Consider the following 72089-nt stretch of genomic DNA (forward strand, 5'->3'; position numbering starts at 1 on the left):
GAGTTGGCGTAGCCGGCCTTGCAACACAGCTCAAGGACATGGCCTCCCAAGCAGATTATCCTCGCCGGCGCACATGGTTCGAAACTATCAGCATATGAACAGCGCCACCCGGACTCGTACCAAGACAAGTTCAAGCGTGCGTAGTCATGGTCGATACGAGAGGAAGATGAAGTGCTCGCGGGAGACCAAGAAATAGCAGTGGCTGAGTGGACTCGGGGAGGAACCCCCGTGTCCTGCAAGTGGGTAAAGCCACCAGGGCCGCCCAGGGGATTTGATTTCGACGTGACCAAGACTGAGCAAATCTTCGACCTCCTGCTCCAGGAGAAACAGTTGACGATTCCTGAAGGTCTCAAGTTCCCCACGGCGAAGGAGCTAAACGGAAAGCCGTACTGCAAATTCCACAACTCGCTTTCCCATGCCACCAACGACTGCCGGGTGTGGCGTCAGCACATCCAAGCGGCGATAGAGAAGGGGCGGCTAATTTTCAACCGAGTACGCCATGAAGGTCGACACCCAACCCTTCCCCGCCGTTAACATGGTGGAAGTCACCTACCCCGAGGGTTGCCGGCCAGGTCCCTCGTTCAGCATCAACATGGTAGGACCCGGGAACCACTCGGCAAAGATGGAGATGAGGGCAGCTGCTCTCATAGCAAGGATACCAGAGGAGGCCGCTCCACGCGATCGGCTCCGTCATGATGGCAAGCGCTATGTCACAGAGGGAGAGGTGAAGAATATAAGATATCAGCGACCCCTCTCTGATCACCTCCTCAACAAATATGTGAGTCAGTATGACCAACGCCGACGGTCCAATTATGATGATAGAGGAGATCGTCTGGCTAGAGAAGCCAGAAGATATCGTCGGCAGGATCGCGATGAGGAGGAGCACGAGCGCTGTGCCACGGAAACATCAAGGGAGCAAGATGACAACGCCGGTACATCGGGACTGCCCCTTCTTCGGACACCGCTGGGATTCAGGAATGAGCCGATTGCCCACAATCGACAATTGCCCGTAATGCAACAAGAAGAAGAAGGAGGCAGCCAACGTGTCCGTGTTCGAGCGCCTAGGGCCTCTCCCGCCACAAAGCAAACGCGGCTGAGTCACCTCGTTGGGCAGATCTTGAGGATTCGGAAGACGAGGGAGAAGTAGAAGAAGACAGGTACCACCGGCCAAGGTGGTGCCCTGACGGACTCAGCCGTTCCCGAAAGCGCAGGGTTCAGCGATTGCGCGGCCTGGAGGAAGCCGAAAGGTTATACCTGCATACGCTAAGGAAGGCACGACCTGATCTGGCTGCAAAGGTTCAGCGAACCCTGGATGAAGAGGGTCGTCCACGGAAAATGGAGTGGCGCCCCAAACAGAGGAAAGCCGATGATGAGACATCGGCTGGTACAAACATGGTACTCGTCTTGCCGACAGAGCTTAGTGCTCCACGACTCTACGGTGCACTCAAGGTGGACGACAGCAAGCGCATCAAGTCAGAGGTTGGGTTGGTGTTATCCAGCCTGACCGAGTAGCAAGATCAAACCAATGAGCAAATCGGGCAAGGCTGATCCTTGTGATCGGCCCCAAAAAATTATGAAGGGAACTTACAAAACCTTCACCGAGCAAGCGAACATGGAGGCCGATTCCAGCAATCGGCCAAAACTAACCTCACCCACCATTCTCGCCTCGGGTTCAACATGATTATCCAACGCAGCCGATACCATCAATTCTCTTGACGAGACCGGCTCAGGGGGCACCCGGTGTAGATAAAATACGAGGATATGCAACGGAAGCATCTCATCTTCTGGTGATGGGTATTGGAATATGGGGGCCGAATGACAACAAGCAGATTTACGGCCGATGCGAGAACATCGACTTTAGAATTGAGAGCACCGATGCGCAGCCGATGCGCAGCCATCGACTTTAGTGGAATTATGCAATGTTTATCGAGTCTCCACCAAATTCAGACCAATGGTGGTGCCTTCTGTTGCCTCGAGGGAGTAAAACAATGGAAACTTCTCCAGCTGCTTCGAGCCGATCCGGGTTCCTGAACCTTTTTGTCAAGGATTTCCAATCTTTGGGGCTAGTTCAGCTGAAACGGAAGAGGATCGGCTGTGGCGCATTCTCTCTGACATTCTCGCCTCGAGTGAGGCTCGGGGGCAGCAGGCTCGAGTGAGGCTCGGGGGCAGCAGGCCTAGTGGATACTGTTTAAAGAACCGATGGGGATACCATCGGCTGATCCTTCATTGCAACCTTCTTCACAATGATGGGTACTGAAAGGATTATTGGGTTTGGTGGAAAGTTCAAGGTTTTCCGAAGATCCGCATTTTCCACCGATTTAGAAAATCATCACCGAAGAAGAGAAGGGTGAATTTCAAAGGACCGATGCGGTGCGATCGGCTCATTACGCATTGGCAAAGGGGACGAATCGGCAAGGTCGAGTAGAAGAGAGAATCGGCTCAATTAAACTCAGAAGGGATCGGCAAAATCAAAATTGGGGAAAAGTTCTTCATTGATTAAGATGAGATTTCTTACATAAAGAGCTAATTGCTCTCAAAAGGGAAATACTAGGGGATCCATTGCCCCATCTGCTACTACTGGCCCTATTCTAGAGGTCCTATCTATGGGCCATCACCGCCTCGTCGTCGCCGTCGTCGCCGCTATCGGCGCTCGCTCCCGGCGGGCTCGTCGTCGCTCCAATGGCCGCCGACCGGGCCCTCGTTGTCTTCATCTTCTTCGTCGGCGTCGTCCTCGTCGCCGTCGAAGTCGCTAAGATTGCCCGGCCAAGGGCAGAACCGCTTGGCCGGCGGCTCGTCGGAGGAGCTCTCGTCGTCGTCCTCCTCCTCCTCTTCCTCGCTCCTCCTCCTCCCCGGAAGAGGTGAAGTCGCAGGAGAAGCCGTCGTCGTCACTCTCCTCCTCCGTTTCCCCAACGGCGAGGAAGCGGAGGTCGCTCTCCCCGTCCGTCGAGGACTGGTCGTCCTCGGACCGGATGGAGAAGTCGTGGTCCGACTCCTCCCCGGCCGCAATGGCGCGGCGGGTGTTGGCCGCGTGGACCGCCGCCGCGTTGTACTCCGGCGTCGGCTCACGGGACGTGGAGGATTGGCTGGCAAGATCCGATGGGGCAGAGGAGGAAGAAGACATGGTGGCTGGGAGGGCTTTTGGAGTGCTAATGCGAAGGAGATACGGAGGAGAACTGTTCAGAGCGGTTAAATCGAAGGAGGATATAGTGGAAATTCAATGCCACGGCAGCTTCCGAGGAAGTGGTGCCTAAAAAAGAAAAAAAATGCCGAGTCACGCGGAGAAGTTGAGAAGGCAAGGCATCATCATGAGGGATATTGCGACGGTTCTGCCACGACATGACCCGACGAAGGAAAGCAGAGTGATTTTGGAATTACCAATTCCAAAACCAGGGGGGCATGTGTTATCACCAGAATTTAACCGAGTCAGAGGTGGGCCGCGATCAGGATGGGCTTAAAGGAAGTATACATGGAGGATTACGTGAATCGGCCTGTTATACCAAGTTGGGTTTAATTGCCCGTGTATCTGTAAAATATTAGATCGTATCTTAGTTTAGAAAGTAGAATCTTACTCGTGCACGGTTTGGTGCACGCCCACATTAGAAAGTCCGCTGGACTATAAATATGTACCTAGGGTTTATGGAATAAACAACAACTCACGTTCAACCCCAAACAAACCAATCTCGGCGCATCGCCAACTCCTTCGTCTCGAGGGTTTCTATCGGGTAGCGACATGCTGCCTAGATCGCATCTTGCGATCTAGGCAGCACAAGCCCCACGTTGTTCATGCGTTGCTCGTACCGAAGCGCTTTTGATGGCGAGCAACGTAGTTATCATTAGATGTGTTAGGGTTAGCATTGTTCTTCGTTTAAGCATGCTTACGTAGTGCAACCCTTGCATATCTAGCCGCCCTCACGCCTATCTCAGGTGTGGGGGCGGCACCCCGCTTGATCATTATTTAGTAGATCTGATCCGTTACGATTGCTCCTTGTTCTACAAGGATTAGTTTAATATCCGCAATAGTTAGGCCTTACAAAGGGGGAGGATCCGAGTGGCACGTAGGGTGGCGTTCGCAAGTCCTAAACAGGATGTTCCGAGGATCAACTTCATGTTGGTTTTTAGGCCTTGTTTAGGATCGGCTTACGAGCACCGTGCGTGGCCGCGAGGCCCAACCTGGAGTAGGATGATCCGATTATGCGGTGAAAACCCTAAATCGTCGTAGATCTAATTAGCTCTATCTTGATCAAGCAGGACCACCAAGTATTCGTGCACCCCGTACGAATCATGGGTGGATCGGCTCTTTGAGCCGATTCACGAGATAACCTCGAGAGCCGATCGAGGCTCGTATTTAACGTTTACATGTATGCCCCGCAGAAACTAAGCGAGGCATCCCCATCACCTTCCCGGCCAGGTATAGGTCAGGTGGCACGCCCTTGCACTTCGCATCGCCGCGTGTGACAGAAGAGCATTGCGGGCCGTCGCTCGGAGGGGTCTCAGCCAGCCGCAGCTCTAGGCTCTTCCCGGCTCTACGGTGTTGACAAGGCCGCTGCCCGCCGGTGGGTTTTGGCAGTCAACACTTTCTCATTGTTACGATAGCTTGTATTTTATCGGGATTTGCTTCAATCCCTCTTGCTGAGACTAGAAACCCCAAGAGTTCTCCTGCTGGGACACCAAAGGAACACTTCGTTGGGTTCAACTTCAGGCAGAATTTGTTGAGGTTGTCGAAAGTTTCCTTGAGATCCTCGATCAGTGTTGTCCCCTTTTTTGATGTTATGACGACATCGTCGATATATACTTGCACGTTCTTTCCAATCTGTGTTGCCAAACACTTCTGCATCATCCTCTGGTATGTTGCTCCCGCATTTTTTAGACCAAAGGGCATTGTTTTGTAGCAAAACACGCCGTACAGTGTAATGAACGCGGTCTTTACTTCATCTTCTTCTTTCAATCTGATCTGGTTATAACCATAATACGCGTCCAGGAAGGAAAGACGTTCGCATCCAGCCGTGGAGTCGATAATTTGATCGATCCTTGGGAGGGGAAAGTGATCCTTTGGACAATGTTTATTGAGACACGTAAAGTCGACGCACATGCGAAGGACTTTAGTGTTTTTCTTCGGCACCATCACAGGATTTGCTACCCATGTGGCTTCTGTGAATATCTCTTTGATAAAACCAGCTTCTTGTAGTCGATTGATTTCGACGACGATAGCTTTGCGGTTTGGTTCCGAAAAACGCCGCAAAGGTTGTTTGATTGGTCTCGCTAATGGATCCAGATTTAGGTGGTGCTCGGCAAGTTCCCTGGGTACTCCTGGCATGTCAGCTGGACACCATGCGAAGATTTTCCAGTTCTCACGGAGGAACTCGACGAGCGCGCTTTCCTATGCGATATCCATGTTGTTTGCGATAGATGTCGTCTTTTTCGGGTCTGTCGGGTGAATCTGCACCTCCTTAGAATTTTTCTCTGTATTGAAAGTTGACTCTTTATTTGGTCTTCCAACGTCTGGCAGTACGTCGTAATCAGTCATACTTTTGGACGCCAAATACTCAGCTTGCATCCCGAAAGTTTCTGATAACCGATGAAAATCCTTGTCGCACTTGTCGGCTAAGGCGAAGCTTCCTTTAACTGTGATTGGTCCCTTTGGTCCAGGCAATCTCCACAACGAGATATGTATAGTGTGGTACTGCCATAAACCTAGCGTATGCTGGTCGTCCCAACAAAGCGTGGTATTGCGACGGAAAATCCACGACTTCAAATTCCAGTTTCTCGATTCTATAATTCTCTCGAGTTCCAAACTGAACGTCGAGATTTATCTTCCCCAATGGATAACTTGGTTTCTCCGGTGTGATGCCGTGGAACCTTGTGTCCGTTGGCTTCAGGTTTTCTAAGGATATGTTCATCTTCCTCAATGTATCTGCGCACATAAGGTTTAAGCTGCTGCCACCATCTATGAATACTCGAGAAACGTCAAATCCCGCAATAACTGCTGGCAGAATAAGTGCTGACTGCCCTGGTCGAGGAACTTGCTGCGGATGATCCGCTATGGTGAAGCCGATGTCTTGCCCTGACCAATTGAGGTACTCAACTGTTGGTGGAGGCATTTTCTCTGCCATGAACACCTGTCTCGAGATCACTTTTTGGGTTCTGTTGGACGGCCTTCCCTTTTGAATCATCGACACCGCTCCGTTTGAGTTAGGATCAACATAAGGTGGTGGTGGAGGTGCTGCCGCTATTCTGAGCTGGTGCCGGTTGTCGTCCGTAATCGCGGGAGGTGGTGGTAGGTGAATCTCGCTTCTGGGCTCCCGAGGATTTCTCTGTGCTGCTCGAGCATGAGCGTTCTCTGCATATCTGAACATTGCTTGAAAATTTCGACAGTCTTTCTGCAGGTGCCCTGACTGTCTTTTTCTGTTGCTGTCGATGAAAAAATGCATCTGGCACGGTCCGTTCATCATTTCTTCGGGTGACACGAAAGGCCTTGGGAACCTAGGCCCGCTATTTTGCTTGTTGCGAGAGTCGTCCCTGTTTTCGCCTCGCTGCTCGCTGCTTCTCTGATAATCATCTCTACTGTTTCCCCCTGTGTTTGCTCGAAAGCCTGCTGAAATCTGCCCTGGGGCGTCATAATTCGGGTACTGCCGGGGAAATCATCGCCTCGATTGGTAATTTCGACCACGGTCCTCCTCTGGTGATCTGTGCCGTTTGTTGTGGACAGCGTCCTCTCCATCTGCCCATCTATTTGCTATCTCCATTAACGCGGATATTGTCTTTGGATTGGTCCTTCCCAAGTCCTCGACAAAATCTCCACGCCTAATTCCTGCGACAAACGCATCTATTGCTCTCTCGTCAGATATATTTTCTGCCGAGTTTTTTATGATGTTCCACCTTTGGATGTATTTTCTCATTGACTCATCTAGCTTTTGTCGACATGCTCTCAGCTCTTCTAACGATGCAGGTTTTTTGCACGTGGACCTGAAGTTCTTGACGAATACATCCTCGAAACTTTCCCAGCTGTCGATAGATCCTGGCGGAAGCTTTTTGATCCAAGATCGTGCGGCTCCACTTAAGTGCACCTGAATACTTTGCATGGCTGTTGCCCTAGTTCCTCCGAGTTAACTTCACCGTCTCGAGGTAATCAACTAGCCAATCCTCTGGATCTTGCAAGCCGTCGAATTTTTTGAAGTGATCAGGCAACTTAAATCCCGAAGGGACTCGAGTTTTTCGTACTCTCCTTGTGAAGCACGGCAGGCCGCACATATCCTCGTCGTTAAGCTCCGGGGATTGCCGATGATCCCTTCTGCTTTGCCTTGCTCTATCGACCCTTGCTTGTGCTCCTGTGTCTCTTGCTCCACTTGGTCCTTCAGGGACTGCCGCCGTTGCTGCTGCGGTCGTGGACTATTTTGCCTTGCCGTTCCTTCGGGAGGCGTTGATACAAATGCTGTCCCCATAGCTCCAACCCCTGCTAACGCCATATTGTATAATGTTTCTCTTGGATCACCCGGGGGTGGCCTAGATGCGAGGATATAAGCTTGTGTCGCCATATACCCAGCTTACGGTGTTTTAGGGATAATGTTTCCTCTTGTATCTATCGACATAAAGGACATGTCGAGGTTTTGAACTAAGTGCTCTCTTTCGCTTCGGGTATGTGTTGTAACCTTGATCTTCCTCCGTTCCGAGCCTCCCTATGGCTATCACCCGAAACCCTAGATTGTCGACTTAAATCTGCCCTTCTCATGCTGGATGCAGAAGCTGCCTCCTTTCTCTCGTTCAACTCAGCTGTCTGTTTTTCTATTTCTCTGGCAGCTCGTGCGAGCCTATATTGATAAGCTTGCAGTTCTTGAGCCGTAGCCGTTGTCGTCATTGGCTCCGAACCATCTAAAGCTTTTGCAGCTCTATCCCGGGCTGCTTGTGGAAGTTGAACTCTGACACGTGGTGTGGGCCCGACATATTTAGTGCCCATACCTCTCCTTAGATCTGAGGGATCGACATAAGGATTACCCAAATCGTCGAAAGCCTCTGATGTTTCCTCTTGATTTTCGATAGCATAAATCTGATGATATTTTGTACTCAGATCTATGTTGGGTTTGGTGACATCATTGTTGAGATTGATGAAGACCTTGCCCACTGTGATAGATTTGTCGATAAAGTCGTAACTGTCGACATTGCTTGAGTCATCGCTTATATATGAGTCCGCAGATGACTCGAACGATATGTCGCCGAAGATCTTGGCGAGTTTCTCTCTTGCTCTGGTGCTGACGTAACGTGTTTCCGAGGTTTCTTCTTCTCCTGACTCGGTTGACGATGTATAGCTTGAAAAATCGGAATCGACCGCCGACGATCCCGACGAAATCGGAATTTCGACACGATACGATCCTTCCTTCTCGACGCGAAAGTGAAACCTTCCGAACGTCATCTCCATGGGCTCCGCCAGATACGCATATGCATCCAAACGGGAGGGTGGGTGAGGAACAAAATCGACAAGACCAGCAGCGATCTGTTTACCTCGATCCATTGTGTTGCTTCCGGTTGACGATGTCGAAGATCTTGAACGTGCCATCGAGATCAGATCCTTACGCCTCTAATCCCCACAGACGGCGCCAATTGACACGGGATTAACTTGTCAATGCCTACGGGTTATAGGCTAGGGTTTAGTTAGAAGTAGAGGGCAAGTAGATCTCGAAGGTTTCAGCCGAAAAGTACTCGACGATTATGAAAACTAGGGTTTGTGAACAATGATTCGATGATCTCCTCGTCCCTCGACTCCCCCTTTATATAGGAGGCGGAGCCGAGGGTTTCGTTTTGAACAAATTACAGAGTCCGGGACGGTTTCTAACTCATCCCGCCAGATTACAAACAACACTTCCTATTACAACTCTACTTTCCTTAATATATCTTGGGCTCCCGAATCTTCTTATTCTTCGGGTAGTGGGCCTTCATTAAACCCCGGGTACTATTTCCGGCAAGCCCATTTGGGATGCCTATGTCACTCGCCGCGCCTTCACGGCGAGCCACCGCAGCAGAGCAGGAACAGAGCAGGAGAGGCAGGGGCAGGCCTCCTGATGACGCGTAAAGCACACGCCCGTTGGGAACCCCAAGTGGAAGGTGTGATGCGTACAGCAGCAAGTTTCCCTCAGTAAGAAACCAAGGTTTATCGAACCAGTAGGAGTCAAGAAGCACGTTGAAGGTTGTTGGTGACGGAGTGTAGTGCGGCGCAACACCAGGGATTCCGGCGCCAACGTGGAACCCGCACAACACAATCAAAGTACTTTGCCCCAACGCAACGCTGAGGTTGTCAATCTCACCGGCTTGCTGTAAACAAAGGATTAAACGTATTGTGTGGAAGATGATGATTGTTTGCGAAGAACAAGTAAAGAACAATTGCAGTAGATTGTATTTCGGATGTAAAGAATAGGACCGGGGTCCACAGTTCACTAGTGGTGTCTCTCCCATAAGATAAACAGATGTTGGGTGAACAAATTACAGCTTGGGCAATTGACAAATAAAGAAGGCATAACAATGCACATACATATATCATGATGAGTACTATGAGATTTAATCGGGGCATTACGACAAAGTACATAGACCGCTATCCAAGCATGCATCTATGCCTAAAAAGTCCACTTTCAGAGTTATCATCCGAACCCCTTCCAGTATTAAGTTGTAAACAACGGACAATTGCATTAAGTATGGTGCGTAATGTAATCAACACAAATATCCTTAGACAAAGCATCGATGTTTTATCCCTAGTAGCAACAGCACATCCACAACCTTAGAACTTTCCGTCACTTGTCCCGCATTTAATGGAGGCATGAACCCACTATCGAGCATAAATACCCCCTCTTGGAGTCACAAGTATCAACTTGGCCGAGCCTCTACTAGCAACGGAGAGCATGCAAGAACATAAATAACATATATGATAGATTGATAATCAACTTGACATAGTATTCAATATTCATCGGATCCCAACAAACACAACATGAAGGATTACAAATAGATGATCTTGATCATGATAGGCAGCTCACAAGATCTAACATGATAGCACAACGAGGAGAAGACAACAATCTAGCTACTCGCTATGGACCCATAGTTCAGGGGTGGACTACTCACACATCGATCCGGAGGCGATCATGGCGATGAAGAGACCTCCGGGAGATGATTCCCCTCTCCGGCAGGTGCCGGAGGCGATCTCCTGAATCCCCCGAGATGGGATTGGCGGCGGCGGCGTCTCTGTAAGGTTTTCCGTATCGTGGCTCTCGGTACTGGGGGTTTCGCGACGAAGACTTTAAGTAGGCGGAAGGGCAGGTCAAGGAGCGTCACGAGGGGCCCACACAACAGGCCGGCGCGGCCAGGGCTTGGGCCGCGCCGCCCTAGTGTGTCGCCACCTCGTGGCCCCACTTCGTTTCCTCTTCGGACTTCTGGAAGCTTCGTGGAAAAATAGGATCCTGGGCGTTGATTTCGTCCAATTCTGAGAATATTTCCTTACTAGGATTTCTGAAACCAAAAACAGCAGAAAACAACAACGGGCTCTTCGGCATCTCGTCAATAGGTTAGTGCCGTAAAATGCATAATAATGACATATAATGTGTATAAAACATGTGAGTATCATCATAAAAGTAGCATGGAACATAAGAAATTATAGATACGTTTGGGACGTATCAAGCATCCCTAAGCTTAGTTCCTACTCGCCCTCGAGTAGGTAAACGATAACAAAGATAATTTCTGAAGTGACATGCTATCATAATCTTGATCATACTATTGTAAAGCATATGAGATGAATGCAGCGATTCGAAGCAATGATGAAGATAATGAGTAAACAAATGAATCATATAACAAAGACTTTTCATGAATAGTACTTTCAAGACAAGCATCAATAAGACTTGCATAAGAGTTACTCATAAAGCAATAAATTCAAAGTAAAAGCATTGAAGCAACACAAAGGAAGATATAAGTTTCAGCAGTTGCTTTCATCTTCAACATATTTATCTCACGGATAATTGTCAACACAAAGTAATATAACAAGTGCAATAAGTAAACATGTAAGAATCAATGCACACAGTTGGTACAAGTATTTGCTTCTGGGATAGAAATAATAGGCAAACTGACTCAACAATAAAGTAGAAGATAGGCCCTTCGCAGAGGGAAGCATTGATTACTATATTTGTGCTAGAGCTTTTCATTTTGAAAATAAGAAACAATTTTGTCAACGGTAGTAATAAAGCATATGTGTTATGTATAAGACATCTTATAAGTTGCAAGCCTCATGCATAGTATACCAATAGTGCTCGCACCTTGTCCTAATTAGCTTGGATTAACACGGATTATCATTGCATAGCATATGTTTTAACCAAGTGTCACAAAGGGGTACCTCTATGCCGCCTGTACAAAGGTCTAAGGAGAAATCTCGCATTGGATTTCTCGCTTTTGATTATTCTCAACTTAGACATCCATACCGGGACAACATAGATAACAGATAATGGGCTCCTCTTTAATGCATAAGCATTCAACAACAATTAATATTCTCATAAGAGATTGAGGATTAGTTGTCCACACTGAAACTTCCACCATGGATCATGGCTTTAGTTAGCGGCCCAATGTTCTTCTCTAACAATATGCATACTCAAACCATTTGATCATGAAAATCGCCCTTACTTCAGACAAGACGAACATGCATAGCAACTCACATGATATTCAACAAAGGTAAAAGTTGATGGCGTCCCCGGAAACATGGTTACCGCTCAACAAGCAACTTATTAAGAAATAAGACACATAAGTACATATTCTTCACCACAATAGTTTTTAAGGCTATTTTCCCATGAGCTATATATTGCAAAGGCAAAGAATAGAAATTTTGAAGGTAGCACTCAAGTAATTTACTTTGGAATGGCGGAGAAATACCATGTGGTAGGTAGGTATGGTGGACACAAATGGCATAGTTTTTGGCTCAAGGATTTGGATGCACGAGAAGAATTCCTCTCAATACAAGGCTAGGCTAGCAAGGTTGTTTGAAGCAAACTCAAGTATAAAAGGTGCAGCAAAGCTCACATATGAACATATTGTAACTATTATAAGACTTTATATTGTCTCCTTGTTGTTCAAACACCTCAACCTAGAAAATATCTAGACTCTAGAGATCAATCATGCAAACCAAATTTTAACAAGCTCTATGTAGTTCTTCATTAATGAGTACAAGGTACATGATGAAAGAGCTTAAACATGATCTATATGAGCACAACAATTGCCAAGTATCACATTATTCAAGATATTATACCAATTACCACATGCGGAATTTTCCGTTTCCAACCATATAACAATGAATGAAATACTCCAACTTTCGCAATGAACATTAAAGATAAAGCTAAGAACATATTTGTTCATACGAAACAGCGGAGCGTGTCTCTCTCCCAAACAAAGAATGCTAGGATCCGATTTATTCAAACAAAAAAAAAACAGACGCTCCAAGTAAAGCACATAAGATGTGACGGAATAAAAATATAGTTTCACTAGAGGTGACCTGATAAGTTGTCGATGAAGAAGGGATGCCTTGGGCATCCCCACGCTTAGACGCTTGGGTCTTCTTAAAATATGCAGGGATGAACCACGGGGCATCCCCAAGCTTTGACTTTTCACTCTTCTTGATCATATTGTATCATCCTCCTCTCTTGACCCTTGAAAACTTCCTCCACACCAAACTCAAAACAAACTCATTAGAGGGTCAGTGCATAATTCATATATTCAGAGGTGACATAATCATTCTTAACACTTCTGGACATTGCACAAAGCTATAGAAAGTTAATGGAACAAAGAAATCCATCAAACATAGCAAAACAGGCAATGCGAAATAAAAGGCAGAATCTGTCAAAACAGAATAGTCCGTAAAGACGAATTTTTAAGAGGCACCAGACTTGCTCAGATGAAAATGCCCAAATTTAATGAAAGTTGCGTACATATCTGAGGATCACGCACGTAAATTGGCAGATTTTTTAAATTTTCTACAGAGACTACTGCTCAAATTCGTGACAGCAAGAAATCTGTTCCTGCGCAAGTAATCCAAATCTAGTATTGGCTTTACTATCAAAGACTTTACTTGGCACAACAATGCAATAAAATAAAGATAAGGAGAGGTTGCTACAGTAGTAACAACTTCCAAGACTCAAATATAAAATAAAAGTGCAGAAGTAAAATAATGGGTTGTCTCCCATAAGCGCTTTCTTAACGCCTTTCAGCTAGGCGCAGAAAGTGTGTATCAAGTATTGTCAAGAGACAAAGCATCAACATCATAATTTGTTCTAATAATAGAATCATAAGGTAACTTCATTCTCTTTCTAGGGAAGTGTTCCATACCTTTCTTGAGAGGAAATTGATATTTGATATTACCTTCCTTCATATCAATGGTAGCACCAACAGTTCGAAGAAAAGGTCTTCCCAATATAATGGGACAAGATGCATTGCATTCAATATCCAAGACAACAAAATGAACGGGGACAAGGTTATTGTTAACCATAATACGAACATTATCAATCCTCCCCAAAGGTTTCTTTATAGCATTATCAGCAAGATTAACATCCAAATAACAATTTTCCAATGGTGGCAAGTCAAGCATATCATAATTTTTTTTAGGCATAACAGAAATACTTGCACCAAGATCACATAAAGCATTACAATCAAAATCATTGACCCTCATCTTAATTATGGGATCCCAACCATCTTCTAACTTCCTAGGAATAGAAGTTTCAAGTTTTAGTTTCTCCTCTCTAGCTTTTATGAGAGCATTTGTAATATGGTTTGTAAAGGCCAAATTTATAGCACTAGCATTGGGGATTTTAGCAAGTTTTTGTAAGAACTTTATAACTTCAGAGATGTGACAATCATCAAAATCTAAACCATTATGATCTACAGCAATGGGATCATTGTCCCACATATTTTGAAAAATTTCAGCAGTTTTATCAATTTCAAGTAGCTTTAGCAGCTTCAGTGCAATTTTGCACGCTTTGCACTAGGAGTAGTAACATTGCCAACACCAATTATTTTACCATTGATAGTAGGAGGTGTAGCAACATGTGAATCATTAACATTACTAGTGGTGGTAATAGTCCAAACTTTAGCTACATTATTCTATTTAGCTAGTTTTTCATTATCTTCTCTTTCCCACCTAGCATGCAATTCAGCCATCAATCTAATATTCTCATTAGTTCGAACTTGGATGGCATTTGCTGTAGTAACAATTTTATTATAAATATCCTTATTAGGCATAACTTTCATTTTTAAAAGATCAACATCAGAGGCAAGACTATCAACCTTAGAAGCAAGAATATCAATTTTATCAAGCTTTTCTTCAACAGATTTGTTAAAAGCAGTTTGTGTACTAATAAATTCTTTAAGCATGGCTTCAAGACTAGGGGGTACACTCCTATTATTGTTGTAAGAATTCCCATAAGAATTACCATAACTATTACCATTAGCAGCAGGATATGGCCTATAGTTGTTACCAGAATTATTCCTATAAGCATTATTGTTGAAATTATTATTTTTAATGAAGTTTACATCAACATGTTCTTCTTGGGCAACCAATGAAGCTAAAGGAACATTATTAGGATCAACATTAGCTCTACCATTCACAAGCATTGACATAATAGCATCAATCTTAGCACTCATGGAGGAGGTTTCTTCAACAGAATTTATCTTCTTACCTTGTGGAGCTCTTTCCGTGTGCCATTCAGAGTAATTTGTCATCATATCATCAAGAAGCTTTGTTGCCGCCCCCAAAGTGATGGACATAAAGGTACCTCCAGCAGCTGAATCCAATAGGTTCCGCGAAGAAAATTCAATCCTGCATAGAAGGTTTGGATGATCATCCAACTAGTCAGTCCATGGGTTGGGCAATTCTTTACCAAAGATTTCATTCTCTCCCATGCTTGAGCAACATGTTCATTATCTAATTGCTTGAAATTCATTATGCTACTTCTCAAAGATATAATTTTAGCGGGAGGATAATATCTACCAATAAAAGCATCCTTACATTTAGTCCATGAATCAATACTATTTCTAGGCAGAGATAGCAACCAATCTTTAGCTCTTCCTCTTAAAGAGAAAGGAAACAATTTTAATTTTATAATGTCACCATCTACATCCTTATACTTTTGCATTTCACATAGTTCAACAAAATTATTAAGATGGGCAGCAAGCATCATCGTAACTAACACTCGAAAATTGCTCTCTCATAACAAGATTCAAGTAAAGCAGTGTTTAATTTCAAAGAATTCTGCTGTAGTAGCAGGTGGAGCAATAGGTGTGCATAGGAAATCATTATTATTTGTGCTAGTGAAGTCACACAACTTAGTATTCTCAACAGTACCCATTTTAGCAGTAGTAAATAAAGCAAACTAGATAAAGTAAATGCAAGTAACTATTTTTTTTTGTGTTTTCAATATGGAGAACAAGACAGTAAATAAAATAAAACTAGCAACTAATTTTTTTTGTGTTTTTGATATAAGAGCAAACAAAGCAGTAAATAAAGTAAAACAAAGCAAGACAAAAACAAAGTAAAGAGATTGGAAGTGGGAGACTCCCCTTGCAGCGTGTCTTGATCTCCCCGGCAACGGCGCCAGAAATTTAGCTTGATGACGCGTAAAGCCCACGCCCGTTGGGAACCCCAAGTGGAAGGTGTGATGCGTACAACATCAAGTTTTCCTCAGTAAGAAACCAAGGTTTATCGAACCAGTAGGAGTCAATAAGCACGTTGAAGGTTGTTGGTGGCGGAGTGTAGTGCGGCGCAACACCAGGGATTCCGACGCCAACGTGGAACCTGCACAACACAATCAAAGTACTTTGCCCCAACGCAACAGAGTGAGGTTGTCAATCTCACCGGCTTGTCGTAAACAAAGGATTAAACGTATTGTGTGGAAGATGATGATTGTTTGCGAAGAACAAGAAAGAACAATTGCAGTAGATTGTATTTCAGATGTAAATAATAGGACCGGGGTCCACAGTTCACTAGTGGTGTCTCTCCCATAAGATAAACAGATGTTGGGTGAACAAATTACAGTTGGGCAATTGACAAATAAAGAAGGCTTAACAATGCACATACATATATCATGATGAGTACTATGAGATTTAGTCAGGGAATTACGACAAAGTACATAGACCGCTATCCAAAGATGCATCTATGCCTAAAAAGTCCACTTTCAGGTTATCATCCGAACCCCTTCCAAGTATTAAGTTGTAAACAACGAGACAATTGCATTAAGTATGGTGCGTAATGTAATCAACACAAATATCCTTAGACAAAGCATCGATGTTTTATCCCTAGTAGCAACAAAGACATCCACAACCTTAGAACTTTCTGTCACATCGTCCCGCATTTAATAGAGGCATGAACCCACTATCGAGCATAAATACCCCCTCTTGGAGTCACAAGTATCAACTTGGCCAGAGCCTCTACTAGCAACGAAGAGCATGCAAGAACATAAATAACATATATGATAGATTGATAATCAACTTGACATAGTATTCAATATTCATCGGATCCCAACAAACACAACATGAAGGATTACAAATAGATGATCTTGATCATGATAGGCAGCTCACAAGATCTAACATGATAGCACAACGAGGAGAAGACAACCATCTAGCTACTGCTATGGACCCATAGTTCAGGGGTGGACTACTCACACATCGATCCAGAGGCGATCATGGCGATGAAGAGACCTCCGGAAGATGATTCCCCTCTCCGGCAGGGTGCCGGAGGCGATCTCCTGAATCCCCCGAGATGGGATTGGCGGCGGCGGCGTCTCTGTAAGGTTTTCCGTATCGTGGCTCTCGGTACTAGGGGTTTCACGACGAAGACTTTAAGTAGGCGGAAAGGAAGGTCAAGGGGCGTCACGAGGGGCCCACACAACAGGCCGGCACGGCCAGGGCTTGGGCCGCGCCGCCCTAGTGTGTCGCCACCTCGTGGCCCCACTTCGTTCCTCTTCGGACTTCTGGAAGCTTCGTGGAAAAATAGGACCCTGGGCGTTGATTTCGTCCAATTCCGAGAATATTTCCTTACTAGGATTTCTGAAACCAAAAACAGCAGAAAACAAGCAATCTGGCTCTTCGGCATCTCGTCAATAGGTTAGTGCCGGAAAATGCATAATAATAACATATAATGTGTATAAAATATGTGAGTATCATCATAAAAGTAGCATGGAACATAAGAAATTATAGATACGTTTGAGACGTATCACCTCCCACTCTCCGGAGGCTGTTGACTGTTGCTACGCCACCTTTACACTTGTCTCCGCGGAATATTTTTTTATTTTATTTCTGCCACTCGAAATTTTACACGATTTATTTTCTGATTTTGTGTCGCTTTCTGTCGTCAGTGTCTAGGAGAAATGACAGCTGATTGTCATGTGGGATATATGAGGAAAAATAAAGGAAAAGGAAATGGAGAGAGGAGATGCCGACATGAATCTGGATCATGCACTGGCGTGTCAAGATCAGTTGCTAGAATAAACCATGTATTATTTGGTACGGTGGGGTACCGTGGAGTACTACTTTCAGATAATAATAATCTGAGTTATTAAGGCAATATTAAGTGATGAGGGGCCTAGAATTAATGTTCTTACTGAAGAAACATTGTAGTACTTGCTTGTTCTTTTATCATGTGCATGCATAGCAATGCGGAGAAAATAAGAGCATCTCAAACAGCGTCCTCCAAACGAGCGTTTCGGGTAAGGTGTCGCTTTTGGACGTGTTCCAGTCACGTCCCCAAACAGAAATTTAAGAAAATTAAATTTGAGCTGGAGTTTATTCAAATTTATTATATATTACAATATTACAAGGATTTAAATAAAATTTAACTAAATTTTAACTAAAATAAACTAATGGCACCTGCAGCGGCTAGAGCAATCGGTTGACATCTACTGTTGATAAAAGAATCCAATGACTAGCAACTCGTTTGCTCCATGCTCTACAATGCTCTAAAATAATTCTTCGAGTTTGCGAATCATGGATTTTTATAAATAAAACAGCTATAATTCAGTGGTAATAATTTCGAAAATACTAAAATTCAATCATGTATGCCCGCAAAACCATGACTTCAAAACAGTTATTTCACTTTGATAAAAAACCATGGGTATTAAAATATAAAAAGATACTATGCTTATTTTATACTTGTTCAAGTTCATACCTTCTGGAACTTTGTGATATCTCCTCCAACAAACCAGAATTTACGTAAAAGTTCCGAAACATGCTGATATTTAAATTTAAATTATAAAATTTCTGATTCTTATGAAAATGTGTGAATTGCTACCGTATCAGTTACCAGATCTTCATTAGCTTGGTCAAAGTAAGGAGTACCATTTATTTTCCTCCATACATTTCGGATTCCAGATGCGCCAAAACGAAGATATAGTCATTTAGATTTTCACGCCTTGCGCTGTCGAAAGATATACGCCATTATATCAGGCGAAGTTGACGCTGACCAGCGCGAACGAGGCAGTCGATTTAGACCACAAGCAAAGAGACGGCCGTGTCAGCAAGGTTCCTATCCATCAGAGACGGCATTCATTAGGCGCAGCAGACCGGAGAAACCTGACGTGGAGATTACTGTGATCGTGATCGAGACTACTCAGCAGAAGCCCATCACAAGCCCAGTTTCAAACCAAGACGATGATACCACCGTACGTCGCTTCGATCCAGCCAGCCAGATAATACCACAGTACAATGTTGCTTCTCGAATATGAAAAAGGGTGCATCCTTTTTTCCATGACAGACCAGTAAAAGTATGCGCGAAATGACGTGTAAAACCGTTCTACAAAAAAAGGCGACCGTGGCTGACGTTTGAAGTACATCAATCCATTTTGTTTCAGTACATCAGGAAATCAGGGAGGCTGCTAGGACTATGGACATGGAGCAAACCAGGGCCGAAACGAAAGTGAGGCTAGACACGAATCCCATGTGCGCATCGTCTCCACAGGGTACGCGCCACACGGCTTTCTCCAAAGGTGCGGCGTCGAGATTCTTGAACACCCATATGCAGGAACCGAGATGGGTTTCCTTTTTCCTGTAACGGACGAGTAGGTCCGGGCTTCGGAACTCAACAGTAGCGTAACCGCTGGTATCCAGAGGCTGCAAACATGCAGGTGAACATGAATCCGTGCTCATATCTGAAATAGGACTAGATGGCAGAATCTTAAAGGGATAATGAGTACTGATTCGCTAAGACCATATGAGGAATATACTGGCAAAAAAGCAAATAATTCAGAGCCACCTTTTTTACAAACCCTGCAATTATTTATGCTGATTCTATATATGAGAAGTCAAACATGATAAGATAAAGAAAGGAGTCCATTTGGAATCTAAAACTACAAGCCCAACAGCAAGTTATAACATTGAAATGAGGGTGGGGTCAGTGAACGTTGCTACAAAAGTTGGCTTTCTTCATTATTCTCTTCTTATTTCCTATAACGTCCACCAGTTTTTCCAACGTACTTAAGAGCATTTTAGGTGCAAGATTCCGTTACATATCTAAAGTTGGTGTTTCCTAGAAAATTAAACCAAATACACTCCTACTGCTTTCCTCTTCACCATAAGCATTGCACTGTCCATTGTTTCACTCAATCTCTTGATACCAATCTTTGTAAAATATTCTAAAATCATGTGAAATTTAGGTAGCCAGAGATCCACAGTCCAGGAAAATATTGAACCCAACCTACAGAGATGGCAGCGTAAACGCACAAATATACGATGAAAAGTGATTTCACGCAACTTAATTATTAGCATTCAGTTTAAGGTATGTGTTTCTGATTTCCTAGTCTCTTTTTTCTCGAACACACGCCAAAGCTTGTGTCTTTGTATATTAGAAGAAACCGCAAAGAAAGCGGGCAGAACAACAGCGTAACCAAGCTACCAACCAAAAAGAACAGAAAAGAAAGGACAACTAAAGCAAACAAAGAACAACCAAAAAAGAAAGAGAAAGACTCAAGGCTAACATTTGTTAGCCTGGCATGCTCTAGTTTAACATGCCATCTGGGGGCCTGGAGTGCAGGGGTAGGCGACGAAGTGCCTTAGCACCAGCTTGCATCCATAGCTTTGCTTCCTCAAGAATGGAAACGACCAAATCCTGCCTGTTGGGGGCAAGTTCCTTGAAAACCACCTCATTCCTAGTCTTCCATAGCCGCCAGATGGTGAGCAATATAAATGATTTGAAACCTTTTTGCAAGGTAGGGATAGCACCGGCGGTGGCTGAAGCGAACCAGGTGTTAAAATTCTCATCAGCCCGGGACATGCAGCTTAGCAGGTGCAGCTTGGACAGAATGTTGTGCCAGATTTTTTGGGAGAAAGAACATTGGACAAGCAGATGTCGTGCCAGATTTCCTAGTCTCTTGATTGACTGTACACTGCAGACCTTTTCTTGCCATGGTTCAGTTCATCAGAATTTTTAGTATATCCAGATATCCATCTCCCACACTGTTCACTAGCTTAAATATTCTTCTGGAAATTATAGGAACGTTTAATGGTAGTATGCTCAGGAGTTGATCCATAACATTACCATAAATACAAGGACACAAGTGAGATGTGACCTGAGACAATACTAAACAGAAATTACAAAATTTGCAAGATTTGCAAGATTTTTTGCAGATCTACACTGAATATTATTTGTTAGATGTTCTGCAAAAACGGAGCTAAGCATGTATTATATGCAAGTATTGACATCAAGCCACTAACCTGACCTAGAATAAGTGTTTCCTATGTTATCAGGATGCACCTTTTCAGTCTCCATTGGGGCAGTTATAATATACATCTAACCACCAAAACGTTGTTGAATATTCAAAGATTCACATAATGACATAACTCATTTTCTCAAATTGACAAAGCAAAACATGAGTGATATCTATCTTATCAAACACTTTCTATATAATAAGCACGTGACAGACCACATGAACAAAATAAATAAAGTTGATAGTTTGTTACCACACATAGTTTATTTCAAAATTAGAAGCTTACCGGATATCTAGCATGGAGAGGAAGCTCTACTACAAGGTTACAGCCCATTGACTTTCTTGGCTGGAGATCAAAATGAATCTCGACAGCTGACCGGTTGGACAGAGCTGAGGGTAGTTCAAGATTTGTGTCTCCAAAAACCGCAACATCAAGAAAAACTGCCACAATGAAAAAGAAAATTAAAATAATGTAAATGAGTAGTGATATACTCCCTCCGTCACTAATATAAGATGTTTTAACTTTTAGTGGATTCATCTATATTGGTACGTATCTAGTCTACTCTTAGTGTGTAGATTCATTCATTATGATATGTATCTAGCATATTCTGAAATGTCTAAAACCTCTTATATTTGTGAACAGAGGGAGTAGTTAAATGGCCACATCAGAGTTTGGTTTCACCTTTCCGCTCAACAAAATGTTGTAGCTCAAACGGGTCAGCAAATACCCCACTGGGGAGCTTTTCAATTATCACAAGATTGGCATCATAGCCATCAATTAACTTGTGTTGCAGCGACAGATCTTGAGTTCACTAAGACAAGGTTGGCATTTCTGCAATATCATATGAACTACATTAAACAGAGGTGATCAGACAAAAACACCATAGTAATCAGTTTAAGTCTGAGTTCCCATGAGGAAACAAGGACAAAATAACAAGAAAAACAAACCAAATGCAGCAAAGCAACTCTGTTTCAATTGCATTTTTACATACCTTAAGGCCTCTGAGAACTTCGAATTTAGCTAAGCATTAGGACAACGCAGTAATCACTAGCAAATGGCAACCAGATTATCCAGCGAGATTCCTAAGCAATTTGTAACATAAATGAGATCACACAAGCTACACTGCTGCACCTCTAGGTCGCCGCTCCACTTCACAGGGAACATCAGCAGGAGAACGACTCGGCCTAATTACAGGGAGGACACAAGAAACCAATAGCATACGTGAGATCACACAAGGTACCATTCAAACCCGGAAAGAGACCAGAGAAGGTAAATTTATGGCATCTTTTCTTCTTAGTTCAAATGAATGGCCACAAAAGAAGTAGCAGCCTTACAGGAGGATTGATTGCCATAGTGACAAAATCAGTAGTAGTCAACAGGCAACAACCAGGAACCTACTTGACAGAATATGAGTATCGATATACATCATATATTGGCCAGAAGAAAATGAGAGAAAAATGACATCTGGATAAAACAAGTCATCTCGACCAAACTGCCTCTGCCTGCATCACTCACATGATTCTTCCCAGTCTTCCACTTCGAAGTCTGGCTGCAGCTTGGGCACTGCTTTCCCAGCGCTCTGTGCTGCACTGGACCCAGCACCCACACGAGGAACAGAAGCGCTGGAGGATCCAGCGTCAGTGCGAGGAAGCGGCTTGCGCTTGTCGGTTAGCCCAGAGCTTGTAGCAGCAGGAGACTCCAGAGCATTCCATCTGTTTGTACCCATAACCTGACCAGGAGTGTCAGCATGCCTCCACACTGACCCTGGAGCTTGACCAAGCACTGTCCAGTCTCCAGATGGGTCAGACTCAGAGGCCCCAGCCTTCTTCCATGGATTTGCACTGGTCTTTGCAGCCGATACTCCGTCCCTCTGTGCTCCAACCCACGCATTGCCTGATGACGAAGCTTGAGTGATGCTGCTTGGGCAAAACATTGCAGCACCCTGGTAAGCAGATCCGTAGTCTAGCCGCCTCAGCGCTGTCGCGGCCCTAGCTGGATCACTGAAGACCGCCAAGGCATTTTTATCATTCAGCCAAACCAATTCACACTCCCCACCAAACCTCAGGACTAGAGAGCTGACGTTAGCTTCCCTTGGCAGGTCCAGCATTGCAATAACAAGCCTTGGATCCATGTCCACCATGGGATCAAAGTAAGGATGGGAAGCTGAGACAGGGATACCAGCCTTGGAGCCCAGAACACGAGCAGGTGCCTTCGACTTGGGTGTGACATGAATGGTAACAAAACGCTTGGGCTCCCAACCAGCCGCCTGAATAGACAGCTTCCACCTATCTGCAATGAGCCTGACAGCATCCCTCTTATCCTTCGTCATGTGACAGAAGACATGGACCTTGATGTTGCTTGAAGAATTCCCTCTTGTCTTCCCAAGCACAAGAAATTTGCACCTCTCCTCTATGGCCAGCACCCACTTTGGCTCACGACGGAAAAGATCAGAAAGCAACTCCGACGCATTTGAGTTCTCACCGAAATGCAATGCATCCAGATTGGGCGGTGTAATGTCAAAAGCATCAGCAAGGACCCTTTTCCTCTCCACTTTTGCACACTCCTCATCACAGCAAAATTTCCTCTGCCCAAGAGGTACCCTCTTCCCATTTGATTCCACAGGTTGGAGAGGCATTGGCAGCTGCTGTATGATGGGAACATCAAACATATTATCACCCCCACCAGCACTGCAGGGCACAGTTGAAGCGATACGGCCACAAGAACATGTAATAGACACACGGACTTCACATCTCACGTCTGGGCAAGGTGATGATGGGTGGCATGGGCTATTGCAAGTGTGCTTGCATTCCTTCCTTGGTACACCACACAACTGTCCACATGAAACTTTGCTCCCAGAGCTTGAACTAGCATCTCCATTTACAGGTGGTGGATCACAAGGGGAAGGATGGCAAGTTCTGGCGCAAGCATGCAGTCCACATTGACGGTTCTTTCCACAGGGCTGGTTGCATCTGATATCCTTTGAACCACAAGGGATGTTCCTTAACATCACATGTCCACCAGTGCATTCTCTCATCACTGGCACAACACAAGGTGGGCAGTCCCCGAAATGGCATTGGTGTGACGCTGGATGCCCACAAGGCTGAGGGACCATGCACTGGTGTGGGCATGATGGAGTTGGTGTGCCGCACGGCTGTGGCGGCGGAATAGATGTCCTGCCACAGGCACAACTGAGATCGTTGAATATGGTCTCACGGCAAGGATCGCAGTGACCGCTGTGGCAGAGATGCTGGCAGCCATGCTGCCCACAACGGAGCTTCTTGCCACATGGTATCTGGCAGAAATGGGGATCCAGGCTGTCACCTTCATGCTGAGCAAACGGCTTCGACATCGGGCAACACCACTCGCTGCACCTGTGCCTCCCGCAGTTCTTCTTGCGGCCACAAGGCTTGTTGCAACGGAACTCTTCCATCGAGACCATGTAGCACTCCACCATCCGACTTGATGAGCCACAGCGGCACCTCTGCTCGACGCGCGCCAAGCATGGTGGACACTTCCCCTCGTGACATGTAACCTTGCACCTATGAACCCCGCACGGCAACTTCTTGTCGCAGACCTTGTCACAGGTGGGGATCGGGTCCAAACAGCTCGCCCTCTTCTCCTGCAGCCCCGTCTTGCCACAATGGCATGCGGTGACCTTCCCTGGCACAAGCTCGCACTCCCCGCACGGCCCTGGGTGGCAAACGTCCTGGCAGTCATGGTTGCCGCAAGCCAGACTGTTGCCGCAAACCTCGCTGCAAGAGAACACCCCATCCTTCTCCGACAGCTTCCCCTTCACCGCCATCTCGCCGCACAACAAGGTATCCGTTTTCTTACCACAGAAGCACTGCGCGGAGAAGTTAACCTGGCAGTCCCCGCAAGGCCCGGTGTGGCAGACCTTCTCGCAACGGTGCCTACCGCAGGGGAGCAGCCGCTGGCACTGCTGCCCACATGTAACAGGAGTGGTCCGGTCCGCGCACCGCCGCACGATAGACTGCTTGCCGCACGGGCACGGCCGCTCCGGAGCAAACGCCTTGCAGGGCGGGCACGGCCCAGGGTGGCACTGCAGGACGCAGACGTGCGGGCACCTGGTGGCGTCGTTGTCGTCGGGGGAGGCGGCGGCCCCGAGGGGCTTGGAGCAGGGCTCGCCGCAGGAGTGCGGGGTGAGGAAGTGGTCGCTGGGGGGATCGCGGCGGCGGCCGCAGAAGCAGGTGTAGGCGATGTCGCGCGCGGGCACGTCGTGCACGGACTGGCACCCCGGGCAGCGCCAGGCGGCGGACGGGTCGGAGGCGCCGGAGACGGAGGCCGGGGCGCGCGCCCACTTGCGGATGCAGGGCAGGTGGAAGATGGAGAAGCAGCTGCCGCAGGACCAGACGGGGGCGGACCGCCGCACCATGTCGTAGCAGATCATGCACTCGACTGTGCCACGGGACAGCTTGTCCTGGATCTCCTGCACCAGCTGCGGCACCGCCGCTGGAGGACCGGGGGCGGGGGCATCTGCCGGCGCGGGGGAGTTCGTGTTCGCGGGCTGAGGTCCGCCCCGGGCGCGGCGGTGGCTGCTGCTGCTGTTGTTGTTGTGGTTGGACGGAGGCCTCTCCTGCGGCGGGGTTTGGCGGAGGTTGTTGGGGTTGGGGTTGGGATTGGGGTTCGGGCGGCGCTGGCGTCGGCGGCTCGGACGCGCGTCGGAGGCCGGGTTGGGGAGGGGCAGTATGGGGGCGGTGTTTTCATGTTGGGGGGCGACGTATGTGGGGATCGGATGGTGGTCGGGGGCGGCGGCGGAGGCAGTAGGGGCGGCGGATCGGGGGCGCCATACGCCACGGGAGGAGGACGCTGCGGGGTTGCCGCGGCGTCGATCGGTGGAGGGCTGCATCCGGCGGCGGTGCGGGAGGGAAAACCCTAGCCTCCGTCGGGTAGTAGTTGGGGTGGGCGAATGTGAGGAGGCGGCGGCGCGCCGGCGACTGGTGGTGATTTGTTTGGCGTCTCGGGGAAGAACAGGTGTGCGGTCGGGTTTGGGTTAGGCGCTACTAGTCGGTTCACGGCCTGACGTCACTGCGTCTGTGTACCGAGAGAGAGCGTGTTCCGGCTGTGTGCCAATGCAATGTGTACTCCTTCCAAAGTAAAATCTATCACTGTCTTACATAATTTACTACTACTATCTGTACTTCTGTACTACTTAAAAAACACGAACGTGTTCCGTAGTCAGACGGTCCCTTCGTCCAGCATCCCTCGTCAAGCGTCGCGCCCATACATCACCAATTTCGTGCGTGGAAACAGCCAGTCAAACGTCGCACCTCTACCACGCCCTACAACGCTAATTCTTTGACGCTAACTGCTCTCCTCTCTCTCCTCTCACAAGCGTAGCGCCCGCACCCGCGCCCGACCCGGTCGCGCAGTGTTCCTCGAACCCCCGGACGCCGCCGCCTTCCTCTAGCAGCCCAACGCCGCCCGCCGCCTGCCGCCTGCCGATGTAGATCCAGGCAGAACTCCCCAGCTCCCATGGATCCCATCTCTTCGCCGCCATGGATCCCGGACCCTGTACCCCATGAGCAGCCTCATCACGCGCCTCCGCGTTTTCCAGTTCCTCCGCCTACCTCCAGACGCCGGACGACCTCGAGATGGCGTGGAGGCCGCCTAGCCTTCTCCCTCCCCGTCGGCCGTCGCCTCTTTTTCTGGCAGCTGAGGTAACGAAGCGCCTCCTCAGTGAGGACATGTCCGTGAGCGGCAAGGGCGAGCCTACACCGCGTTCTCCATCTCCAACGCCATCGCCAACCTCCCTGGTACCAGTGGTACGGCGGTACAAACCCCGTGGGTCCAGTCGAATGGTTCGTTTTTTGGTGACTGAATGATTACTACTCTGCATTAGTATAGTAAAATCTGAAATCTGAATGTACTATAAGTGGTGAATTCTGTATTTTATAGATCGTTGCTTCTCATGATTGTTTGCAAGAGATTGTTGATAATTACTGGCATACACATGCCCTGCCTCGTGCAAGTAGCAGTACATGCCAAACCATTATGAGCTCTGCATCTTCGCCCAAGGGCCTCTTGCGAGGCCTCGAGTACAACGAGCTCCGAATCGCCAACAATGACCTCGCCAGCCGCTTGGCCATGCTCGGCGGCAATAAGGGCTCCAGCACTAATTAAGCAGCTCCGTCGCCTCCACCTCATGACTAAGAAGGACACAATATTGTCGAAGAGCATTTTCTAGCCTTCCTTGCTTTCATTGTGTAAATCATATCTTAGCTACAAATTACACCACGTGGCTTCAGTATTAGCAGCGGCAAAAAATCTATCCATAATGGTCTCCGGTCACACAATTCATTTCTTATTGGAAGTAATGCCTCTTTGACATTAGAGTTGTTCGACAGTTCTGTGATGAAGGTGTATATATGTTTCTGAACGTTGCTACATTTTGAAGATCGTTATATAGTATTATATGTGCGATCCTCAGTTGCAGTGAAGCATATTGTTTTTCATGTAATTATGTATTTTTATGTAGCATGCAAGAGAGTGTACATGTCATTTAAATCTACATTTTGACAGCATATAATTACATGATCTTGCTGAATGTACCTTTGCTGAAATTTAACTTTCATATATTTCAGTGCCAGATGGAATCAAAGCTTCAATATGAAATCATAAAGATAAAACCCCATTCTTGCATGTTCACAACTTAAATGGAAACTCACACCAACCACCAGGTGCATATAAAAGCAGCTTCTGTACTTGCTATTTATATGTTATTAAAAAGCATTGAGCCATTAATGTGTACGAACTAATCCTCTCACAGGAATTTGTTTGCTTTCTGAAAGATATCTTGTTTATGTATAATTAATTTAAGAGTCAACTGCCACAAAAAAGTTTAAGAGTCATAGTTTTCATATTTCTATCTGTTTTCAGTTTGTGTTATAGCGAATGGTACTGCATACATTGCTAACAAATTGTCATTTCTAAGTTTATGTACTCCGTACTTATTAATGTTTAGATTAAATACCGATCGAAAAAATTTCTATTTTTGCTTTTGAACTTTGTGCTCACATCATACTGAGGATCAGGTTATCGCATATGAGGCTGATATTCTTTTCGGCATCAGAGTTACCGTGCAATTATTTTCTAAGATATGTTCAGTATACCCACTCCTATCAAGACTTATTTGCACCATGGTTTTAGTACATCATGAATGTTACAATCTTAACACACGAGCAAGCAGCAATTTGTACACAAAGATAGATCAACAATGTTATTGTAAGTCATTAGTTCTGGTGCTAAATTTCCCATTCAGGAATGTTGCATAGATGATTTTTATTTCCCTCATGAATGCCTTGAGCCTCTTCATTTTTATCCCCCCCCCCCCCCCCATGAATTCAGAATTGTTGCATAGATAATTTCTATTTTAGGAATGTTGCATGGTTCTTTTCTAGAATCGGTTCCTTGTTCAACAACACTCTTAATTTTATGTCTAAGACTGGATGATTCATTCTTACAGTCTTTCTATCAATTTTTATTCTTTCTTTATGTATAACCATGTTAGTGGAGATGAAGCTATGTTGTGAACATGGAGGCCAATGAGATGGTTGTGGTGGCATATCACAACGGCGACGAGTTCACCAGCCTTGATGCCCCTTGAGGAGGTTGGTTGTAAAAAGAAACTCCATTAGGTTCCGGTTTTATTTACTATAGCATGTACTATTTTCATGAGCTTGACATGTTAGGACTTTAGAGTTTAACTATTTTTATTTCAGGAATGTTGCATGGTTCTTTTCTATATTTGATTCCTTGTTCAACAACACTCTTATTTTATGTTCAAGACTGGATGCTGTGAACATGGAGGCCAATGGGATGGTTGTGGTGGAAGATCACAACGGTGACGAGTTCATCAGCCTTGAGGCACCCTTGAGGAGGTTGGTTGTAAAAAGAAACTCCATTAGGTTCCAGTTTTATTTACTGTAGCATGTACTATTTTCATGTGCTTGACATGTTAAGACTTAAGAGTTTAACTTTTCTTACTGTATGTCATTTTAGTATATAGAAATATATATTTGCAATCTTAGTTTTTTAATTTTTAATTGCATATGTAATCAGTTGCCCGATTCTTTTCGAACAATATACCTCCTTTGGTATGTTTTTATCAGCATCATTTTAGTGTGCTTGATTCTTATCTCTGTTGCATATATTATGCATGGAAGTTTAAGTACCGGATATTTCCATAAGCTTAAATTCAACAACAGGTTAATATATCTCTGAATGTGTACCTGCTGTCAACAGGTTCAGCTAACTGTAGTATTTCATTTCAGTGTGCCGAGTGTGAGTGGATGTCGATGTAATGCCCAGTGAGTCCAATGTTGGAACGACCGATGAAGTAATTGAATTCCAATCCTGCCAGTGTCTTCTTCCACAATTTGATTTCTCTACTCTATCCTAATTCTCCGTGCCCTGAATCCTAGCTGCGGCCATCACACCATAGGCTATGCTTCATATTACAATGATGTGTACACATGGAATTTACCTTGAGAAGCATGTGCAGGATAAATTGCACCTCAGACGTTTGTTCCTACGCATTAGCAAACACATTTTTTCATCAGATTGGTAGCTGAATATATTAGCAGAAAGCCTTTTAGATAGGAGAGATGCCTCTAATTTCCTTTCTTGAAATAATGATTGTTGCTCAATCGTGGAAAGAAGTGTTAGATTCTCAATTGTGTGACTGCTTGACTTCCTAACTTGCTTTCACATTTTTGTGTTGGCAAGTACATGAGTGTCTATTAGCGAGTGGTGTGCATCATCGACCTAGACGAGGATCGACATCAATCCAGCGAGTGAATGGTGCAATCATATCATGTGCTCCATTTAGCGAGTGGTGTAGTGGAGCAATCTTCGCGTATAGGACATTGTAAATTTGTATTTGTTCCCTGATTGCAGTAATAAGACGGGAGCTTTCAGAATAAGCGTTCGGTGGACACTATTGGAGAACCATTAGAAAGGCTTATTTATAATAGGCGGGTTGTCTTTTGCAGTATTCTAAAGTGGTTACACAAGTTTTACAGGCCTGGATTGTGGACTGCGGTAAAGGAAATTCCTTTGCGCTGGGCTACCACATTAATGTCCAATCTAATTTATGGACGGAGGTATAGTACATGACATAGGTCGACATGGACAAGTTTTTCAGTAGTGATGGCCTCCATTAAATAAACAATGAAGAATTCGTAAGCATATTTATTTGTGCTCATTGATACAAATGTAACAATACACATCTCTATGCAGATATTTTATTATGCAAATCATAGAGAAAATGATCATTTATTCATGAAATATAATGACTTGTTATAATTTTAGCATATTTTCTATTTCTGTGATAATTACATGTGTTTTTAAGAAAGAAAAATTAAAAACCCGTCGCAACGCACGGGCATTTAACTATACCTAATAATAAATGAGCTAAAGTTTCTGTTAAAATTTTCGTCTAACTTTTCTATTGGACCGTTTTGCCCTCCCACCAAATCGCATAATACGGCAAGATGCCATCATAACGGTTCGCTTATTTTCTTCTCCCCACCCTGGCCGACCGAACGGCCGCGGAAGGGCGCGTCCCCAAACTCCGCCTGCCCTGAGTCCATCGCCGCCTAGCACCCAAGCCGTGCGAAGCCGTGGTAGTTCGCACCGAGCCTGGCCTCCCGCAACAGCGTTGTGGCACGGGATCCGGTCAACCGAGCCTGGCCTGCTGCTACAACTCTCTGGCACGGGAGCCGGTCGAGCCGTTGACGGGCGGCGGAGCGGGCCGGCGGCTCGGCCGGAGACGGAGCTACGAGCGGCGGCTGTCATTATCTTCCGGTCAACAAACTCCCACGAGCCAATTCCTATGTGAATTGCCTCTTCTATGATTTGTTCCCGTGGATAATCCCATTTCATTTTCTTTTGTGCTAGATCCAGATTAGTTTTCGTTCTGTGCTAGATACAGAACGGTTCATGAAAAAGTTAGGTTGATCCAGATTCGTTTAATAGTCTGTTGCTAATACTCCGCAAGAGCTCGGGCAAGACCAGCGGAAGCGATATGGTGGTCGCCCATGCAATCAATCCTAGGAAGCTTGACGAAATCCGAATCTAGGAGAAGCAGTACCGTCTTGAGCTGAACAGATTCATGACTGCCCCGCGCCCTGCGTCTCCAATCTTCGGCCGGACTGGGTCTTCGATCTTTTAGCAACACCGGTCAATTCAAAACGGTGGTCAGTCCTTGGTCTGTAGCTTCGAGTGCTAGGAGCATATTGCTTTGATTTTACTTTCTGCATTTATGTGAACGTTCTTGATTTGATACCCAACTTAAAATTTGCAATCCTTGGTCGCCTGGGGAGGCACTACGGTAGAGCACCGTTGGGATTGTGAGAGGAAATAGGATTTGTCGATGGTTTTGGGCCGGGAAAAATGATGCTAGACACATGAGATGGGTTGATCAATTGACCACATAGTGGTCTAACGGTGGGCCCCACATTTTAAATCAGTTTTATTTGCTGAATTTTTTTAGCCTGGTGTGGACAAAAGGAGACCGAGCTACAAGTAGCATTTTATTTTCTTAAAAAGTCAGAAATCATATTTGTAAGTTCCAAGCAAATCTGAACAAAAATCGTAGATGTAGCCAATGATGAAATCTAGAAACATACAAAATCTCAATCTCAAATTCATTGTATTTTAGGCTACACAAAAATGACAAATGTGTGAATCCGAGTATATATAGCGAATAGTACACATTTTAAAATTATAAAACTTGTCAGTTTTTGTGTAGCCTAGAATATAAAGAATTTCACATTAAAATATTGCACGATTGTAGCATACATCATTGGCTACATCTAGAAAAACAATTAGATTTTTTTGGAACTTTGAAAATATAACTTCAGATTTTTTAAATAAAGATTTACATGTAGCTTGGCCTCCATTTGTAATTTTTGAATTTCAGGCATGTTTTTTCCCATACACAACGGACCATAATATTTCTGAAAGAAGTGCGGGTCTTTACCGCCATGCCACGTAATTTAAATTTATTAATCTGTCTTATTGCATTGAGGTCATTGGCCCAAATTTTTGCTGATCGCAATCCACATTTCACATTGGCGTCCAAAGATCTATACCGCTCGTCAAACCTTCCTCAAACCGAGAACCGATGATCCGACCACTCAGATACCATCGAGAATTTTGTATGTTTTCGTGGCGTAGATTTTCTTACGTCCCGGTGCAACGCACGGGCCATTTTCCTAGTAAGATAAAAAAATTAACTAATAGTTTTGGGTTTTCAGTTAACAGCAAAAAGTAAACTAATAGTAACAATAACTAGACTAAAACGGAAATAAAACTAATAACAACAAGATTACGTTATTTGTTAAAACCTTGAGAAATTGGTTGTCTTTCTCTAACCGGATCCTTTCTAGCTTAACTTTTTTGTTGTTTTCATTGTGTATCGGTGGATGGAGATATGTTAGGGCCTAGGATTCACCCATATATATATATATGGAATAAAGATAATATTAAGAGCAACATCTGTCATGTTCAAATAAGGATAAATATTGTAGGCTTTTGATCCACTACCACATCTCTACAGCCCATGGTCTTAAGTTGTCATTAATAAGTAATTAAATAGACCAAAGCTTTACCCACCATGATCCCAAATGGATCTTAGGTCCTCTATTCCACTAACCCTTCTGTCATTGTTTTCGATCTAGAGGTTGAAGCACCAATCATACCCCCTCATTACCTTGCTTGATCCTCGAAACTTGAGTACCTGGCAAGTCTTTAGATCAAGGCAAGAGATGATACGTTGCTAGGCTTCACCCAAGCCCGCAGCCTATGTGGACTATCCACTCATAACGAGATCAAAGATCATAAACATTGCAAAGATTGATTCAATATAAATCTTAAGTAGTCTTACAATATTACCAATCACCGAGATCGAGATTACAAGTAAATGGACTATGGCTATGGAGGCGGAAAAATGGATGTGGAGATGGTGATGACGGCGGCTCGGTGATGGATCTTCTCCTCAGATGTGATGTGGTGTTGGCGACTGCGACCCTCCCTTGCAGCATCTGGGGGTCAAATTATATAGGGATCCCTTCACGGAAGTTGCTAGGGTTGGCTTGGCAGAGACGGTGGCAGAAATACGGGTGGTCTCTGCTCGTATATATCACTCCTCGTTAAACCTTCTAGAGGTCTCCTTCGTGAGGCCTTTGACTTGGGAGTATTGAAAACTCGTGATTCTTCATTAATTGGTCCAGATTTCACCATATAAGTGTATATTCCTGAAAGGAAAAAATTAAAAAGAAGATTTCCAAATCGCGGTGGTATTTAGTCATTAATGACAACTAGCAAGGCAAGGCAAGGCGGCACGCCGCGCGTTGCTTGATGCTCCTGAATGGCGTTGTGGAATTGTTTCATAGTACATATATTTTTATTTTCTTACAAGGGCCAATTTAATAAGGAAAATGATTGCTTTCCCCCGGGGTTGCACGCGCCGCAGCCTCCTGATCTCCTGCCATTCGATGCAACGCATCCCATGGACGCACGTGTGTGGGCCCTGACAAAGGATTAACTTGTCAATGCCTACAGATTGTAGACTAGGGTTTTGCTAGAAGTAGAGGGCAAGTAGATCTCGAAGGTTTAGGCGGAAAGTACTCGACGATTATGAAAACTAGGGTTATGTTGACAGTAGATTCGATCCTTTCTTTGTCCCTCGACTCCCCTTATATAGGAGGTGGAGCCGAGGGTTTTCGTTTTGTACAAGTTACGGAGTCTCGGACGGTTTCTAACTCATCCCGCCAGATTACAAATAACACTTCCTATTACAACTTTAGCCTTCTTTAATATATCTTGGGCTCCCGAATCTTCTTATTCTCCGGATAGTGGGCCTTCAGTAAACTCCGGGTACTATCTTTGGCAGGCCCATTTGGGATGCCTATGTCAGTAGCCCCCGAGATTTTGCTTGAATCGTAGAGTCAAGGGAAATCTCGACTGTTTATATTTATTCGAGAGCTTTTATTTATGCTTCTTCACATAAAATTCTATATTGTACAGGGATAATGGTAGTTGGGGCTAGTTCATCTGACGGATCAGGTACTAGTTAACTGCTCTAGTGGCAATCCGCAAAAACCTACTTCAAGATCACGTCCCCGGACATGATCTCGGGATACTCGGTGTAAACTTCGACGAGTGCCGCTTAAGGTCTTACCATTCTGTCGAGTCCCAGTCAAATTTATCGGGTACCTAACGCGTCCGTTAGGATTTTTCTTCGTATCGGTTGATACGGATAAAAGTAGCAGAGCGCAGTCTTTGGCGATGCCACGCCCAGCAGAACGGATCTGGGGTCTTACCTTCGCAAATTTGCGGCATTCGGAAATTGATCGCAGCTTTGGCGTTCGAGAATATATTGTCGAGTGCTTTTCGCCTTTGGAATAGCACATTTTATCGAGTCATATTTGATGACTTATTTTGTCTTCCCGATGGGAGTATATGTAGAGTTATCCGTGTAACTCGAAATATACTCACTTCGTTTATTTTGATAAAATTCATCGGGCACGCGAACAGCGTTCCCGATGGGAGTAGCCCCCGAGGCTACATCCAAGAACTTGTGCTTGGGTGTAGGCTCCACAGATTAGTATCCGTTGCCGCTCTATTTATAATCTTTCTCGACAGTTTTAACCAGCGCTCCCGATGGGAGTAGCCCCCGAGGCTATGAACAAATGCTTGCATTTGGTCATAGGCTCTCGCCTTTTCTATCTTGTCATACTCGAAATTTTCTATTTTTCCAAAGTAGCCCCCGAGCATTTGGGCAAAAACTTGTATTTGATCAAAGGCTCCAAAAGTATTCAAATGATTTGTCTTGTCGCCATTCTCTTTTTATTTTTCTTGTCGACATACTTTTCCCTTGTCAAATTCTCTTCATGTTTATCAATAGTTGGGATTTTTTCTGTCTTGTGGGTCCATTGTTCCCACCACGTTAATACGTCGTGCAAGTGGGGGACACACGTCCTCCGCTTTTCCTGGCGCACGTACAGTAACGCCTGTTCCATTCCTTCCCAGTAAAAATACCTTTTTACCCTTGTATCTACTAGATCCTTTTGCACCACACGATTTCTTCATCTAACGGTGCACTGCTTCGTCCGAATCCTATATAAACCTTTCTTCAACCTCGGTCCAGTCCTTCGTTTGCGCCGCACATCTGTTCCCCTCTGCAAAAACTTCCCCTGCGCCTAACTCTGTTTGATCTTTCACACGCCCAAGCATTGCTTTGTCCACTGCCGTTGATGCCACCACGCACGCGTCTCACTCGCCACAGCACACCCGATTCATCAATGGCCGCCGCGGATCTAGGAACTGCGGAGTGGGAAAGGTCCAAGGTCACAAACCAGGATGTTAACCTGCTGAAAAGGCTTGGCTTGATGAAGAAAGAAGACGCCATCCGCTTCCCCAGCGAAGAAAGCTACCCCAACCCTCCAATGGAGTACCGGGTTAGTTTCGTTGATCATCTCATCCGCGGCCTTTCTACCCCAATTCACGATTTCCTCCGCGGCCTTCTCTTTGTCTACGGGATTCAGCTACACCAGGTCGACCCCCAATTCCATCCTTCATATTTCTATTTTCATCACATTGTGCGAATGCTTCCTTGGAATCACTCCAAATTGGGTTCTTTGGAAGCGCATTTTCTGCCTCCGCCGCAATGGCTCCCACAGCACCACCTATAACATAGGTGGAGTTGTTATCTGCGTCCGAACTGATGTTGATTACTTCGACGTCAAATTTCCTGATTCTGTCCAAGGATGGCGCAGAAGGTGGCTCTATATACACGAAGAAGATGCCAACTCTGTCGAGCACAACATAGTCCCTTTTGACGGAAGTGCCAAAATTCAACGCCGCCATTCCTGGGATGCTGAAGCTTCCGAAGAAGAGAGAAAGGCGACAGAAACGCTTATGACTCGTATTCATGAGCTTCAGAATACTCGAGGCAAAGAACTTTCTGGTGTTCAAATCATTGCCTACTTTCTTCGGATTAGAGTGCAGCCTCTTCAGGCTCGCAAAAATCCCCTTTGGACGTATGCTGGTGAGAATGACGCCAATAGGTTGTCGAAGGATCTTGCTGTGAAGGACTTGGAAAAACTTGTCCGAAAAATTACTTCGCTGAACAAGAAGGATCCTATTCCTTCCTCTTGCCGCGTGAAACCATATAGCTCTACCAATCCTCTCCCCAAGGTATTTTATCTTCTCGAATTTATTCCTTGTTCCGAACTTTTCCTGCATCTCACTGTTTTGATATTTCTCTAATATTTTCGACAGAACCATCCTTCTATGGATTCGCTTCCTCCTCTTCCTGAGGGTGGAGATGTCGAGGAAAGGGCCATTGTCACTGATGACAACCAGGAAGCCCCCTCATTTGTGAATGGAGAGTGGATTTGGTAGCCGCGTGTATACGTGAGCACGCATCCATTACCGTTGGATTTGCTTTAAGATGTTGAGCTCACAAACGGAGCCAAACGGCGTGGAGCCTCCTTTTCCTAATCCCACCGCGAGCCGACCCTACAAAGAAAGCGAGCCGAACTGCTAAAGGTGCTCATCGCTGTTGACTCGAATTGGGCCGCCTCTGCCTCCTCTCTCCGCAGTGGCGGTGGACGCAACCATGGACCAACGCCGCACCGTGTCGGAGAAGCGCGCGAGGACACCACCGCAGCCCAGCCAACGAGCGGGAGGAGGAGGCTTCCGACGAAAACGCCGCCGTCGCCGCGGCTGAGCAGGCATCGAGGGAGGCCACACGCCGCCGAGCGCGAAGTGGAGGCTTGCGCCGCCACCGCCGAGCACGTGAGGATGAGGCTTCCGACGAAGCCGCCGCCTTTGCCGCCACCGTCGCTGCCGCTGAGCACGCATCGGGGGAGGCCGAGCTCCGCCGCGCGCGAGGAGGTGCCTTTTGCCGCCGACAACCCCGTCGTGCACGCATCGGGGGGCCGCGCGCCGCCGAGCACGGAGAGGAGGCTTCCGCGGCCATAGCTGTCGACGAGAACGCGTCGGGGAGGCTGCGCGCGGCTGAGATCGAGGAAGATGCTTCCGTCGCCGACGGGGCATGGAGATGCGCGCGACGACCCGTTCGCCAGCTAGCGCAGGGGAGGCCGCTGATGAGCACGGAGCGGACAGGCTGCCCGGGCGGTGGAGGAACGCCGCCTCCGCAGAGCATGCCACGGGAGGTGCGCGCCGAGAGCGTTTGTTTCTTTCGTCCTCTCTCCATGGGAGGGCCATCTACTTATTATCCCTTCGTCCATGGTTTTGTGCGCCTTTGTCGTCGCCACGCGGCTGGTGCATCGCCGTCGTCAATCCGTTGAGGCTGAAGAGATGGGGAGGAAGCGGGAGACGACCAGGTGCAAGGCGATGGTGATTACTCCAAATTAATCGGGCAATTGCTCATACTCCCGTACTCTCTGCTCGCCGCGTCGGGCGCCCATCCTCTCTGCTGCTTGCTTGCCATGCTGAAGGGGATTTGGTCGCTGGCTCATGCGAGCTGTCGCTGGTGGCTGGTGGTGGCATCCCTGCTGTCCATCGATTCTCCAACAGCTTCTACAAGGCCTGGGCGCGCACGGTCGCCTCCATCGCCGCTGCGGAGAAAGGGCGGCGAGCCAGAGGGCGGGCAGCAGTACAGCTGGCGGCGCTCGACGATTTGGTGTGGCTGGACGCGCGTGGTGCGATGGCGGAAGGGGCAGATGGTCCTCAGCGACGGGCCTCACCCCGCTGCTCGACGCGGCCTCCTCCCTCGCTGCAGGCTGCCGGCGGCCTCCTCTCCCGCTGCTGTGAGCCGGCGGCAGGCTCTTCCCCACTTCATTTTCCATCAGCGATGCTATTTTCATGGTGATCTGCCTGGTGAAGAGTACTAGTACTCCGTACTTGTTGAGAGGATAAACACACGGAGGGGATAAGATGCAATGAGCAGCGATGCACGTTTTCTAATCACAACGCCCGCCGCTCGAGGCCACACACGCACATGCGTCTCGAACTCTGATGGCCTTTTTTAGGACCGCGTGCTACTATTCATCTCACGGCACAACTAACACCGTTGGACACGTGTCAGTCTCTTACCGCGTGCTCACGTATACACCCGGTCACCAGGCTTCTTTTGTTTGTGAATGAACCCGCAGATTCTCGAAAATCTGCGGGATCTGTTGAAAAGGATGTTGCTTCTGAAGATACTACCTCAGCACAAACTCCTCCTCCTGCTGTTTCTCCGAAGAACAAAAGGAAAAGAAATGACGTCGAGGACTCCGGGACCTCTCAACCCAAAGAAACTGCTCTTTCACCGCAAAAGGCAGCTTATGACCCATATCTCGCGAGTCTCATCAGTTCGTGAGTTCCCTGTCTTTTTTATTTTCCTTATTCGAAGAATTTTGCTTGCCTTGCTTTTTATGCTGCTGCCCTTTTTTGATAGTGATGATGACGAAGAAACACCAACTTTGGATGTGGCTGCTCGAACGAGTACGTCACGTACCCTAGTTATTTCAGAGCCGCGGGTTGAAGGAGAGGAATCCTCGCCTCCTCAACAAAACATCGGCGCTTCTACTCCTCCGAGCCCCCGAGCCTCTTCACCGAAAAGGGCAAGGACGGAGATTATCGCGGAACCTACTCTCCAATTGAGTAGCTCCTCGAACCCTCTCATGGAGGATGTAAGTTCTTCACTTTTTTTTTGTCATTGTTTATGTTTTCTTTGTTTACTTCTGTGTATCACCATATTTTTCTCATACCCCCATTTTCTCTTTGTCCTCTCTCTTTTTGTTTTAACAGCCTATGATCAAGGATCTTCTTCGCATCGGTGCCCAATTTGTTGGGTACCGTGAATATGCTAATAAAACTGAAGGTAATGTTTTGCTACTTCTTTTTGCCTCTGCCCTTTTGCTCCTTTGTTGTCGAAGTTTTTAACTATATTTTTCTTCTTTGCCAGAAAAACTGGCGGAAGCCAATGAGCGTGCCAACACACTTGCTCAACAGTTAGAACATAGTGAAAAGGCTCGCAAAAAGGCCGAATTGGATGCTACTGAAGCTAGAGCAGAAGCTGACAAGGCCAAGGCTGACGCTGCTGGTGTCGAAGATCTTAGAAAAAGGCTTCACACCGCTGAAACTTCACTGAGCGATCACATAGCTGCCCAATCTGCTCGCGAAGAGGCGATCCTTAAGCGTTTAAGGACGCAAAGTCGCCGCTTCATCGGTAAGTACCACTTATTATTTTTTGTATTTCCTTCTCTGCGCTCGTTTGTTGCTCAATAAGTTTCTTTCTTGACAGCTAGAACAGCTCAGGAGTTTCAACTTGAAGAACCCGCCAATGATCCTCTTCTTGACGCCCTTTCATTCCTCGAGGTTCATGGATCAGAGGCACGCGAAGGCATTGATCAGGCCAAAGCAGGGTTGTCGCGGCTTTTTCCTTATTTTTTCCCAAAGAAAGAGGAACCCACAACTTTCCTTAACCTCGCCAAGTGCTTTAACCCATCAAAAGATCTTGGTCTAAGGGTGCGTCATGAGAATATGAAGGTTGCCGTGGAAAATACCGTCGCCTTGGTTGCTGATAGCCAGCAGTCTATCGACTGGGCAAAAGTTGGCGACACTGATCAGATAGAACGATCGAGGTGGAAGTCTTTGATCAAGGCAGCTAAGCCCAACACAAAGAAAATCCTGGCTTATATCGGGATCAAGCCGTCTTCGACCCCTAGCTCATCAAAGCCGGAGGTCTAGTTGAATGCCTCTTTGCTTTTTCTTTTTAGCGTACCTCTTTCTTTTGGCTTTGTTGCCGTAGTGTTTTTGGCGAGAACTGCTTCAGTAGGTCTCTAGAGAGTCCTTCTTTTGTAATAGACATGTATATATTATGGAGATGAATGGAAATCTATCTTTGCTCAGTGATTGATGTCGAAATATTTCTTTTTTCCAGTTAATTTTTGACAACTATACGTCAAGTCCTGGGCCTTCCGATGTTTTTCCTTCGTCTCATTCGAAGAAGTCTTCTGTCCCTGTTAACCTTGTTGATGATTCTTCGAGTAAGGATCTGACAGAGGAATTGAAAGAACTTCGAGTACAACTCCAATCCATGAAGAAGCAGTCGCTTATGCTTATGGAGCAATCTCGAGGATCTTCTCAGAGGGAAAAGATTGCACTCCAACAAGCTCAGGATGCCATGACTGAAAAGGACGCCGCTGTTGCTGAGGCTGCTGCAGCTACATCTCGAGAAAATTCTATGCTCCAGCTGCTAACAGATGCTAGCTTGGATATGGCGGGTAAGTATCATGGTCTTTATCTTTCTTCTTCCTTTCCTTTGCTGCTTGCCTTCTTATTACCCACTGACTTGTTTTAAGAAACAATAGGTGCTTTTTTGGATACTGCAACTGAAGATGAACGTGTCGAGGCTCGTTCCAATGTTCTCCTTCGGCTTGCACGTGAACATGGGTCGACTTTTTGGGGCACACCTGAACGGACTCGCCAAATCGTGAGATTTCAAGATCGTGCGCTTCAGGTTCGCGAGTATCTTGACTTCTGTACAAGGACTTTGTCTCTGGTATATGGTACTATGTTTCCTCGCAATAAGATGCCAGAGACCCTTCCTGCGTTGATGGGCAAATTTCGAGATGCTCCTCGCATCCACGGCTTTGTACGAGCCCAACTAGCTGCTGGCGCAAGGTTTGCGATGATCATGATAAAAATTTGCTATCCGAAGTTAGACGTAGGGCAAGTTGTCCCAAAGTGCTTGGAGAAGATGTCTAAGAAGAAAAGAAACTTCGGCAAATATGATGACATTGTTACTCCTGTTGCCGAAGATATGATGGATGAACTTCTCCGGATGGATTCCGAATTCTTCGTGAAGGGTAGCTACGCTGAGCATAGTACTCGCGCTGTAAATAACGAGCGCTTAACCATAGACAATATATTGGGAAATCCTTGAAGACGAACTTATTCCGAAATTTGTATCCTGTATAGACGAGCTATATTGTAAAGTCATTATATATTTATATTTTTATCGCCAAGCCCCCGGGCGTTTTGATTGCAATATTTTTTGTTTATTATAATGCGAGGTTGTCCCAAGGCAAGATAATATGCATTGTGTACTATTTTGTGCGGGTGCAAGCCCCCGAGCTTTTTTGTTGATCACTATTTTGTCGATATCTCTTTTTATTTTGGCGAGGTATTTTTACCAAGGCAAGATGCTTCTTTTGCGTTCATCGACGCTGTCTGTATATATATATTGCATCATTTAGGGGGGAGTCCCTGATCTCGTCGAGAAAAAGATATATAATTCCACTATCTTTATTATGTTGCAGCACCGCGAGCCCGCCTCATTAAAAACCTTTCCCGGCCCCACTCGGTGCCCCGAAAAAGGAAAAGAGTGCGTCTGAAAACTCGCGGACGTTTCAGTACATTGTATGTTTACAGAGGAGACTATATTTCGGCATCTAAGCGTAAAAATGCCTGAGCTGTGCCACGTTCCAGGGATTTGGCTCGGCAATTCCTGTCTTCTTGTCTTTGATTCTGTATGCTCCTCCTTCGATTACCTCTGTGACGATGTAAGGTCCCAGCCATGGTGACTCGAGTTTTTCGTGACTTTTTTGGTTGAGCCGCAGAACTAAGTCACCAACTTGAAAAGACCTTGGGCGCAATCGTCGACTGTGGTAATCTTCAGGTCATGTTGATATTTGGCGACTCGTGACAGGACTTCATCTCGAGCTTCGTCAAGTGCATCGACGTCGTCCTCCAAGGCTGTTCTCGAAGTTTCTTCATCATATTCAGTGACTCTTGGAGAATCATGCTCTATTTCTATCGGCAAGACTGCTTCGGCTCCATGGACCAGAAAAAACGGCGTTTCCTGTGTCGCCGTATTTGGTGTTGTTCGGATACTCCACAAAACACTTGGCAGCTCCTCCGGCCAAGTATGCCGTGCTTTTTCCAGTGGTCCTAGCAGGCGCTTCTTGATGCCATTGCAGATAATACCATTGGCTTTCTCGACTTGACCGTTGGTCTGTGGATGCGCAACAGACGCAAAACTCAATTTGATGCCCACTTCTGCGCAGTATGCTTTGAACTCTTTGGACGTGAAGTTACTGCCGTTGTACGCGTGACGATGCTGTGAGGGACTCCAAATCTAAAGACGATGCTTTTCACGAACTTAATCGCTGATGCGCCGTCCGGTGAATTTATCGGCTTTGCTTCTATCCACTTTGTAAATTTGTCGACAGCAACCAGCATATACTCGTAACCTCCTGGCGAAGCTTTGTGCAATTTACCCACCATGTCGAGACCCCATTGAGCAAAGGGCCAAGACAGTGGGATTGGCATAAGTTCTGCTGCTGGCGAGTGAGGTCTTGCCGCAAACCTTTGGCACGCATCACAGGTTCGCACTATTTCCTTCGCATCCTCGATTGCTGTTAGCCAATAAAATCCTGCTCTGAAGACTTTGGCCGCAATGGCTCGGCTACTCGTGTGATGCCCGCATATTCCTTCATGCACGTCCTTTAGGATGATCCTTCCTTCTTCGGGTGTAACACACCGTTGTAGCACACCCGAGATACTACGTTTGTACAGCTCCCCTTTTACCACAGTAAAAGCTTTTGATCGCCTAATTATTCGCCTTGCTTCGACTGGATCGTTGGGTATAGTTTTCCTTAGGATATATGATATGTAAGCCTGCATCCATGGAATTTGCACCATCATGACTAGCTCTTGCTCTTCTTCTTCTTCTGCTGTGTCTTTGGCGATACTCGAGGTTTTCTCTTTCTTTTCCTTCTTTGTTTTTGCTGGCTTTGTTGATCTCTCGCTAATTTCTTCCCAAAACACGCCTGGAGGAATCGCGAGACACTGTGACCCGATGTTTGCGAGAACGTCGGCTTCATCGTTGCTCATCCTGCTGATGTGATTTACTTCGCAACCATCGAATAACTTCTCGAGCTCGTTGTACACCTCTTTATATGCTATCATGCTTTCGTTGACTGCATCACATTGGTTCATGACTTGCTGTGCCACCAATTGTGAGTCGCCGAAAATTTTCAGTCGGGTTGCACCACAAGCTTTCGCCATCTTCATCCCGTGTATGAGAGCTTCATATTCTGCTTCATTGTTAGACGCATTTGGGAACGTCATCCGTAGAACATACTTCAACTTGTCGCCTTCAGGTGATACTAATATCACGCCTGCTCCAGCACCTTCCAATCTTTTGGACCCGTCGAAGTTCATGGTCCAAGTTCTCGATAAATCTGGGGGTCCCGTGTTTTGTAGCTCCATCCACTCGCAATGAAATACGGTAAGACCTGCGATTTTATTGCTTTTCTTTTCATACGTGATGTCCCGAGGGGAAAGTTCTATTCCCCAAAGGGAGACACGACCCGTAGCTCACGGGTTGTTCGGTATATTTGATAAGGGAGCCTCGTTGACCACTATTATCGGGTGCGCCGAAAAATAGTGTCGCAATTTTCTTCTTTGTCGTGAATACTCCATATGCTAGCTTTTGATATTGCGGGTACCGCTGTTTTGACGGCGACAGTACTTCGCTGATGAAATATACTGGCCTTTGAGCTCCATGAAGCTTGCCTTCTTCTTCTCTCTCGACCACTAGGGCCGTGCTGACCACCTGAGGTGTAGCTGCAATATACAAGAGGAGAGGTTCTTTCTCTTTTGGCGCCACCAATATTGGTGGTGTCGAAATTGCTCGTTTGAGGTTCTCGAAGGCTCTATCTGCTTCCTCGTTCCATTGAAATTTTTCCCCTTGTTTGATCAATGCATAGAATGGCAGCGCCTTTTCTCCTAGCCTGGCGACGAATCTGCTTAAAGCTGCGACTCGCCCCGTTAGCTGTTGTATCTCCTTCAGCTTTGTTGGCTTTCTCATAGTAACGATGGCCTGTATTTTCTCGGGATTAGCTTCAATCCCCCTTGCTGATACTAAAAACCCGAGAAGTTCTCCAGCGGGAACTCCAAAAGAGCACTTTGTCGGGTTCAGCTTGAGGCAGAACTTGTCGAGGTTGTCGAAGGTTTCTTTCAAATCTTCGATCAAAGTTGACCCTTTCTTTGATGTTATTACGACATCGTCGATGTAGACTTGTACATTTTTTCCGATCTGTGTTGCTAGGCACTTCTGCATCATCCGCTGATATGTTGCTCCCGCGTTTTTCAGACCAAAGGGCATTGTTTTGTAGCAAAACACGCCATAAGGTGTGATGAACGCTGTCTTGGCTTCATCTTCTTTTTTTAGTCTGATCTGGTTATAACCGGAATATGCGTCCAAGAAGGAAAGACGTTCGCATCCTGCCGTGGAGTCGATGATTTGATCGATCCTTGGGAGGGGAAAGTGATCCTTGGGACAATGTTTATTGAGACACGTGAAGTCGACGCACATGCGAAGGACTATTGTGTGTTTCTTCGGCACCATCACTGGGTTAGCTACCCATGTGGCTTCTGTAGATATTTCTCTGATGAAACCAGCGTCTTTGAGTCGATCTATTTCTGATAACATGGCTTTGCGGCTAGGTTCCGAAAAACGCCGCAAAGGCTGCTTGACTGGTCGTGCGAGAGGATCCAAATTAAGGTGGTGCTCGGCAAGTTCCCTGGGTACTCCTGGCATGTCAGCTGGACACCATGCGAAGATTCTCCAGTGATCACGGAGGAACTCGACGAGCGCGCTTTCCTATGCGACATCCATGTTTGCGGCAATGGACGTCGTTTTCTTTGGATCTGTCGGGTGGATCTGTACCTCTTTTGAATCTTCGGTTGTGTTGAAAGTTGGCTCCTTAGAAGGTCTTCCTACCTCTGGCAGTACATCATAATCGGTGAACCGTGGCGCCGCATATTCTGCTTGCATCCCGAAGGTTTCTGACAGTCGATGAAAATCCTTGTCGCATTTATCGGATAACGCGAAACTTCCTTTGATTGTGATAGGTCCCTTAGGCCCAGGCAACCTCCACAACGAGATATGTATAATGCGGCACCGCCATGAACCTGGCATACGCTGGTCGTCCCAACAAGGCGTGATATTGCGACGGGAAATCCACCACTTCGAACTCCAGATTCTCTATCCTGTAGTTTTCTCGGGTTCCAAACTGAACGTCGAGGTTGATCTTGCCCAATGGGTAACTTGGCTTCTCTGGTGTAATCCCGTGGAAACGTATATCAGTTGGTTTTAAGTTTGCTAGGGATATGTTCATCTTCCTCAATGTATCTGCATACATGAGGTTTAAGCTGCTGCCGCCATCTATGAAGACTCTCGACACATCAAAACCAGCGATTACTGCGGGTAAGATGAGTGCTGATTGTCCTGGTCGAGGAACTTGCTGCGGATGATCTGCAATTGTGAAGCCGATGTCTTGCCCCGACCAATTTAGGTACTCGACTGTTGGTGGAGGCATCTTCTCTGCCATGAACACTTGTCGAGAGATTACCTTCTGCGCCCTGTTGGATGGCCTAGCTGTTGGAGATATGCCCAAGAGGCAATAATAAAAGTGGTTATTATATATCTTTATGTTTATGATAAATGTTTATATACCATGCTATAATTGTATTAACTGAAACATTGATACATGTGTGATATGTAAACAAACAAAGAGTCCCTAGTAAGCCTCTTAACTAGCTTGTTGATTAATAGATGATTAGTTTCATAATCATGAACATTGGATGTTATTAATAACAAGGTTATATCATTGTATGAATGATGTAATGGACACACCCAATTAAGCGTAGCATAAGATCACGTCATTAAGTTATTTGCTATAAGCTTTTATTACATAGTTACCTAGTCCTTATGACCATGAGATCATGTAAATCACTTATACTGGAAAGGTACTTTGATTACATCAAACGCCACTGCGTAAATGGGTGGTTATAAAGGTGGGATTAAGTATCCGGAAAGTATGAGTTGAGGCATATGGATCAATAGTGGGATTTGTCCATCCCGATGACGGATAGATATACTCTGGGCCCTCTCGGTGGAATGTCGTCTAATGTCTTGCAAGCATATGAATAAGTTCATAAGAGACCACATACCACGGTACGAGTAAAGAGTACTTGTCAAGAGACGAGGTTGAACAAGGTATAGTGTGATACCGATGATCAAACCTCGGACAAGTAAAATATCGCGTGACAAAGGGAATTGGTATCGTATGTGAATGGTTCATTCGATCACTAAAGTCATCGTTGAATATGTGGGAGCCATTATGGATCTCCAGATCCCGCTATTGGTTATTGGTCGGAGTGAGTACTCAACCATGTCCGCATAGTTCGCGAACCGTAGGGTGACACACTTAAAGTTGGATGTTGAAATGGTAGAACTTGAATATGGAATGGAGTTCGAATATTTGTTCGGAGTCCCGGATGAGATCCGTACATCACGAGGAGTTCCGGAATGGTCCGGAGAATAAGATTCATATATAGGATGTCATTTTATGTGAATTAAAATGATTCGGAAGGTTCTATGGAAGGTTCTAGAAGGTTCTAGAAAAGTCCGGAAGAACACACCAAGGAAGGTGGAGTCCACATGGGACTCCACCTCCATGGCCGGCCAACCCTAGGTGGGGTGGAGTCCCAAGTGGACTCCCCCTTAGGGGCCGGCCACCCCCATATGGTAGGTGGAATTCCCACCTCTAGTGGGAATCCTAGCTTGGGAAGGTTTCCCACCATATGGAAGGTTTTGGGTTCGGGTCTTATTCGGAGACTTGTAGTCCAACACTTGGGGCTTCCACCTATATAATGAGGGGCCAAGGGGAGGGGGCCGGACACACCAAAGCCACCACCTTGGCCGCCCCCTATAGTGGCCGGCCACCCCCTCTCCCCAAACCCTAGCGCCCCGCTCCTCCACCATATCCCGCACGCTTAGCGAAGCTCCGCCGGATTTCTCCACCGCCACCGACACCACGCCGTCGTGCTGTCGGATTCAAGAGGATCTACTACTTCCGCTGCCCGCTGGAACGGGGAGGTGGACGTCGTCTTCATCAACAACCGAACGTGTGACCGAGTACGGAGGTGCTGCCCGTTCGTGGCGCCGTGATCAAGATCTTCTACGCGCTTTTGCAAGCGGCAAGTGATTGTCTACCGCAGCAACAAGAGCCTCATCTTGTAGGCTTTGGAATCTCTTCAAGGGTGAGTCTCGACAATCCCCTCGTTGCTACCGTCTTCTAGATTGCATCTTGGCTTGGATTGCGTGTTCGCCGTAGGAAAATTTTTGTTTTCTATGCTACGTTCTCCTACAGTGGTATCAGAGCCGTGTCTATGCATAGATGGTTGCACGAGTAGAACACAATGGTTTGTGGGCGTTGATGCTCTTGTTATCTTTAGTTGAGTACTTTGCATCTTTGTGGCATAGTGGGATGAAGCGGCTCGGGCTAACTTTACATGACCGCGTTCATGAGATTTGCTCCACGCTTGACATGCAACTTGTATTGCATAAGTGGCTTTGCGGGTGTCTCGTCTCTCCTACTATAGTGAAGATTCAATTTACTCTTCTATTGACAACACTAGTATCACCGTTGTGGTTCATGTTCGTAGGTAGATTGGATCTTACTCGAAAACCCTAAACCACGTAAAATATGCAAACCAAATTAGAGAACGTCTAACTTGTTTTTGCGGGGTTTGGTGATGTGATATGGCCATAATGTGATGATGACTATGTATGAGATGATCATTATTGTATTGTGGCAACCGGCAGGAGTCTTATGGTTGTCTTTAAATTTCATGTTGAGTAGTATTTCAAAGTAGTTGTAATAGTTGCTACATGGAGGACGATCATGAAGACGGCGCCATTGACCTTGGTGCTTCGCCGACGATGATGGAGATCATGCCCGTTGATGATGGAGATCATGTCCGTGCTTTGAAGATGAAGATCAAAGGCGCAAAGACAAAAGGGCCATATCATATCACATATGAGCTGCATGTGATGTTAATCCTTTTATGCATCTTATTTTGCTTAGATCGCGACGGTAGCATTATAAGATGATCCCTCTCACTAAAATTTCAAGATAATAAAGTGTTCATCCTTAGTAGCACCGTTGCCAAGACTTGTCGTTTCGAAGCATCTCGTGATGATCGGGTGTGATAGAATCAACAAGTGCATACAACGGGTGCAAGTCGATTTTGCACATGCGGATACTAAGGTGGCCTTGACGAGCCTAGCATGTACGGACATGGTCTCGGAACACGTGATACCGAAAGGTAGAGCATGAATCATATGATTGATATGATGAACACTTTGAGTGTTCGCCATTGAAATTACATCTTGTCTCGTGATGATCGGGCATAGGTGTGATGGATTTGGTTCGTGTGATCACTAAGACAATGCGAGGGATATTGTTTTGAGTGGGAGTTCACCTAGGTTTTAATTTTGTTAAATTAAAATTTGAACTCAATTTGTCATAAACATTAGTCTAAACTATTGCAAATATGTTGTAGATATGGCGTCCTCAATCAATTTTAACCAGTTCCTAGAGAAAGAAAAGCTTAAGAGCAACGGTAGCAACTTCACTCAGATCGGTTCAGTCATGTGAGGATCTTCCTCAATGGCGGAAACCTGCAATATGTGCTTGATGCACCGCTAGGTGACCCTCCTGCGAAGCTGAAACCGATGAAGTAAAGAATGTTTACGCGACTCGGAAAACTCGGTACTCTCAAGTTCGGTGTGCCATCCTGTGCGGTACGGAAGCCGATCTTCAAAAACGTTTTGAGCACCACGATCCACATGAGTTAATCAATGAGTTAAAGACTATCTTTGAGACTCATGCGGCCGTGGAATGCTATGAAGCATCGAAACACTTCTTCGGTGCATGATGGAAGAAGGCAGCTCCGTTAGTGAGCACATGCTCGCCATGACCGGGCATGCGAAGAAACTCGGTGACTTGGGAATAGTGATTCCTAACAGGTCAGGGATTAATCGTGTCCTTCAATCACTGCCACCTAGTTATAAGAACTTTGTGATGAATTACAATATACGAGAACATGAACAAAGAGTTACACGAACTCTTTGCCATGCTAAAATCTGCTGAGATTGAAATTAAGAAAGAGCACCAAGTGTTGATGGTCAACAAGACCACCGACTTCAAGAAACGAGGGCAAGTCTAAAGGCAAGAACAAGAAGAGTGGCAAGAAAGCTGCCACGCCTCTGTGAAACCTAAGTCGGCCCTAAGCCCGATCTTGAGTGCTATTACTGCAAGGAGAAGGGACACTTGGAAGCGTAATTGCTCCAAGTATTTGGCGGATACGAAGAGCGGCCTTGTCAAGAAGAAGAAAGAAGGTATATCGATATACATGTTATAGATGTTTATCTTACTGGTTCTCGCACTAGTACCTGGGTATTTGATACTGGTTCGGTTGCTCATATTTGTAACTCGAAATGGGAACTAAAGAATAAACGAAGACTACTAAAGGATGAAGTGACCATGCGCGTTGGAAATGGATCCAAAGTCGATGTGATCGCTGTCGGCACACTTCCTCTACATCTACCTTCGGGATTAGTTTTAAGCCTAAATAATTGTTATTTTGTACCCGCGTTGAGCATGAACATTATATCGGGATCTTGTTTAATGCAAGACGGTTATTCATTCAAGTACTGAGAATAATGGTTGTTCTATTTTTATGAATAATATCTTTTATGGTCGAGCACCCGAAAAGAATGGCTTATTTACGTTAGATCTCGATAGTAGCGATACACATATACATAACATTGATGCTAAGCGAATTAAATTAAATGATAATTCTACTTATATGTGGCATTGTCGTCTTGGTCATATTGGAGTGAAACGCATGAAGAAACTCCATACGGATGGATTACTTGAATCACTTGACTTTGAGTCACTTGATAGATGCGAAGCATGTCTAATGGGAAAAATGACTAAGACTCCATTCTCGGGTATGATGGAGCGAGCTACTGACTTATTGGAAATCATACATACAGATGTGTGCGGACCAATGAGTGTAGCATCGCGCGGTGGTTATCGTTATGTTCTAACCTTCACGAGATGATTTAAGTAGATATGGGTATATCTATTTAATGAAACATAAATCCGAAACTTTCGAGAAGTTTAAGGAATTCCAAAGTGAAGTAGAAAATCAACGTAACAAGAAGATTAAATTTCTACGATCCGATCGCGGAGGTGAATATCCGAGTTATGAGTTTGGCATGCATTTAAAGAAATGCGGGATACTTTCACAATTGACACCGCGGGAACACCACAACGAAACGGTGTGTCCGAACGTCGTAATCGAACTCTCTTAGATATGGTTCGTTCTATGATGTCTCTTACTTGATTTACCTTTATCATTTTGGAGTTATGCATTAGAGACAGCCGCATTCACTTTAAATAGAGCACCATCAAAATCCGTTGAAACGACACCGTATGAATTATGGTTTAATAAGAAACCTAAGCTGTCGTTCCTAAAAGTTTGGGGTTGCGAAGCCTATGTAAAAAAGTTACAACCGGACAAGCTAGAACCCAAAGCGGAGAAATGCGTCTTCATAGGATACCCTAAGGAAACTATAGGGTACACTTTCTATCACGAGATCCGAAGGCAAGATCTTTGTTGCTAAGAACGGAACCTTTCTTGAGAAAGAATTTCTCACTAAAGAAGTGACTTGGAAGAAAAGTAGAACTCGATGAGATTGAAGAATTTCTACTCGTTGATCGAAGTAGCGCAGTACCGGAAGATGTTTACGTACCGCCTACACCGACAACGAGAGGAAGCTAATGATAATGATCATGAAACTTCAAATGAGATAGCTACGAACCTCGCGGATCGACAAGGGAACGTGCCACTCCAGATTGGTATGATCCTTGTCTAAATGTCATGATTGTGGATAACAATGATGAAGACCCTGCGACGTATGAAGAAGCGATGATGAGCCCAGATTCCAACAAATGGCAAGAAGCCATGAAATCCGAAATAGGATCCATGTATGATAACAAAGTATGGACTTTGGTAGACTTACCTGATAGCCGCAAGGCTGTCGAGAATAAATGGATCTTCAAGAGAAAAACAGACGCCGATGGTAATATTACTGTCTATAAAGCTCGACTTGTCGCAAAGGGTTTCAGACAAATTCAAGGTGTTGACTACGATGAGACTTTCTCACTGTAGCGAAGCTAAAATCTGTGAGGATTTTGTTAGCAATAGCTGCATTTTTCGATTATGAGATTTGGCAGATGGATGTCAAAACGGCGTTCCTTAATGGAGACATTGAGGAAGAGTTGTATATGGTACAACCCAAAGGTTTTGTCGATCCTAAAAATGCTGACAAAGTATGCAAACTTCAACGTTCAATCTATGGACTGAAGCAAGCATCAAGAAGTTGGAACCGACGTTTTGATAAGGTGATCAAAGACTTCGGGTTTATACAGTGTCATGGAGAGGCCTGTATTTACAAGAAAGTGAGTGGGAGCTACGTAGCGTTCACTGATATTATATGTAGATGACATATTATTGATTGGGAATGATATAGAACTATTAAGCGAGTGTAAAAGGTTATTTGAATAATAGTTTTTCAATGAAAGACCTTGGTGAAGCATCATATATATTAGGCATCAAGATTTATAGAGATAGATCAAGACGTCTAATAGGGCTATCACGGAGTACATACACGGACAAGATTCTAAAGAAATTTAGAATGGACGAAAGTAAGAAAGGATTCTTACCTATGTTACCGAGGCAAGGTCTTGAGTAAGACTCAAGGTCCGACTACGGCGAGAAGAAAGAGAAAGGATGAGTCGGATCCCCTATGCCTCGGCGATGGGCTCTATCATGTATGCCATGCTATGTACAAGACCGGATATAGCACATCTTTGTTAGTTTGACTAGCGAGATATCAAAGTGATCCGGGAATGGAACATCTGGACAGCGATCAAGAATATCCTGAAGTACTTGAAAAGAACTAAGGATATGTTTCTTTGTTATGGAGGTGACCAAGAGCTCGTTGTAACAAGTTACACCGATGCAAGTTGGAACAACGATCTGATGACTCTAAGTCACAATGCAGGTACGTGTTTATATTGAATGGTGCTGCGATAGGCTGGGCAAGCTCGAAGCGGTGCACGGTGGCGAAATCCTCAACGGAATCGGAGTACATAGCGGCTTCGGAGGCTTCATCGAAGCGGTATGGATGAAGAGGTTCATTGTAGAGCTCGGTGTGGTTCCTAGTGCATTGGATCCACTAGTCATCTACTTGTGACAACATGGGTGCCATCGCCAATGCACAAGAACCAAGGTCACACAAGAGGCTGAAGCATATCAAGCTGCGTTATCATTCGATTCGCGAGTACATCGAAGATGGAGAAGTAAAGATTTGCAAAGTACACACTCGATCCGAATGTAGCGGATCCGTTGACTAAAGCTCTCCCTAGGGCAAAGCATGACCAACACCGAGAATGCCATGGGTGTTAGGTACTTAACAATGTAATCTAGATTATTGACTCTAGTGCAAGTGGGAGGTCTGTTGGAGATATGCCCAAGAGGCAATAATAAAAGTGGTTATTATATATCTTTATGTTTATGATAAATGTTTATATACCATGCTATAATTGTATTAAGCTGAAACATTGATACATGTGTGATATGTAAACAAACAAAGAGTCCCTAGTAAGCCTCTTAACTAGCTTGTTGATTAATAGATGATTAGTTTCATAATCATGAACATTGGATGTTATTAATAACAAGGTTATATCATTGTATGAATGATGTAATGGACACACCCAATTAAGCGTAGCATAAGATCACGTCATTAAGTTATTTGCTATAAGCTTTTATTACATAGTTACCTAGTCCTTATGACCATGAGATCATGTAAATCACTTATACCGGAAAGGTACTTTGATTACATCAAACGCCAGTGCGTAAATGGGTGGTTATAAAGGTGGAATTAAGTATCTGGAAAGTACGAGTTGAGGCATATGGATCAATAGTGGGATTTGTCCATCCCGATGACGGATAGATATACTCTGGGCCCTCTCGGTGGAATGTCGTCTAATGTCTTGCAAGCATATGAATAAGTTCATAAGAGACCACATACCACGGATGTCTTGCAAGCATATGAATAAGTTCATAAGAGACCACATACCACGGTACGAGTAAAGAGTACTTGTCAAGAGACGAGGTTGAACAAGGTATAGTGTGATACCGATGATCAAACCTCGGACAAGTAAAATATCGCGTGACAAAGGGAATTGGTATCGTATGTGAATGGTTCATTCGATCACTAAAGTCATCGTTGAATATGTGGGAGCCATTATGGATCTCCAGATCCCGCTATTGGTTATTGGTCGGAGTGAGTACTCAACCATGTCCGCATAGTTCGCGAGCCGTAGGGTGACACACTTAAAGTTGGATGTTGAAATGGTAGAACTTGAATATGGAATGGAGTTCGAATATTTGTTCGGAGTCTGGATGAGATCCCGGACATCACGAGGAGTTCCGGAATGGTCCGGAGAATAAGATTCATATATAGGATGTCATTTTATGTGAATTAAAATGATTCGGAAGGTTCTATGGAAGGTTCTAGAAGGTTCTAGAAAAGTCCGGAAGAACACACCAAGGAAGGTGGAGTCCACATGGGACTCCACCTCCATGGCCGACCAACCCTAGGTGGGGTGGAGTCCCAAGTGGACTCCCCTTAGGGGCCGGCCACCCCCATATGGTAGGTGGAATTCCCACCTCTAGTGGGAATCCTAGCTTGGGAAGGTTTCCCACCATATGGAAGGTTTTGGGTTCGGGTCTTATTCGGAGACTTGTAGTCCAACACTTGGGGCTTCCACCTATATAATGAGGGGCCAAGGGGAGGGGCCGGACACACCAAAGCCACCACCTTGGCCGCCCCTATAGTGGCCGGCCACCCCTCTCCCCAAACCCTAGCGCCCCGCTCCTCCACCATATCCCGCACGCTTAGCGAAGCTCCGCCGGATTTCTCCACCGCCACCGACACCACGCCGTCGTGCTGTCGGATTCAAGAGGAGCTACTACTTCCGCTGCCCGCTGGAACGGGGAGGTGGACGTCGTCTTCATCAACAACCGAACGTGTGACCGAGGACGGAGGTGCTGCCCGTTCGTGGCGCCGTGATCAAGATCTTCTACGCGCTTTTGCAAGCGGCAAGTGATCGTCTACCGCAGCAACAAGAGCCTCATCTTGTAGGCTTTGGAATCTCTTCAAGGGTGAGTCTCGACAATCCCCTCGTTGCTACCGTCTTCTAGATTGCATCTTGGCTTGGATTGCGTGTTCGCCGTAGGAAAATTTTTGTTTTCTATGCTACGTTCTCCTACACTAGCTTTCTGAATCATCGAGACCACACCGTTAGAATTAGGATCAACGTATGGAGGTGGGTGTGGTGCTGCCGCTATTCTGAGCTGGTGTCGATTTTCGTCGGTAATTGCGGGAGGAGGTGGAAGGTGGATCTCGCTCCTTGGCTCCCGAGGGTTTTCGTTATTTGCTTGAGCATTCGCAATTCCTGCGGCTCGCAACATTGCTCGGAAATTTCGGCGGTCTTTTCGGAGATGTCCTGATTGCCTCTTTCCATTGTTGTCGAGGTAAAAGTGCATTTGACATGGACCGTTCATCATCTCCTCGGGAGACACGTAAGGTCTTTGAATCCTGGGTCCGCTATTTTGCCTGTTGCCGCGAAAGTCACCTCTATTGTCGCCTTGTTGCTCGTTGCTCCTTTGATAATCATCTCGACTATTTCCTCCGGGATTTCCCCGAAAACCAGCCGATATATGGCCGGGAGCATCGTTGTTGTAGAACTGGCGAGAAAATCGCCTTCTATTTTGATAATTTCGACCACGATCCTCTTCCGGCGACTCGTGTCGCTTGTTGTATATTGCGTCTTCTCCATCTGCCCATTTATTGGCTATCTCCATGAGTGCTGATATGGTCTTAGGGTTAGTTCTCCCTAAGTCCTCGATGAAATCTGCTCGGCGGACTCCTGCCACGAATGCATCTATTGCCCTCTCGTCGGATATATCTTCTGCCGAGTTTTTTATAATGTTCCATCGCTGTATATACTTCCTCATCGACTCGTCGTGTTTTTGTCGGCATGCCCTCAGCTCTTCCAACGATGCAGGTTTCTTGCAGGTGGATCGGAAATTTTCACGAAGATGTTCTCAAAGTTATCCCAGTTGTCGATGGAATTTAGGGGAGTTTCTTTATCCAAGATCTCGCGGCACCACTCAGGTGAACTTGGATACTTTGCATAGCTGTTGCTCTGGTTCCTCCTACCAGCTTTACCATCTCGAGGTAATCCACGAGCCAATCCTCGGGATCTTGCAGGCCGTCGAACTTCTTGAAATTCTCGGGTAACTTGAACCCTTTCGGTACTCGAGTTTTTCGAACTCTTCTCGTAAAGCATGGGAGTCCACACATATCTTCATCGGCAAGCTCTGGCGAGTGCTGACGCTCCCTTCTTTCTTGTCGCGCTCTGTCCACCCTTACTTGGACTCGTTGTGTCTCTTGCCCCACTTGTTCTTGGTGGGTCTTGAACTCGCTGCGGTGTGTCGTGGACTATTTTGCCTAGGATTTTCTTCGGGAGGCGTTGTTGCAAACGCTGTTCCCATAACTCCTACTCCAGCCATTGCCATATTGAACAATGGTTCTCTCGGGTCTCCGAGGAGGTGGTCTGGATGCGAGGATGTAAGCTTGTGTTGCCATGTAACCTGCCTCTGGCGTTTTTGGGATGATATTTCCCCGTTCGTCGATCGACATAAAGGACATGTCGAGATTTTGGATTATACTTCCTCTTTCTGCTTCGGGTATGTTTTGCAGCCGAGACATTGCTCTCCTCCGAGCTTCTCTGTGACTATCTCCCGTAGTTCCTGAAAGGCGACTTAACTCTGCTCGGCGTACGCTGATGCGGAAGTCGCTTCTTTCCTCCTATTCGGGGATGCTGTCTGTTTTTCTAACTCTCTCGCTTACTCGAGCAAGTCTATATTGATATGCTTGAAGTTCTTGTACGAGTAGCGGTGGTGGTCATAGGTTCCGAACCATCCATGGCTTTCGCAGCCCTATCCCACGCTTCTTGCGGGAGCTGTACTCTTGCGCGAGTTGAGGATCCAGGATATTTAGTGCCTAAGCCATGTCTGAGATCAGCGGGATCGACGTATGGATTTCCCAATTCGTCGAAAGCCTCTAACGTTTGCGGTTCTGATGTGCCTGCCCCTTCTACCACATAGATCTGATGATATTTTGCGCATTGATTTTTATCAGGATTGGTGACACCATCATATAGAGTGGTGAAGACCTTTCCGATGGCAGCAGACTTGTCGATGAAGTTGAAGTCTGTCGACGTTGTCGGAGTCGCTGCTTATAAAGGAGTCCGCAGACGACTCGAAGGATGTGTTGCTGAAGATCTTGGCGAGCTTTCCGCTTGCCTTGTTGTCAACGAAGTATGGCGACGAAAACTCCTCGTCACTCGACGAAAAGTTAGAATTGACCGCTGAAAATTCCGACGAGATCGGAACTTCGAGACGGTAGGATCCTTCCTTGTTGACGCCAAATCGGAATTCTCCGAACGTCATGATGATGGGCTCCTCCAGATAGGCACATGCATTCATACGGGAGGGCGGGTGAGGAATAAAATTGAATAGATCAGTTTTTCCCTTGTTACATCGATCCATCGCGTTGCTTGCTGTTGACGATGTCGAAGATCTTGAACGTGCCATCGAGATCAGCTCCTTGCAACCTCTAATCCCCACAGACGGCGCCAATTGACAAAGGATTAACTTGTCAATGCCTACAGATTGTAGACTAGGGTTTTGCTAGAAGTAGAGGGCAAGTAGATCTCGAAGGTTTAGGCGGAAAGTACTCGACGATTATGAAAACTAGGGTTATGTTGACGATGAGATTCGATCCTTTCTTTGTCCCTCGACTCCCCCTTATATAGGAGGTGGAGCCGAGGGTTTTCGTTTTGTACAAGTTACAGAGTCCTGGACGGTTTCTAACTCATCCCGCCAGATTACAAATAACACTTCCTATTACAACTTTAGCCTTCTTTAATATATCTTGGGCTCCCGAATCTTCTTATTCTCCGGATAGTGGGCCTTCAGTAAACTCCGGGTACTATCTTTGGCAGGCCCATTTGGGATGCCTATGTCAGGCCCCATGTCGTTTTTTCTTCTTTCTTCTTCCTTCCAACCTTATCCTCCTGGTACTCACTTTTCCCCACGAGACTTCGTCGCCGGTCGCCTCCACACAGCTCAAGCACGCTCCCTGCAGCAGGATCTCCTCGATCTCGTCGGCCGCCGGCGCTACCTCGACTCTGCCCGCGAATCCCCCCGCTCCCATCTGGCGCCATGGCTCCTCACCGCCATCTCGGCCGTCGACCAGCGCGCCATTGATCTCCGGGCGTGCCCACTCGTCGCCACCGAGCGTCGCCACCGCTGCTCTCTCGCCACCATGGCTCCTCTCTCGCCACCGAGCGCCGTTACCACTGCTCCTCTCACCGACATACGGTGCCGCTGATCCTATTACCCACCGAGCCTCACCACCGGTCCTCTCCGCCGCCGATGCAGCCGCCACGATGTCGCCCGCATCCCGTATCTCTGCGAGCACGTGCGAGCTCCCCTACCGCCACCGTCCACGCCATCCACGCCGCCATCCCCAGATTCCCTCAAGACGCACGTCTACCTCTGCACCCTCCATCCCCGGCCTCACCTCGAGTTCCATCCTGCATCTCCTCACCTCTCCCCGTCAGCTGAGGACATGGCCGCGAGCAGCGCTGGCCGTTGAGGAGCGCAGGGGCACCAAGGCGGGGCTGATGACCCACAAGTATAGGGGGTGTATCGTAGTACTTCGATAAATAAGAGTGTCGAACCCAACGAGGAGCAGAAGGTGTTGACAAGCAGTTTCGATGAAGGATTCACTGTAAATGCTCACAGACAAGTTTTCGGGGGTTTTGATATAGCGGATAAATAAAGTACGAGTAAGTAAAATGCGAGAGAAATAATTGCAGCGAGTGGCCCAATCCTTTTTAGCACAAAGGACAAGCCGGTTTGTTTACTTATAATGACCAAACGTTCTTGAGGACACACGGGGATTTTAGTCTAGTGCTTTCGCTTCATACAGTTGATTAATTTTCATTGTTTTGATAAGTGTTGTGTGGGTGAACCTATGCTAATGCACCGCCCTTCCTAGGACTAATACATACTTGTGATTATACCCCTTGCAAGCATCCGCAAATACAAGAAAGTAATTAAGATAAATCTAACCACAGACCTTAAACTGCGAGATCCTTGCTATCCCTCCCTGCACCGATATACTAACGGGGGTTTAGGTTTCTGTCGCTCCGGCAACCCCACAATTAGCAAACGAATACAAAATGTACTCCCCTAGGCCCATAAAGGTGAAGTATCATGTAGTCGACGTTCACATGACACCACTAGAAGAGTAACACCACAACTTAAATATCATAACATTGAATATTACTCAACCATAATTCACTACTAACATTTAGACTTCACCCATGTCCTCAAGAACTAAACGAACTACTCACGAGACATCATATGGAACATGATCAGAGGTGATATAATGATGAATAACAATCTGAACATAAACCTTGGTTCAATGGTTTCACTCAATAGCATCAATAACAAGTTGTAATCAACACCGGGAGAGTTTCCCCTATCAAACAATCAAGATCCAACCCAAATCGTTACAGCGGTGACGAGATGCAGCGGTGGAGATGGCGGTGTAGATGGTGGAGATGATGATGATGATGATGGAGATGATGTCCAGCTCGATGACGATGGCGATGGCATCGATTTCCCCCTTCGGGAGGGAATTTCCCCGGCGGATTCCTGCCCGCCGGAGAGCTCTTTTCTCTCTGGTGTCTCTCCGCCCCGCAGAGGCGGCTCTGTCTATTCTCCGTAACTCCCCGTGTCTTAGGTTTTCGGGGCGAAGAAGTACGCGAAAGAGAGGCGGCCAGAGGGGGCTGTGGGCCCCCTCCCCACATGGCGGCGCGGCCAGGCCAGGGTCCGCGCCGGCCTATGGGGGGCCCATGGCGGCCCCTCTCGGCCCCTCCTTTTGGCTCCCTTCGTCTTCTGGAAAAATAGGATTTTTCGTATAATTTCCGTCAATTGTTGATCTTCCGAAATATGGTGTCCTGACGGTGCTTTTTCCAGCAGAATCCTGACTCCGGTGAATAATTCTCCAATGATCATGAAACATGCAAAATAGGTGAAACAACATAAGTATCATCTCTAAATATGAAATATATCAATGAATAACAGCAAATTATGATATAAAATAGTGATGCAAAATGGACGTATCAGGGGCTCTGCCAGGAAGCTGCTGCTGGCAAAGAGGTGCTATCTTGGGTGGCATATGGCGATGCTACCAACCGCAGTCGAGAGTGCTACCTTGGGCGCCTGTTGTTGCTACCGGCGGAGGCCGGCATTGCTACCTTGGGTGTTTGGCAGTGCTACCGGCGGAGGGTGGATTTTGCTGCCTTAGATGTACGACGTTGCAAACAAACACCATCTTCCACTCGATACGCTTAATCCTTTGTTTTCATCAAGCCGGTGGGATTGACAACCTCACTGTTATGTTGGGGAAAAGTACTTTGATTGTGTTGTGCAGGTTCCACGTTGACGCCGGTTTCACTGGTGTTGCGCCGCACTACACTCCTCCACCAACAACCTTCACGTGCTTCTTGGCTCCTACTGGTTCGATAACCTTGGTTTCTTTTCGAGGGAAAACTTGCCGCTGTGCGCATCATACCTTCCTCTTGGGGTTCCCAACGGACGTGTACATCTACGCGCATCAAGCACTTTTTCTGGCGCCGTTGCCGGGGAGATCAAGACACGCTGCAAGGGGAGTCTCCACTTCCAATCTCTTTACTTTGTTTTTGTCTTGCTTTATTTTATTTACTGTCTTGTTTGCTACATATTAAAAACACAAAAAAATTAGCTACTTTACTTATTGTCTTATTTACTAGCTCTATATCAAAAACACAAAAAAATTAGTTACTTGTCTTTATTCTACTTGCCTAGTTTACTTTATTACTACTAAAATGAGTAATCCTGAAGTTGAAGTTCGTTCTTTTAAGCAACAAGGTGGAGAAAGTTTTAAAGATGCTTGGTACAGAATTAGTAATGCTCATCATAGGTGCATTAAGAAACACTCCACTATTATCCTTCTTAGAAACTTTTATGTTGGCCTATCTAGTTGTAATAGGTATGTTCTTGATACTCTTTCGGGAGGTAATTTCCTAGGTACTCCCGCTTTAGAAGCTAGTTGCATCATTGAGAGTCTAGTTGGAATATCACCTGTTAATGAAGTTAAAATTGAAATCTCTCTTGAGGATGTTATGAAAAAATTGGAAACCATAGAGAAATATTTTCAAGTGTTGAAACTAAATTGGAAATGTTACTAGATAAAACTGATGAACTTGATAAATCCTTAGGAGGAATTGATGAAAGAATTAGTGTCCTAGAAACTTGGGTTGTCCATGATAATGAAATAAATAGGATTGGTGAACTTGAAAAAGCTATGGGAACCTTGGGTTCAACTTTTTCTTCTCTTAAGTATAAGGAGAAAGCTTATGTGGGAAAAGAGCAAAAATTCATGTATGCCTCTAAGGTGCCTAAACCAAAGAATTATTATAGGCCTAAAATTGATAAAACCCCTAGCACCACCATAGAAAATTTAGATAATGGAGCATCTAAGGTACCCTTTGCAACAAGTTGTGTTTGTAAGAAAAATAATGATGTTGATGCTTCTTCTCTTGATGTTACTTGATTTGCACTTTCTGCGCCTAGCTGAAAGGCGTTAAAGAAAAGCACTTCTTGGGAGATAACCCATGTTTTATTTTATTTAATGTATTGTTGAGTCTTGGAAGTTGTTTACTACTGTAGCAACCTCTCCTTATCATGTTTTTGTGCCAAGTAAAGTTTCTATGTTAAAGTTGATGCTATATTTGGATTGCTGCGCAGAAACAGCATTGCTGTCTGTCACGAATTCTCGCAGAGCTCTCTGTAAAAAAATCGAAAAAATCTGCAAATTTACGAGCGTGATCCTAATATATGTACACAACTTTCATTAGTTTTGAGTTTTTCCATTTGAGCAAGCTAAGTGCCCCTGCCAGATTCGTCTTTACGGACTGTTCTGTTTTTGACAGATTCTGCCTTTTATTTCGCATTGCCGCTTTTGCTATGTTGAATGAGTTTCTTTGTTCCATTAACTTTCAGAAGCTTTGTGCAATGTCCAGAAGTGTTAAGAATGATTGTTTCATCTCTGAATGTGTGAATTTTTGATTATGCACTAACCCTCTAATGAGTTTGCTTGAAGTTTGGTGTGGAGGAAGTTTTCAAGGGTCAAGAGAAGAGGATGATATACTATGATCAAAAAGAGTGAAAGGTCTAAGCTTGGGGATGCCCCGGTGGTTCATCCCTGCATATTTTAAGAAGACTCAAGCATCTAAGCTTGGGGATGCCCAAGACATCCCCTTCTTCATCGACAACATTATCAGGTCACTTCTAGTGAAACTATATTTTTATTCCATCACATCTTATGTTCTTTACTTGGGGCGTCGGTTTGCTTTTATTTTCGTTTTGTTTTGAATAAAGTTGGATCCCACCATTCTTATATTGGAGATATTACGCTCCGCTTTTTCATATGGAACACTTGTGTTCTTAATTGTGCTTTAATGTTCATGGTGAAGGCTGAAATTGCTTCGTTAAATTGCTATTTGGTTGGAATCAGAAAATGCTGCATATGGTTTGGATTAAATTGGCAATTGTTTGAGCTCTCATAGATCATGTTTAAGCTCTTGCATCATGTAGTTTAATCTATTAATGAAGAACTACCGTAGAGCTTGTTTAATTTGGTTTGCATGATTGGTCTCTCTAAGTCTAGATATTTTCGGGTAAAGTGTTTGATCAACAAGGAAGACAGTGTAGAGCCTTATAATGCTTGCAATATGTTCTTGTGTAAGTTTTGCTGTACCTGTTCATACTTGTGTTTGCTTCAAACAACCTTGCTAGCCCAAACCTTGTACTGAGAGGAAATGCTTCTCGTGCATCCAAACACCTTGAGCCAAAACCCATGCGATTTGTGTCCACCATATCTACCTACTATGTGGTATTTTTCTGCCATTCCAAAGTAAATTACTTGAGTGCTACCTTTAAAATTTCATGCATTTATCTTTGCAATATATAGCTCATGGGACAAATAGCTTAAAAACTATTGTGGTGATGAATATGTAGTTATGTGTCTTAGTTCTTATAAGTTGCTTGTTGAGCGGTAACCATGTTTCTGGGGACGCCATCAACTTTACCTTTGTTGGATATCATGTGAGATGCTATGCATGTTCGTCTTGTCCGAAGTAAGTGCGATTTCATGATCAAATGGTTTGAGTATGCATATGTTAGAGAAGAACATTGGGCCGCTAACTAAAGCCATGTATCATGGTGGAAGTTTCAGTTTGGACATACAACCTCAATCTCTTATGAGAATATTATTTGTTGTTGAATGCTTAAGCATTAAAAGAGGAGTCCATTATCTGTTGTCTATGTTGTCCCGGTATGGATGTCTAAGTTGAGAATAATCAAAAGCGAGAAATCCAATGCGTGCTTTCTCCTTAGACATTTGTACAAGCGGCATAGAGGTACCCCTTTGTGACACTTGGTTGAAACATATGTTATGCGATGATAATCCGTGTTTTCCGAGCTGATTAGGACAAGGTGCGAGCACTATTAGTACTCTATGCATGAGACATGCAACTTGTAGGAAGTATTATGCATAGCACATATGAATTATTACTACCGTTGACAAAATTGTTTCTATGTTTTCAAAACAAAAAGCTCTAGCACAAAAATAGTAATCCATGCTTCCCTCTGCGAAGGGCCATTCTTTTACTTTATTGTTGGTTCAGTTTATCCATTTCTTTCTATCTTAGAAGCAAACACTTGTGTTAACTGTGTGCATTGATTCTTACATGTTTACTTATTGCACCTGTTATATTACTCTATGTTGACAAATATCCATGAGATATACATGCTACAAGTTGAAAGCAACTGCTGAAACTTAATCATCCTTTGTGTTGCTTCAATGCATTCTACTTTGAATTTATTGCTTATGAGTTAGCTCTTATGCAAGTCTTGTTGATGCTTGTCTTGAAAGTACTATTCATGAATTTTTTTGCTATATGATTCATTTGTTTAGTCATTATCTTTGTTAGCAATCTTTTGTTCAGATCACTCCATTCATCTCATATGCTTTACAATAATGTTGATCAAGATTATGTTGGTAGCATGTCACTTCAGAAATTATTTGTGTTATCGTTTACCTACTCGAGGACGAGTAGGAACTAAGCTTGGGGATGCTTGATACGTCTCAAACGTATCTATAATTTCTTATGTTCCATGCTACTTTTATGACAATACTTGAATGTTTTATACATACTTTACAATATTATTATACATTTTCCGGCACTAACCTATTAACAAGATGCCGAAGTGCTAGTTGCTGTTTTCTACTGTTTTTGATTTCAGAAATCCTAGTAAGGAAATATTCTCGGAATTGGACGAAATCAACGCCCAGGGTCCTATTTTTCCACGAAGCTTCCAGAAGACCGGAGGGATAACGAAGTGGGGCCAAGAGGTGGCCAGACAACAGGGCGGCGCGACCCAGGCCCTGGCCGCGCGGCCCTGTGGTCTGGGGCCCTCGCGTCGCCCCCTGACCTACCCTTCCGCCTACATATAGCCTTCGTCGCGAATACCCCTGTACCGAGGGCCACGATACGGAAAACCTTCCAGAGACGCCGCCGCCGCGAATCCCATCTCGGGGGATTCAGGAGATCGCCTCCGGCACCCTGCCGGAGAGGGGAATCATCACCGGAGGGGCTCTACATCATCATGCCCGCCTCCGGATTGATGCGTGAGTAGTTCATCCTAGGACTATGGGTCCATAGCAGTAGCTAGATGGTTGTCTTCTCCGCATGTGCTATCATTGTTTAGATCTTGTGAGCTGCCTAACATGATCAAGATCATCTATTTGTAATGCTACATGTTGTGTTTGGCGGGATCCGATGAATATAGAATATTATGTCAAGTTGATTATCAATCTATCATATATGTGTTGTTTATGTTCTTGCATGCTCTCCGTTGCTAGTAGAGGCTCTGGCCAAGTTGATACTTGTAACTCCAAGAGGAAGTAATTATGCTCGATAGTGGGTTCATGCCTCCATTGAATCTGGGATCGTGACAGAAGGTTCTAAGGTTGTGGATGTGCTGTTGCTACTAGGGATAAAACATTGATGCTTTGTCTAAGGATATTTGTGTTGATTACATTACGTACCATACTTAATGCAATTATCTGTTGTTTACAACTTAATACTGGAAGGGGTTCAGATGATAACCTGAAGGTGGATTATTTAGGCATAGATGCATGCTGGATAGCGGTCTATGTACTTTGTCGTAATGCCCTGGTTAAATCACAAAGTAATCATCATTGGTATGTATTGAATCTTTATTTGTCAATTGCCCGCCTGTAGTTTGTTCACCCAGCATGTTAGTTATCTTATTGGAGAGACACCACTAGTGAACTGTGGACCCCGGTCCATTCTTTTACATCTGAATACATTCTACTGTTCTTACTGTTCCTTGCAAACAAACACCATCTTCCACTCGATACGTTTAATCCTTTGTTTTCAGCAAGCCGGTGAGATTTACAACCTCACTGTTACATTGGGGCAAAGTACTTTGATTGTGTTGTGCAGGTTCCACGTTGGCGCCGGTTTCACTGGTGTTGCGCCGCACTACACTCCTCCACCAACAACCTTCACGTGCTTCTTGGCTCCTACTGGTTCGATAACCTCGGTTTCTTTCTGAGGGAAAACTTGCCGCTGTGCGCATCATACCTTCCTCTTGGGGTTCCCAACGGACGTGTACATCTACGCGCATCAGGGGGTCGTCGCTCCCAGTCGCGTCCCCCAAACAAAATTTCGAAAATTTTAAACTTAAGCGAGATTCGATAGATTCATCCAAAGTTGGCATATATTTACATAGATTCGAACGAAATTTGACTAAATTTAAACTAAACCTAATCTAGAAGTACTTGCGGCGGCCGGAGGCGTCGTAGTACTGGCGGAAGTTGTACATGTCGTCGGTGATGACCTCCTGCTTGACGCGCTCGTCGGGCTCGTCGATGGGCTCATCCTTCACCGAGCCGCTTGGTCCTGCGCCGTCGTCGGTGAGGTCCACGAGCGGCTTGTCGGAGTCGTGGATGGACATGGCGATTGCCATGTCGATGTCGCCCCTCCAAGCGTCCTTGTCGTTCATCGACGCCAAGCACGCCGCCCTGGGCAGTCCTCGGGGTCGTCCCTGCTGGCGATGAGCCGCTGCTGCCGCTCGTACTCCGCCAGCAGCGCCGCCTGCGACGCTTCCTCCGGCTCCTCCTTCACCTCCGGCTTCGGGATGAGGAGGGTGCCACCACGCCTCTGTTGCTGCCGCCGGCTGCCGCTGCCGCCACGCCTCGTGTTGACAGGCGTCGCCGGTTCCTCCTTCACCTCCCGTTTGGGGACGGTGTAGGGCGCCGAGCGGAACGTCGAGGACGGCGTCGACCGGGCCGGTCCCGAGGAAGAAGAGTTCGAGGAGGACGAGTACGTCGTCCTCCTCGGCTGCCATTGCGGTGGTCCTCCTCGAGGAGATGCTGGCGGTGAGGGCGGCGTCTCCAACCTTGGAGCACCGTTGCGGATGCCGCGGATGACGTTGTCGAGGGTGCGCCCCGGAACGCCCCAGAACTGGGCGCGGCCGTCCTTGTTCCAGCTCTTCGGCCCGCCGATAAGGCCGATGCTGCTGCGCATCTCGACGCCGTACTTCGCCTTGAAGTACGTGGCCCACCACTCGTCGTTGTCCTTGGCCGCCCATGTCGGATCTGCCCGCTCCTCGGCGGTGAGTTGAGCCCGTCGTTCCCTGATGCCGTCCCTCCATTGCTCCGTGTCCGGCTTCGGCGGCGGCGGGACGCCAATGCCGTTCGCAGCCATCCTCCAGCCGCCGCTGCTTGGCAGGCGCATGTCCGGCGGGACAGGATATCCCGCGCGGTACAGCGCCCAACAGGGACGCCATTAACGTCGCTTGACCAAAGGTAGGCGACGGGGTTTTAGTCTTCCGAGCCGCTGACGCGTCAGGCCCGCGTCGGTTCGCCTTGCTTTTCGTTGTGTTCGGGGTGCCCGGTGCGTCCCCTGTGGGACGGGGACGGACTCGGGGCGCCAGACATCGTATCGGACCGTGCCGGACAAAAATGGGCTTTGGGGGACGCGTCTGGAACGGTTTTTTGGTCCGACGCGTCCCAAATTGCTTCGGGAGACACGACTGGAGATGCTCTAAGGCCTTATATAAGTAAAACCCGCGACCAAAGGTGCATATCTTTTCCTGTCTTTTTGCACAACATCCAAAGCTGACACTGCTCAGTTATTGTAAAAATAAAAGAAACTTAATTCCTTGGTAAACTGAGGTTTCCGCCAGAATGTTTCAGTATACAAGGTCACACATACATATGGAGTACTTTAACCCATGTGCTAACTCCAGAAAATAAAAAAGAACGTGCCTTACACAGCCTCTTGCTGTTCAACCTTCTAATAGCGGTCTAAAAATGACTATGTGGCTTTCACAAAGCCATCTTTTATCCATTTGGGCCGAAACCTGAGTTAGGCTGCCAGCACACGTCCTCGTATCGCCAGGCAACAAACAAACAGACACTTTTGCGCTGACTATGGAGCTCAGCAAGCTGAAGAAGTTTTTTGCTCTGCATCTTGTCCAGCATATGTTTGCAGTGAAGCTAGTGCTGCTGGCAGTTCTCAGGTTATTTATGGTCCTTCGGTTGCGAAGCACGCATGCTAGTGCACTGTTGTTAGTTAGCCGGCCACTGCTGCTGGGATGTAAAGTTGCTGGTTTGTAATGGTTGTATGTAGGGTCCTGAAGCTATGTATATGTGTGTGAAATGAATGCATGCTCCAGGTCTAACATAAATATTGTGTGTTGTGTTCAAAGTCAGTACATATAATTTAGAAAAGGAAAATGTAGTAAAATCAAAGCAAAAAGTTCCTGCGGCAGCATGCCTGGAAGCATCAGGCTTGCCTACTTGGTGGGGCAACCCCCGCCAGAGCTTGTAAACTACCTTATTCAGTAAAGAAACTACATATATTTAAGAATAAGAAATACTAAAGCAAGCAAAGAAAACATACCCTTTAACAGGATTGTGATGGTTTTGAGTAAGTCCTCAGTTACAAAGATTTGCAACAGCCCTAACAACAGGAACGAAAGGAGCAGAAGCCATTGTATGAATGCAACAAACAGCAGTATAACATGAAATGTGATTATGTGGTGGACCCATTTTTCTCTCTTCTGGATCATGCTAGATCGTTTGTCGAGTACCTTTAGTAATATTTCACCAGTTACCACAAGTCACTTCAAATCCAAGATTATCGCTATTATGAATGTGTCACAAAATTTAGCCTCCTAGATTTCATGTTGAACTGTGCGAGGACATTTTTCAGATAGTAATCAAATAATTCGGCTTACAATGAGAAATAGTAATGCACTATTCAAATTGCAAAAGTCATCACAGTTGAATTAGACCCTCTCTTTTCCTGAGACAAATAATTGCTTCATATCTCAAGATCAGGAGATAAATTTCAAATTTTGACTTCGTTTAGGAAACATACCTTGGATGTATCGTCTACTAACGTAACATATCTGTCAGTTAGAAGACAATAGCGGGAACAAATAAAATAGGCCTACTTTCATGGCACACCAACTATCTAGGCAAACAATGGCAGAACATCATGAAGACTCCTAATCCAAACCAAAGCACCAATGCGATATTGGTTATCAGTGATGACCACCTGCATTGAGTAAGACACATGTTAAGAAAAATACTCCTGACAGCTGCACATGCAAAATAACCTGGTTAGGTCTTGCTATAATAAAGAACGTATGAACCTCATACTGGTTTTCATTTTTTTACTATGATGTTGTAGCTTCTAACAAAACAAACAAATGTAAGAAAAAATACATTAAGCAGGAAATACTTGACTGAGATCTGACATGAACCTAACTACTAATGAATGGAAATACCGTGAACAGTACATAATATGTTTCTTAATATTTACTTTCAGTGGAAAACAGATAGTATATGCTTAGTTAATTAGTTGGTTTAATGAAGACCAGGACACACCGGAAGTTATGGAAGGATTATCCAGTCAATCATCTAAGCTGAAAAACCTAGTGGATTCTCATATCTCAACTTCTCAATCTTAAAAGAGGAACTTAATATACTAAAACCTGGAAGCAGTCCGTATGTGCCGTCATGTACAGATTCATCAAGCACTTCTTCATAGTTATACCATGTGAGGCACATAGTACATGCTTGTAGAGGTCAAAACAATTGTCCAAAATACCTTTATTCAGGTTGTAGGAGTCTCATCCACGGATTGTATTTCACTAACCGTCACAATTACTCTTATATGCATCCATGGTGTACATGGGCAGCAAATAAGCAAGCACTTGGGTTAATGGGCCTCGCCGAAATATCATACATGTTATCTTCTCAAAAAAGGAATATCATGTTTATTTCAGCATATCGGAATTCCAAAAATCTAAAGCACCCTGCAATAAACAAAATATGTTACCACCATCATCCAAACACCTAAAAATTAGCATTGCACCACTCATACAGTTAAATACATCTTGGTGGAACCAAGATGAGAGAGAAATGCATTGTTGCTAATAAACTGAGTATAATGATGTGGCCCAATTGGCGCGGACAACCAATAACAATTAACTTCTCATTACGACACATATAATTAAACTTCATGATGCAACACCTCCTGGAACTGAAATTTTCAAAATAACTTTCAATAGCGAACTTGAAATTGAAGTAAAATATATCGATACCTAGATGTGATGGCTACATGGAACACCACAATTAAAATTTGTAAACGCATTATCAGGCCACTAATGTGAGCGTCATTGCCTCAGCAGAGAGTGGGTAATCAACAGCATACCTAAGTTTCAATTATCATATATAGCAAACATGACTCTGTAAAAATAAACCAGTATCATTTCCAGAGTTCTAACATGAACTCTGAAGAAAAAGTTAGCTTCTGGTGGGCAGATCCCAGTTTACCCATAATGGAGGAGGATGATCTGAACTCTGATTATGTATTAAGGAAGGTTCTAAGAATTATAAGAAGTATTTAATTACCTAAGCCAGGAGGATGAAAACTGAAGGAAATGTATTCATAATCCTTATCCTGCAACTAAAGAATCTTTGTTGGAATAATCTTAACAAACAATTCAAATGGACGCTTGTGCATAACTCATGTACATATCCATTCCAGGAAAAAAAACAATGGACTCGTTAGCATATGCCAAGCGAGAAAGGGAATATCACAGAAAATACCCTTGGGTTTCATTGCAAATGCAGCCACTAAATCTGGAGCGCAAACATCTATTTCCAGCTTAAACGTAGTTAAGATTAAAAACAACTTAACGTAGTTCTGTCTAGGAAACTTACCAAGGCATGGAACAATGTATAGCAGGAGGATGCAACTTCTGGGCATATGTGCAGACCACCCATGCAAGAGCCTCCACCATTCAACGCCATTTAGAGCAGGTCTAACAGGCCCCGTATAACCCGCCCACCCCGTAAAATTCCGGCGACATACGGGGCAGGTGCGGTTTGGGCCGTCTAGCAGGCCCCGTATTCGGGCCGCCCCGTTTCGGCGGAATACGGGGCCCAGGAAATCGGCCCCGTCGCCCCGTACATATAGTGGGCGCAGGTGCGAGTGAGGGGTTAACCCCTCACTCGCAACCCTAGCTCCGCCGCGCGCCGCCGCCTCCTCCTCCTGCTCCGGCGAGCAATTAGCCGCTCCCCCGCGCCGCATTCCACCCCAAAGCTAGGATGGACTCCCGCCGCCGCAGTAGGGCCTCGCCGGCGAGCGGATCGAAGCGATCCCGCTCGCCGGACACCGTAGAGGAAGCGTGGGCGCTGAAGTGCAAGTACTCCGCCGCCGGGAGCCGTCGCGCGGCCTGCAAGTACGCCGGCGCGCTGTACGTGCCGGAGCCGCTCCGGGAGTACGCCGCCGGTGGGCGGTGGTACAAGCAGGACCCGCCGCTCAAGCCGATGAGCGGCGAAGCGTTCGGGAGGCGCGGGAGGAGGCGGCGAGGATCGCCTTCATCCCCTACGTCATCCTTGACGACTAGACGTAGGTTTGCTTAGTTATGATCCGTAGTATGATCAATATGTATGTATGATCCCTAGTATGATCAATGAAGATGAACTTCCCGGGGTTTTTATTTTTGAAAATACGGGGCGAAATACGGGGTCTGCTAGACGGAATGGCTCGAAATGTTGCAGTTTTTCGATACGGGGCGAAAAAAGAGACTTATACGGGGCAGCGAAATACGGGGCCTGTTAGACATGCTCTTAGTTTGTTGGATATCATGCAAGTCCTGGTGGAGGCTGGGCCTTTTGTACAACAGGTACGGGGCACATCTGACGGTGGGTGCCCCTTAGTGAAATCAACTTCAGTTTCACCCACCACACCCATGTCTGCGGAAGTGCTTTCCCTGTCTTGAGTCTTGACGGCACGCAGCTTTATAGGCCATTGTCCGAACAGCACGTGAGCACCAAAGGAGACTGGGCATTTGGTCGAACAGGTGGTAGTCGCAGCGGCTTCTTCTAGGATGGGCAGAGTGATGCACAGACTCTTGGTTCATGATGCTGCAGCGGATTGCAAATCGTGAATTCTGGGTCACGAAGTTGGCCGGTGCGAGTATTTTGGTCACTCACCGGTGACCGTTAATTTGCTGATGTGGCCAATTGGTTTTTCTGCAAATTTCCCCCTAAATTTTGTTTTTCCAACTTTCTAGTCCTCGGTTTGACTTTTTAGGGGGCAATTGGCAAAAAAGTAATTGGCCACGTCAGCAAACTAACATTGGCCGTGACGGAATAACCAAAACGCTCGGGCGGGGCAACTTCTTGACCTACAATTCACGATTTGCAAGTTCGTAACCAAAACACACATCCGGGGCAACTTTATATACCAAATTGGAGATTTTCTCTTTAAACAATAATAATAACACTCCTAGAGATAATAAACAAGCCAAACCTGGCTGTAAATGTTTTCATCAGGTAGATACACAACTACAAAGTTCTTAACCAACAAAGGATGATCTTTTAGTCAGCTTTCTAGACCGATTGTTGCTAAGAAACTCTTCAATCCAACATGGCATATTGGCATGTACGAAAAAGAAGACATATAATCACTTTCTGTTCATTAGTTATATATAATCCCATACAGGTAATTTCATATGGCTTCAACTTTCCATATATTCAAAGTAGATTCCTAAGACTTCAACCTTCAATTTCACTTTGATTCAGGGAGGTAGCGACGCGTAGGGTAACCACCTAGGCCAAGTTGTTATGATTGGATTTTCTTTTTTGTGGCTAAGTGTCCTGATCAAACTGTGAGAGGCGTAGCCGCGTAGGAGCTGCGAGGCTCCAGTGCTACCAGTTCGGCAGCCTTTTGTTGTTGGAAAGATGTTTGGCCTGCAAGATGATTATGTTCTAGCTGATTATTTCCTGGGCCTAGCAGAACCATTATTGGTTTCTATATACACATATGAAGAAAAACGTTTTACACTCTGATGGCACTTGCCTAGATTTCAACCAATCCAAATATCCCTACAGCCCTACCACAACAATGATTAATCAATATACTAATACATTGCCCAAATTTAGTCCTTTGATCAGAAGTACTCACTTCCCAGAACCTGGATGATTGATATCAGCAACTTTAACCGATAAAATGGACAAAAACTATAAAGAATGAAGTAGAACTCTCAGATTTATCATGCCTTTACTTTCACATAATAATTTTACTTTAAGTTAATCATATATTGCTGCACCAAATATCATACAGTGTCTTACCCAAAGCATTTTATATTTATGCTGAAGTAAATCATGCAAGGAATAAGCATACTATACAGCAGGCCAGAAATGTTTGCTTGACTCTTCCTGGCTAACCAAACAGTATGGAAAAAAACTGGGAGTAAATTAGCAATATGAAATAACTTAATTATACTCTACCCAAAGTGGAAATGACTATGAGAAGCTGCTGAAATGTTGTTTTGCTTACTTGTAGACCTATTGACCTTTGTACCCCAAAATTCGTGCAGTGGAAACCTGGTCTACAGCTGAGACACTTCACCTATTGAGAGTTGAGACAATTCATTCCAAACGAATGGGATGTTTGAAGCTAACCGGTAGCTATTCAAAGCGAGAAATATATACTTTCTAAAAATGCACAAAAGAAGAAATTAGCTAATAAATCAATATAACAGTTACAAATTATCAGCACTAACAAAGAAATGAAAACAGGTACAAAGTAAACCAATGTCTATAAATACATATA

The 72089-nt window shown here is 45.6% G+C and overlaps 2 protein-coding genes across 2 annotated transcripts; both read right to left on the reverse strand.

Annotated features, from left to right (window-relative positions):
* Positions 1-18713: 18713 nt before the first annotated feature.
* Positions 18714-22046, reverse strand: LOC124655746 (phosphatidylinositol-glycan biosynthesis class X protein-like). Its single transcript, XM_047194597.1, has 4 exons — positions 22029-22046; positions 21376-21475; positions 20980-21134; positions 18714-19101 (listed from the first exon to the last, which is right to left on the reverse strand). Exons 1-4 carry the CDS (start codon positions 22044-22046, stop codon positions 18847-18849), a joined length of 528 nt encoding a protein of 175 aa, XP_047050553.1. The 3' UTR covers positions 18714-18846.
* Positions 21892-25561, reverse strand: LOC124654567 (NF-X1-type zinc finger protein NFXL1-like). The gene has a single exon (XM_047193564.1). It carries the CDS (start codon positions 25559-25561, stop codon positions 22202-22204), a length of 3360 nt encoding a protein of 1119 aa, XP_047049520.1. The 3' UTR covers positions 21892-22201.
* Between the last annotated feature and the right edge of the window lie 46528 nt (positions 25562-72089).

Source organism: Lolium rigidum, chromosome 5, assembly GCF_022539505.1.
Source record: "Lolium rigidum isolate FL_2022 chromosome 5, APGP_CSIRO_Lrig_0.1, whole genome shotgun sequence".
Taxonomy (NCBI): domain Eukaryota; kingdom Viridiplantae; phylum Streptophyta; class Magnoliopsida; order Poales; family Poaceae; genus Lolium; species Lolium rigidum.

What these genes read in the sequence shown, in the direction of transcription:
- LOC124655746 (XM_047194597.1), bottom strand. An exon ending in ACATTTTGTTGAGCGGAAAG is followed by an intron (nt 21,135 to 21,375) that starts GTGAAACCAAAC and finishes TCATTGTGGCAG; the next exon opens with TTTTTCTTGATGTTGCGGTT. An exon ending in CTCTCCATGCTAGATATCCG is followed by an intron (nt 19,102 to 20,979) that starts GTAAGCTTCTAA and finishes GCATGTTTGCAG; the next exon opens with CCTCTGGATACCAGCGGTTA.
- LOC124654567 (XM_047193564.1), bottom strand. Translation starts at nt 25,561, where the DNA reads ATGCAGCCCTCCACCGATCGACGCCGCGGCAACCCCGCAGCGTCCTCC.